Source organism: Plectropomus leopardus, chromosome 7 (genome assembly GCF_026936395.1).
Source record: "Plectropomus leopardus strain MGB_pleo_1.0 chromosome 7, ASM2693639v1, whole genome shotgun sequence".
NCBI lineage: Eukaryota > Metazoa > Chordata > Actinopteri > Perciformes > Serranidae > Plectropomus > Plectropomus leopardus.
In genome coordinates, this window is record NC_142182.1 from 22,559,807 (window position 1) to 22,626,767 (window position 66,961).

General features: G+C 38.7%; 4 protein-coding genes across 4 annotated transcripts; 3 read left to right on the plus strand and 1 right to left on the minus strand.

The window, feature by feature from the left end:
- Window positions 1-6,783: 6,783 nt before the first annotated feature.
- On the plus strand, window positions 6,784-19,667 carry rerglb (RERG/RAS-like b). Its single transcript, XM_042496897.2, has 5 exons — window positions 6,784-7,126; window positions 11,952-12,008; window positions 12,239-12,312; window positions 14,288-14,436; window positions 16,879-19,667. Exons 1-5 carry the CDS (start codon window positions 7,075-7,077, stop codon window positions 17,162-17,164), a joined length of 618 nt encoding a protein of 205 aa, XP_042352831.1. The 5' UTR covers window positions 6,784-7,074; the 3' UTR covers window positions 17,165-19,667.
- An 11,988-nt stretch (window positions 19,668-31,655) lies between these two features.
- On the plus strand, window positions 31,656-42,959 carry LOC121950454 (rhombotin-1-like). Its single transcript, XM_042496455.2, has 5 exons — window positions 31,656-31,999; window positions 34,012-34,225; window positions 38,288-38,413; window positions 38,739-38,847; window positions 42,043-42,959. Exons 1-4 carry the CDS (start codon window positions 31,978-31,980, stop codon window positions 38,842-38,844), a joined length of 468 nt encoding a protein of 155 aa, XP_042352389.1. The 5' UTR covers window positions 31,656-31,977; the 3' UTR covers window positions 38,845-38,847; window positions 42,043-42,959.
- Window positions 42,960-44,587: 1,628 nt separating this feature from the next.
- Window positions 44,588-50,836, plus strand: ric3b (RIC3 acetylcholine receptor chaperone b). Its single transcript, XM_042496457.2, has 6 exons — window positions 44,588-44,865; window positions 46,245-46,471; window positions 46,677-46,755; window positions 47,434-47,527; window positions 47,935-48,065; window positions 49,113-50,836. Exons 1-6 carry the CDS (start codon window positions 44,745-44,747, stop codon window positions 49,592-49,594), a joined length of 1,134 nt encoding a protein of 377 aa, XP_042352391.1. The 5' UTR covers window positions 44,588-44,744; the 3' UTR covers window positions 49,595-50,836.
- Window positions 50,837-51,003: 167 nt separating this feature from the next.
- psma1 (proteasome 20S subunit alpha 1) lies at window positions 51,004-56,407 on the minus strand. The gene is made up of 10 exons (XM_042496000.2): window positions 56,294-56,407; window positions 55,340-55,384; window positions 55,124-55,225; window positions 54,083-54,186; window positions 53,888-53,976; window positions 53,668-53,738; window positions 53,396-53,525; window positions 53,046-53,125; window positions 51,729-51,833; window positions 51,004-51,302 (listed from the first exon to the last, which is right to left on the minus strand). Exons 1-10 carry the CDS (start codon window positions 56,294-56,296, stop codon window positions 51,240-51,242), a joined length of 792 nt encoding a protein of 263 aa, XP_042351934.1. The 5' UTR covers window positions 56,297-56,407; the 3' UTR covers window positions 51,004-51,239.
- Window positions 56,408-66,961: the final 10,554 nt, after the last annotated feature.

A 66,961-nucleotide genomic window follows, 5' to 3' on the forward strand; every position in this document is an offset into this window, starting at 1 on the left:
GTAAAAAAAAATTAAACAACAATGACCTAAAAAAAATTGTTTAAAAAAAAATGAACTGGAAGAAGTGCTTAAAAATTATGACAATTCTGTAAAATGATTTTATATATGTTATTATGAAAATTATACATATAGTTTTCCCCTTCCTCGCAATTTGTGGAAGGTTTCTTATAAAGTTCCTTAATGCCTTTTTCCTGATGTTTTTTTAAAGAAATGGCACAAATTTGCTCAGGGTTCAAAATACTTGTGAAAGATGTCTGAAAGCAGCACAAGAATGTTGCTCCAGGTTTCAAAGGGTTAAAAGAAATAATGTCTTTTTTAACTGTACATTATATGTTTAGACCAAACTCAAGAGCATGCATTAGCCATGATAAGGCAACTGATATTTTTCATTCATCCCACATCCATCTCTGATGTTTAAGACATAAACTTCCTCGGAGAAGCTGCAAGATTTGTTGATACTCTTTGTGTAAAGCACTATTTTCTTGAATTATCTCGTCTCGCAGTGGGATAAGTGTATGATGTTTTCTTTGGACAGTATAAAGAGGACAACTGATACTGGAAAATGTCATGCCACCTTTAAGTTTTATGACCAAAGCAGGGGTAAGAAAGTTGGCTCAGCAGAGACATATTTTACCCTGCTTTTGACTGTGAAAACTCAGTGTGAAAGCTCTAGGACATCACATAAAGAAGATAATTATTTTCGCTTTTTAACTTGAGAATGTTCTTGTGCCAAAAGACAGAGATTTGGATGCTTTTAAAGCCATAAATCTCAAAATAGAATAAGCTCAAAGACCACCGGCACACCATCAGTCATCAGTCATTTCCACTTCATAATTTCAACATGGAAACACCTCGAAAACAACCCCTCTGATGCCCAAATTTGGAAATCAAACTTGTGAAAAAGAAGAGGAATGAAGGGTGTCGTGTCTTCTGCCTCTGCACTTCATTGATCCATTCTGTCACACTGACAACACTGATGTTCAAGATGCAAAGATAATGAACGACTAGCTGACCCCACAGGCATGGGCACATAAAGGACCATTATGAGTTTTGGGATTGAAAAGGTACAATTTTAAAACAGGAAAGCCACATAAACTCTGACTTTTTTTAAAAACAATTATGGAGTGAAACATCTGTTGAAATGATTGATATAGCTGCCATCTCAGCAGCAGGGTTGTTTCTGTGAAGGTGGCTGAAGATTAAGACCACATTTTCCATAAACCCTGTCATTTTGTGAAACAATATTAATGGTTCTTGAAAAAGATAAATGGGCCTAACCGTAATTTTTCCATATATTCACTCCTTCCATCAACCTGCTGCTGGAAACCCTGACAGTTTTTAAACATATAGCACAAGAAGAACAGCACTCTGTGATGGTGTTTCAGCCTAAACAAAATCAGCCTTTCCTCATGAATTTGAAACCTTTACAGAAAACATGGTGTAAAGATTTGGTAGAGATTTAAGCAACTACAAAGTCCAGTCACCAGAAGAAAATATTGCCATTGTACATTTCTGCAAACCACAGATACACACACATTTGTAATTTTCGTAAACATTTCGAGCTATAAACCACTGTTCCAGACCAACAGACAACGAAACCAGTTGTTTCTTAGTGACACATTGCTGCATTTCCAGATTGTGCCACTAAAAACTTGTATTTAAAGCCAAAACATTCTTTTTTCCTAACCATAGCCAAATGGTTGTTATGCCTAAACCTAACCATGCATTTACCACAGTGTTGTTGAGGTGTAAAGAAATGTTGCGTTTCAGTGTGTTTGTTACATAACAAGATACAATTGTAACATTTCTGTGGTTTGCAGAGATGTATGAAGCCAAGTACCTGTAATGTGGTGATCCATTTGTTTTTATTTTGGTTTCTTCAAATGAAAACTCATATTCTGTGAGCATCACAGCCACATGTCAAAAAATCTTAATCTGGCAAGCACATGCATTTGCTTGAAAGAAAACCACAAGTTATTATTGGCTAGCCTCCTCAAACTACTTTCGATTGCCCGTGTATGTTGGTCATCGTGCTCATGAAGCACTTAAATTGCTCCACAAATGCAACAAACTTTAGCTACATTCAGTGTTATCCAAAATGCTTGCTAGCTTTGTTTTGGCCACGAATGTTACATATTACATTTCTGTTTAAGAGGAAGAGATCAGTTTTGAATTCTTTCAAATTCCACAATTCTCTCCGTCTGTTGAATGTCTGACCAAGACTGACACTTGTTCTCATTCATGCTCTATCACTGTCCTTTTTAGCTTTAGCTTTTATTGTTTGTTGCACAATTATTTTTTCTGTCTTTGCGGATCCTGCCCCAGAATCAACCCTAACCTCAAAATGTCATGTCAAAAATAGCATTCTGATTAAAAAAACCTTCCAGCTTCCCTCTAACTAGCTAATGAAATGTTGCTCAAATAATGTAAGCGCGTGTCTGACTGTCACTAACAATAGAGACTACAGAACGTCAGCATGCCGAACACAACTTTACAGCCTTGTTGTGGTGGCAATGTTGAAGACTATGTAGTTTGTTTAAAGCCCAATGTTAGCTTTTTACTTCTTGTGACTGCATTTGGGCTTCAAAATCATGAAAGTGGCATTTGTTTGTGAAAAATATTTTGCTGAACAAAATGTGTAAACATTTGTTTGCTTCAGAGCTTATTTTCTCCAACAATCCAGAGATGGAAAAATCCCATTGGCTTTTTGTCGCGGGACCCAGGGCAACGTTAGCTTCTGTGTCGGCCTACAGAAAAAAGTCATCCTTGCAAAGCAGTTAACTTGCTAGCCAGCTAACTTATCACATGGCATATTTCGTACTGCATTTACCAAATTAATGGATTATATCTGCCAATGATAGTGTAAAAGTTATGTTTCTTTATGCATAGTTTATACTGCCAAATTTTAATTATTTTATTTTCTGTTATTTTCTATAAATCAAAATCAACATTAATTCCCATGGAAAGTTTCCACCCTTAGTGTTCCTAGAATTTTGCAATCCTACTCTAAACTACTGTACACTTAACCAAAAATGACACTACAAAAGATGCATCAGAGCCACATGTAAATATGGATGGTGATTTATTTCTCCCATATTTTTGGAATTAATATCATGCACTTAATTCCAGCGATATTCAGTAACTATTTACCTTTGAAATGATGGCTCTTGTCTGACTCACTGCCAATCAAACACACATTTTCTCATGTCATACATGGTAGATAATCTAATTTTTGACAGAATAAACAAAAACCTTCCAGACAGATTTCTGGTGCACAGACGTTATGTAATGATGTTGTACCGTGGTGTTCTTTGATGCTGATTTGATGAGGTTTTGTGTGTGTGTGCAGCTGCTAAGAATGATGTGTTTTCCCTGTGTGTATAGTTGAGTGGGCACATGACGTCGTCCCATGTGAAAGCCTCTCTGCAGCCACGTGTTGATCAGCTCAGGAAAAATGGTCTTTCCCTCTCTGCCTGATTAAAAGCTGCCATGGATGGCTGGGCCTTCCACCGTGTGGAAGTTATACAGGAATTTGGTTCTTTGTGATTACAACAGGAATGTCCACTGAGAAGTTATGATGATGATGAAAAAGTGATTTTATTTAAATTCTTGCATTATTGGGGATAATTTATTTTGTTTTTCTGCAGCTGATTGAGGTCACAAAGCTTAAGTGATTCAGCGTTGAAGGCAGATTAAAATTCTTACTTCACTTGTTTGTCTTTAAGCCTGATTGATACACATTTTCCCAGTATGCAATATTAATCTCTCTATTTTCCAATATTCCTCCATGTTCTGATGAGTGAGTCAAAGAATTCAAGTGACGTATTTTCAGTGATTTCAGTCCTCATCTGAACTCACAAAACGTGGTACCAATTATTTTGCCTCATGCAAGATGATTTGCAGGGTATATGATATCTAAACATCGCTGAACGAAAAGAGCATAACTTTAGTAAACATTTCAAAAGCTCATCCAATCTGCGTGCCGTGCATTATGGATGGCTTCAGACGAACGTAATGTGGTCAGGCTGTTTTCATTTCATCAGTGCAGCTTTTGTTTTACAGTATTTAAAGATCCAACACCATAATCCTGAGGTCAACACAAAGAGAGCGGCGCAGACTCCAAAAAAGGAGGTTTCGAAACATTTCTCCATTCTCACACTGACTGACAGTTTTCTTGATGCAAAGACTAACATGTGGAATACTGTGCTTTATTTTTAAACTGTAAAAGCTTTGTTTACATTTCCTATGTTAGAAAGGAAACCCTTAATTTTGGGGCATTCCATCCAACCATAATTACCATAACAAAAGTATGTAAACAGACTAAAACAACCCAGAATTAAAGTTTAAAACAGTTGTTATTATTTTAGTGAAATGCCATTAACACCAAGACAAGTGCAGCCAACCCATGACAGCTCTCTCTATAGGCGAGGATAAAAATTTAAGACTGTCTTTTGCACGCAAACAGATACAAGATCATATGAAGCCAATTTGGAAATGGGCCCAAAATGCCCAGCATGCAAGAGGGTCAGCGGGGACAAAAATGTGGTTTTAGTCTAAAGAATATTTATTTTGTTGGCTGACGTTTAGGCGCCTGTGAAATTGAAGCTACTGGAGAATGATTTACTGACTGCATGTGCCACATTTTGTGTGGCAGCTGAAGCTGAGAGAAATGGATTGCTCGTCTGAATTGATTCATTTTGATGTCAGGAGTATGACTAATGCTCGAATCAGAGTTTTTATTACTGGTCTTCTTATGGTTTTGCTTCTACACGGCGCTTAAAGCCTCAACTTTGACTGTATTGTTTCAATCTGGTGAGCTTTGACTTTTCGGTTGATAAAGTACATAATCAAACTCATCAACAAATGTTTTCTCCATCATATTAATGCCTTTGTCTTAATAAAAAGACATTGATTCAATTTCAATAAAATGCCTTTCTTTGAAGCCAGAGTATTATTAACACTGGACTTAATAGGAAGTTGCCAGACCTTATCACAAAAAGGTCAACAGTAAGTCCACCACCTGAGGAAATAAAAATGCTGATTTAACTAAAACAAGCCACATTATAATGACATAGTCAAGACTTCAAAAAATAATTCACAAAAAAGAAGAAAGAAAAAAATGTTGGCACTGTATGTCTCTGCAAACCATAGGTAGGTTATATTAAATATAACCTATTTTATATAAATAGATATGCTCAAAATAAGTTGGACAAATTTTGTTCAGTTTACGTGGCTGATATGTTCAAACTTATTTACATAGTTAGTTACATTTCAATAGTGCTGTGGTTACAAGTGGTTAGGTTTGGCCACAAACCATAAGGACGTGCTTATGGTTAATCAATGACCAAGTTTAAGTTAAAAGGTGGAGACCAAGTTGGACCCCCTAGGGCTAAAAAATAAAGCCAAGACAGAAGTGCCAAAAACTGACCAATGTGCACTTCCTCTAATAGCCATTTGAGGTTGGCTCCAGAAGACAGTCAATCCTCATAGCATCTACATACTACGTTTCACGTATCCTTTTGTGTCTGCTCTTGACATTCTAGGATGGCGCTACTGTGATGCAAACAAATGCACATGGTGGGATGACATGGCAACACAAGCACATGGTAACCTGTGCCGGTGTATCAACAAAGGCACATGTTGGCATAGATGGTTAGGATTAGGGGAAGAAGGCACATGCTAAGGTGTAGAAGAAAATATCACATTCAGACGGAAACAAACACCAGACTCCTGCATGATAGCCTGGGGTTTGCTGGACCCATCCACTGTCACTCCCACCAGCCACTAGATGGCCTCGCACACCTTGTATTACATTGTTACCAGCAATGTTTCACCCTGATGCCAATCTGTTGCGTATCATGTGAAGGCAACAGGTTTCATCCAGCTGCATTTTCAAGGGCTGCCGCCCATCCACATCGTCGCTACGCCCATTATTTTACAAAGCTTATGATTAAGTGAACATTGCTGCAGGACAAGACAAGGAAAAGACATTGTGCTTAATGTAACATTCAGCCGAAATCTGTTGCTTTAATTTAATTACATGCAGGACTAAGGGTGTGAACCCCAGTTACTGGCATCAAAGTCCTAAACTGTGCATTCACTCAAAGTCCAAAATTCTAATTTAATTTCCAAGAATTACCATTTATTTTCATCATTCAAAACATTCCATCTACTTTTTCTTTTAATTTTTTTTTGCAGAATTAATCTCATTAGGAAAATGTTTACCAAAATAATAAATCAAAGTGTGAAATAGGGTCTTTCTCACATAAACTTCTGTACCAACGGACTTCTTTGTGCGACCAGCGGAGTCACCCACTGCCAGATATGAGAAAGAAAGAAGTCTCAGGCACATTCAGGCGCCTTGGCTTCACTTTTCAGACCGGCAGTGAGATAACCTTTTGGCTGTCAGTAAACATTTGCCAGACACATTAAAAGTCTTTCCTTGTTATATTGATTAAAAAAATATTTCAGGTGGCATTTTCTCTCCAACACATAATTTCTAAGAGACAAGGTTGCATTCATTTCAACTCATTTTATATTTGTCATTTCTAACATTTCATCATTTGTTCTTTATTTCTTCCTGGTGGGAACAGGCTTCCCTAACATTACAGTATGAAAAATAACACAAATGTCCATAGATGGCAGCCGGATTACAGTTACGGTGTTTGACCAGTACAATAGGTTTAGTCAGCCATGACCCTTGAGTAACCTCTCTCTAGGAGGGGGAAGAGGTAGAAAAGAGAGATATATGGGCATACGAGGGGAAAGAAAGAAGGAAAACTGATGGATTGAGATGAAAAAAGAAGAGAGAGAGCTTTGTTTGATAAAGGAGAGAGAGAGAAAAGAGAGGTGTGAGAGAGTAAAAGAGCACTTGGCACACAGACAGACAGAGAGAAAGGGGGGCGCTTGTTTTCCCTCCTCTCCTCTCCCTCTGGATTTTTAAAAGTATAACAACCCCTTGAAGAGAAAGAGAGGGGGCAGTTTTAGCCTGGACTGTACAGAGCATTTAGTGTGCCGCCGCCAACCCAGATACCAGACACAGAGAGCCAGCTGAGGACCTGACAGAGCACAGGCATGAACGACATCAAGCTGGCCCTGCTGGGGAGCCCGGGGGCTGGGAAATCAGGTGAGAGGCTGGAGGGGATTTTTATTTCAAACAGATGCAGAGAAACTAGCCATTGTACTATCGCTGTAACATGTGTTATAACCTCTGTTTGTTGTTTCATTTGTGGGCTGTTGGTGTTGTGTGTTTTTTTTTTTAATTAATTAAAAAAAAAAAAATTGGTGCATAATAAATCCACTGCTGGAATGTAACTAAATATGTTTTTATTTTGTTACTTTTTACTTTTACTCAATTTACTTTGAAAGCATATATGGTACTTTTTACTCCACTACATTTACTTGGCAACATTATTTTGCAGATTTAAATTATATAAAGGCTACAAAACATGAATAAACTAATACATTATGATGTATTATTACAGGTTAGCTACCCAGCAGTATATAAAGCAGCAGAAATGAGCTCCACCTTTACAAGAAACAACATTATTGTGGCTAAGTATTATTTATAATCCAGTGATATTATTATCATGACATATGCCATTCTGCATGAAGTGTAATTTTACTTTTGATATTTTGAAGGTATTTTGATGGTAACAATTTTGCATTTTGACTTAAGTAGGATTTTTAAGGCAGGACTTCTACTTGCAAGTATTTATAAACTGTGGTTTTGCTAATTTACCTTATTACGTGAGTAAATCTTCCACAACTGAATAAATCACATTTTCAGGATTAAGCTTCTATGTATATTATATCACAACATTATATACCAGTTTCAGTTGTTGAGTAAAAATACCTAACATATAAAAGTGTAGTTGACTATCAGAAAAGCCTTCAATAACTTCTAAATTAAGTATTGGGACCTCCGTGACACACTCAAAGAAAAGCTGTATTTTTCAAGAAATTATCAGAATTGTTGAGGGTGATTTTCCTACACTGATCAGCTTATCAATTAATTGACTAATCTCTTCAAATCTACCTGAGTTAACCTGCTTGTGATTCCAAAATTGTAAAATGGGGATCACTGAATGTATGCTTACAGTACAACTCTATGTTTTGATTAAATAACTCTATTCTGAAGTGGGTTAAAAAATTATGATCAGTGCAAAAGTGATTGACAGTATTCATTTAAAGGTCCAGTGTTTAAAATTTAGGGGGATGTAGTGCTGTCTGGTGGTGAGGATTGTGGATTGCAACCAGCTGAAACATCTCCTCTGAATTCCTTAAGTGTTTGCTGCTCAGGTATTTTTTTTAGAAGGAGCCGAAATATCGGCAGTGGTCTCTTCCTCTCCAAAACAAACAGAACAGGATGTTTAAACTGGTAAGACATGAAATTAAGCATTTTGATGTTACAAATCAGTGTTTTTTAAACGGTGTTTGGCATGCTGAGGACTGGCCGCTAACCTCGCACCTGCTAGTGTGTGCTAAAAATACTCCTCTAATAGCTTAAAATCTTGACGTTCGCCCCTTATATTGACATATGTGGGTCGTTGTAAGGAAACAAAACCCAATGATTCTTACTTTCAGGTGATTAGACACTTAAAAACACCCTTATTATATTCAATTTCTGCCAATATTTCCTCTAAATCCTACACACTGGACCGCAAAAATGACGGGGAGGAGAGGGGGTTCAAACTTCGAGAATCAGAGACGTTGTCGGATTTCTGCAGGTGTAGATTTCGTGTGGGCATGCTGTTTACTCTGCATTAAGCATTAAGACACCTAAGCTTTTATTTTCACAGGGCTTTCGTTTCATGTTACATAACCGCCAAAACCCAAAGCTTTATTGCCTCAATTCGTTGAGATATTAAATGAAATAATAACATTATTTATGCCCAGAGAGAATCCCTGCCTTTCAAAGACCTATACTAGATTCAAACTAATCCATCACAGAGCTGATTTCCTGGGTGAAGAAGAGAGAACATGTAGAACATTGTGGAGTCAGTGAGCTCCAGGGGAGCTAAAGTTCCCTGACACTAGTTTTGTTTATGTTGTAATTAACTAGATCAAGCCTTTTACTCTGGCTTTGCTGTACTGCGCTGACATTTGGTACCACTTACTCTTTGTTTACATATGTGAAAAAGATCTGCATTTTGGGATCCATCAGCTTATTTTCCAAGACTTTCAACAGTTTATGTGACTATACCTTAAATCTACAAGGTCAAGCACATTCCACATTTTATTCTTAAAGTGCAGTGAAAAACGCTGGTAAGGCAGAGGGGGGAGTCACAGAACCCTTGTTGCTCTTTGGGGTGTTATTGCACACATATCAGTATTCAGTCTCTGCAGAGCTGGTTGAGAATGAGTGGCTGTGTGTTGTGTTCAGTCTTCATAAAACAATGGGACGTCTCCGTTCTCGCTGCCTGGCAGTGAAGTAGAGCTGTTACTGTGGAGTAGCCTGTTGAGTGTGTGCGTGCATGTGTGTGCCCATGAAATGTCTTTTCTTCTTGTTGCTTTCAATGCACATTTCTCATCATCTTGTTATTTTGCTCCCTAATTTTGTCAGTGTTAGTAAGAAAAAAGCCTCCCACCCAAAAACTGCTGTTGTGTCTTAACCCTTTAAAACTTGAGCAAATTGGCTTTCTTTCCAACACATGAGAAGACGGCAATGAGCAACAAAGGAAGAAATAACCCCCAAATTACCTAGCATTTGTAAGTATTAGTAAAGAATACAAAAAATGACATGAAAATATTATTTTAAGTAAATAAAAAAACAACAAAAGAAATGTCCCTAACAAATGGTAATAATTTTATAACTTTATCTGATATGATAATTATATTGTTTTCCCCTAATTTTCTCCCAGTTTCTTTTTAAATGTATATTTTTAAATCTACTAATATCTTGCAATTTGTGGAGCCTGTTGCTCATTGCCTTTTCCCATGTTTTTGAAAGGAATAGCACCAGTTTGCTCAGGGCTCAAAGGTTTGAATACTTCCAAAGGACATCTGTAAGCAGCACAAGGAAAGTGATGTCAGTCCTATGTTTTGAATTAACTTAGCATTTTCCACAGCACTTGTGGATGGTTGATAGTTTGCTGGAGCGATACATCAACATGCAGGTGTTGATTTTTCAGATTAAAAAAAAAAGCTTAGCTTAGCTTTATCACTTCAGGTATCCTGCAGACAGCTATTTGGGAAAGCATTCACCGTACACAAACACTCATCCTCCATTCTCAAAAACAGACAAATCTGTTTGCTGTCTTCCAAAATCTTTTATACCCTGTCACCTGCTCAATGGGACCAATCAGGGAGGATCTCTGAAATTACTTGACCAGGTGGCATTAATCTCCCCGCATCTGGAGCTAAATGGTGCTCCCCCCGGCAAAAAGAAGTCACCAAATTTACACAATACTTATAAACAAGTAAACATTCCCTTCTTTGGAACTAACATTAAAGCAGTAAAAAAATACCAAAAGAGACATTTTTAAGTGAATTCCTTAAATTCACTTAAAGGACTACTTCATCCCCCAAATGAACATTTGTATATCAGTTACTCAGCCAGTATAATGTTGAGTTCATAAAGAAAACCTTCTTTTCTCTTATGCCTTCAGGGTGAATAAAGAATCCAAACACTGAAAAAAATCAGGTTTTCTATAGGACTCCCTGATTTGCTAGACCATATAAAGGAATTCTTAACCCCCAAAGGCCATTTGTATATCAGTTGCTCACCCTTTTTACACAGTTTTTCTCACATGCCTCAAGCAAAAAGAAAATTCTTGATAAATTAAAGTCATAGGGGTCCACGTTTAAGAACAGCAAAACTATCAAAACATCTGTTTACACACTCTCACACAACTTGTGCAGTATAATAAAAGTCTAATTTATTATATTTTCTGACAGGGAAGATAAAACTTATGTAAGCTGTCTTCAAAGCTAGACTCCATTAACAAGACAGTCATTTTACCTCGCTGAACATGAGAGCTGTTAATCTCCTTCTGCCTCCATTAGTAATTTGCGAGTATAATTGTGTGACTTTGGTAAATCTGGAAACACTAAAGTCACACTACTGACCCTTCTCTAAGTCCCATCCCTAAAACATAGACTAAACAATCCAATCATAGCATAGCATCGGTAGATAACATATTTTCTTCATTTTCAGGCTGTTTTTGTCTATTTTAAGCTAAACATTGTGCATAAAATGATACTCGTTACCTGGAGTGGCCTCAGGGAAATTATGTTTCTTACCTGTTTCAAAACCAAAATTACCTGAAAAATATAGTGTTAACTAGCTAGCTAGCTACTAAAGCTATAGCCTACTGAATGGTCTGGCAGATCAGGGAGTCCTTCTATAGAAAACCTGTGTGAAAAGGAAAGACTGAACACAAGTACACAAGCATTTCTCAAACACCACATGTTCATATAAACGTTGATCTGTTTAGCGAGAGGAATGTGCACCTTCCTCTCAGCATACATACCAACGTTGACTGAAGGAAATAACATTTTGGGATGGAGAAAGTAGGCTCTGAGCCAGCATGCATGAGTAACTTTTTAGGCCATGTCCATATTTGTGTGTTCCCATAGCCTTAGCATAACCCCTGTATAACCCTTTAGAGGCCCATGACCACAGCTTCAGTCCTTAATAGAAACTGATTGTCTGTGGGACCAAAGCTAGTCAGTTTTATGTGTAGCTCTCAGTCTGGAGGCGAAGCAGAGGGGGAAATATAACCATTCAGCTTGCCAAATATGCACACAGGCCTTCCAGCAAAGCCATACAGCCTCTTTCATGTGAGGCTACAGTTTCACCACTCCAATCTGAAACTGCTGGCACCGCGATGCGCCTGTGGGAGTGAATTAAGGGTCATTTAAGCCTCACTGCTGCTACCTATGAGGGATGAGAGTGTTACGATGCCATGATTCATTTTGCTGGTTTTCATTTCATCTGTTTCCTCCAGCTGTCCTTGTGCGCTTCCTGACCAGACGCTTCATCGGTGAATATGCTTCTAACGCCAGTAAGTGTTTCCAGATTTGATGACATTGTGGTTTGATGGGAGTTTGGGAGTGTTTGGACCTGCAGATCAGAGCCTATCTCCAGACGTAAATGTTGCTATTTTATCACTTAGTGGTGCAATAATTTCATCTGAGCATCTTCTGTATGGAGCTAGTGTTGATCCTAGACTCGAAGGAGCCCCTGGCTTAGTGTGTTATTTCATTTTAAGTGTTTTTTTTTTTTTTTTTACAGATTCCCTGTACCATAAAAGGCTGTCAATAGATGGCAGGCAGCTGAATTTGGAGGTGTTTGACCCCTGCTCTCAGGTACCACACATCACTAACACACTTTTTTTTACCCTGATCCAAATGTTTAGATGTGTATATTTTTTTCTGAATTTTTAAAAAAAAAATATTTATAAGAAAAATAGAGCAGCACTTGGACTTAAAAAGTTCCTGTTTCAAGTTCCTTGATTCCCTCTGACATTTCAGCCTATTGTATGGAAGTTAAATTTCATTTTCCTGCATTTTCCAGACTTATGATTCAAAACTTAGATGACAATATCACTGTTGCAAAAACTATCAATAAATCATTAGTGTTTAGAGAAAACCTGATGTCTTCCACAGGTAATGGGCCAAGATAAACACTCCTATTTTTTTTATATGTCCTCAGTGTTTGGAAGAGTTTTTAAAGCCCCAGAATGGTAGAAGTTACTGAATCCATCAAATATCCTTCAGCTGAGGTGAAATACACTAATTTCTTGTTTCGGAGCTACAAACATTTCAAATGATAAAAATTGGCCAGTTTTCAGTCTGCAGTACATGCCCCTGACCTTGAATGAATCATGGTCAGATGTTTACCTTTGTGTCGGCACGTGTACGATTCATACAGCACTTTAAGGTTAAACCTGCAAGGTTTATGAGAGTATCCCGAGGGGATGTGTGCCAGCAGCTGTGTCTTTGAAGAAAAGAGCCATATAACTGCTAACCTCTCTTTCAGCCAGACCAAAGACCTGAGAGGCCTTTTACTGCAGAGTTAGTATTTTATTGGAATACCCCTTGGCTCAGCAGAACAAGAGCAGCTCATTGTCTTTGTTGGTTTATTTCACTGTAAGGCCGCCCTTTCATAAGAAACACTGAGTCAATGACCTGCCCTTCTGACCTGCATTGCACAGTCAATAACGACAGAGGGATAAGTGAGTTTTTACAGTGCTCAGATGTGTCCTCGCGCCCCTTGTCCTTCCTACACTGTTTATTTCTCCTCAAGGTCACTAAAAAGTCCCGTCCTCGCTCTGCATGTGTTGGTGAGGGTGTGCAAAAGTAAAAATAGCTCTCTAAGAAGTGGGGCAACAGAAACACACACTGTGTGTTTACAGAATGCACTTTCTAATATGTCATTTAAGAAAGCTAAAAACACCTTTATGAACAAAAATTATAGAGCAATATTGAATGGGTATACAGGGCAAAGACTTACAGAAGCAACGCAACTTAAAAACGTGTCTCTAGACAAGGCCAGGTGGCTTTTGTGCAGCACATTTCATACAACAGGGGCAATGTGCTTTACACAGCAATAAATTATAAAACATATTAACCCTTTGAAATCTGGGTTGACATAACTTTTCTTGTACTGCATTCAGACACCTTCAAAAGTATTTAAACCTTTGAACTTAAAGGAAATTGGTTTGATTGCTTTCAAAAACATCGGGAAAAAGGCAATGAGCAACTCAGCAAGAAATGTGCCGCAAACTGCAAGAAATGAGTAGATTTAGAAAAATCATTTTTTTCTAAAATTATTTCGATACAATTATCATAATTTTTAGTCCGATTTATTTTCAGATCATTCACTTTTTTCTTTTAGTTTTTTTTTTTTTTTTTTTTTTTTTTTAACTTTTCTGTTTACTTGTTTTTAATTTCTTCTAATTTTCAGGTATTTTTCTTATACTAAACATAACAAATTTCTTGCAAATTTCTGTGAGTCTTTTCCTCTTATGCTGCTCATTGCCTTCTTTATATATTTTTGAAAAAAAGTCAAGCCAATCTGCACAGCTTTCAATGGGTTAACTAAATCAGAGCTAACCGTGGCCAAAGCTAGCTGAAACAATGAGCCACTTCTATCAATCCAAAGCTGATGTTGATTATTTTACATCCACTAAAAGACACAATGTAAAGAACATTTGGCTCATCTGTGTAGTTGAAACAGTCCCAGTAAAAAAAAAAAAGCCATACGGGCATAAAAACACACTACCTGAATTTAATCCAGTCAGTGTGCCACCAAAATAAAAGCATGTGTCATCTTTGGCAGAGCTCGGAGGCCAGGTGTATACTGGAGGAGCCGGTGGACTGGGCAGATGGCTTCGTGGTGGTGTACAACATCAGCGACCGCACTTCCTTCATCAATGCCAAGAGCATCTTGCGGCAGATTCGAGAGGCACGCGTGGACAGCTGCAAAGGGTCAGAAGCACAATGAGGTTATTTTAATATGAAGTGTACAGAAGCTGATGGGGAGCCTATGCTGGGTTTTAAGAAAACTGAGACATGGTGGATTAGAGCAGCTTTTCGTCTGGTGTTTCAAACTATTTCCAGAAACGATGAGGTGTTTCGCTAAATATCTCAGATATGCTTGTGACTTGGGGTCTCTTATTGTATCAATATTTGGGTTAAATGTATAAACAATGTCAAGAATGTGTTAAAAATTCAGAACGTTGCCTGAAAGCTATCTGATATCCTCTGTTAATACAAAACTTTGTGTAATTGAATACAGTCTGGTTTCCAGCTTGGTATAAATGCCATTTTGAGTTCATCCAAATGGTTTTAAAATTGTGTCTTAAACCCTCAGAAAAATTGCTTGATTTCTTTTGAAAACATAGGAAGAAGATGATGAGCAACATGAAGAAACAACCCAAAAATTAGCAAGAAGTTTGTAAAAAGTCCAGGAAAATAACCTTAAGATTTGTAATAAAAATGAAAAAGACATTTCTTTGAAGACAACGAACAAGAAATGACCTGGAAAAACTGCATCAAAAATTCTAATTCTTCTTTTTCAACATACTTTTATATCTGTAATTCTGGTAATTGTGCATATTCTTTTTCCCAAGCTTTTTAAAGATAAATTTCCCCATGTTTTTTTGAAAGAAATTGCACCAATTTGCCCAGGGTTCAAAGATTTAAATACGTGAAAGGTCTCTGAAAGTAGCACCACAAAAGTGCTGTTGTTTCAGGTTTCAATGGGTTATTTGTCAACTTTTCTCATCAAAAATTAGTCCTTTAGTTGTGGTTAAAACATCCAAATTATCAAAACTTAAATACCAAAAGTCTTAGAAGTATTATCAACTATTTACAACCACTACAGCACCTCAACATAGTGTAAACACTGAGAAAAAAAGCAAACGTAACGTCTATGACGCTGAACAGGATTTCTTCATCTTGAATGCCAGGAATGTTGGGAGTCCGACTGATAAATGATTCATGATGATGAGTGTGCGAGAGATTCACCTTAAAACCAACAGGGATCTAGTAAATTTGGTCTGCTGGAGAAATCCATCAGGCTGCCTGTCATGTGCTAAAGCCTCCTGATAGTGTGGAAGGAAGAGATTTATCTGTCAGTCAGTATAAATGTAGAGGAGTGATTCTTGATGTGTGGAAATCAAATGCAATTGGTCAAAATCAAATCAACTCGTGTTTATGGCATTTTTAGAAATTTGATTTGGCTGTTTGCTCATGCAGCTCAGACCTAAGAAATCTCTAAACATTTTTCTTAAAGGGACAGCCCCCCCCCCCCAAATCAATAATCCATATATTTACTCTTACTTGTTGTACCGTACATTGGTTTGGTCTGAGTTGCTGATATCGGTCGTTGAGATTACTGCCTTCTCTCAAATATAATGGAACTAGATGGCACTCAGTTTGAGGTGCTCAAAGCACAAAAAAATACAGTTGAAAAACTCATGTATACGTCCTCGTGATGACTATGTTCTATGTTCACCGGCAGCATATAATAACACAGTGCCCGATTCTGTCCGACCACATTCTCAGCTGACAGCTCAGCTGAGCGTAACATGTAGGGCAAAAAGGCAAAAATCACTGCAAAGGTGCCAGTTTTTGATGACTATGGAATAAGAACCGGCTGCTTAGTCTGTAGTCTTTATTTGGAAAGGAAAAGTGGATGGCTGACAGGATGGATTTTAAATGCTTTTTAGCCAGTTATCATATCAATAACACAATCTGATGTTGACAGAACAAATGATATTTACCGTACATTAACAAACAATAACAGGAATAATTAAAAACCATATTTACTTAAGAGCTTATTGGCACGAAAATCTTACATAATATAACAATTTTTTTTTCATTTGCACTGCCTCTTGACTTTAGTCATTTGTTTACTTTTCTCACTTTTGTTTCTCATCTTGTGCATGAGCTGCACGGCCAATCAGTGTTATTTCATCCAGCAATGGACTCCGCTGTCTCCGACACTGATTCAACATGCTGAATCAATCTGAAAAAATCTGACAAGGGCCAATAACGGCCAACTGTGCAGGACATGTTGCAAAAACTAGAGTTACAGATGCTCACCTACATCCCAACATTGAACAATTGACTAATGGCTTGGTGTGTAAGGGCCTTAACAGGTTATGTTTTTATGACTGCATTGTTACATTACATGAAAATAATCTGAATGTTTGCCCATATGGTTCAGAATAATATTCAGTGTCTTGTAAACTTTTGAATCTTGACTACAAAGTAAAATAAAAAAAAAAAGTGTCTGAACAACACTTCTCTAGACAAGACGTTGCCATCGTGGGTTGAGGAGTTTTAAAATAATAGTAACTTTTCAGGAAACTGCTACTTTTATTTCCTCCACACATGTCCACACTGACTTGTCTCCGTCTCCAGGGAGGTGGACGTTCCTGTGTGTCTGGTGGGCAACAAGCAGGACCTGTGTCACGCGCGGCAAGTGCGTGAGGATGAGGGACGCTGCCTGGCTCAGGAGAACCGCTGTCACTTTCAGGAGGTCTCAGCTGCCGAGAGCTACCAGGACATTGCCAACCTCTTCACCCAACTCATCCGACAGGTGATGGAGCTCCTCAAGTACAGAGCAGACCGACGACGCTACAGTGGCTCAAAGTCGATGGCCAAGCTCATTAATAATGTGTTTGGTAAAAGGAGGAAGTCAGTGTGATGGTCCCAGTGGAGTCAGCTAGAGGGACTGGGTTTAATTTGGACCCAATTTAAAGGGAACTGGCCAAGAGGTTACATGCTGGGTCTAAAAACTGTTTAAGCGTAGCGGTCCAACATTAATCTCATGTTCATGATTAGTGGAAAGGATTGGATGGTTTCAAAATGTACAGATCAAAATGTTTTCTTTTTCACATCTTTGTCAAGTTTTGTGCTTTTAATTGTCTTGGTTTTGACATGGTTGCCAACCTGAAGGTCGGGACCCTAAAAAGGGGTCACAGCAGAACCAACTCGTTCCCATCCCCAGGGCCTCAAATTTCGATGCTTTGTTGCACCCCCCGGTGAGTCCATATGGGACACAACAGGCTTTCAACTTCACATTTTCATCCCAAGTCATCACATATTGCTGTGGTGGATGTCGCTATGTTTAGGCATTGAAAGCACATGGCAACCAACACTAGGACATCAACAAAAGCACTTGCTGGCACAGTGTAAAAAAACCCCAAAAAACAGAACCATCACATCCAGATGATGAAAGTCCGAGGTTTGCTGGGCCCATTCACCACCCTTCCTGCCCACCTAACAGGAACCCTCATTCTCGTTATATGAATTTGTTTTCAGCAGCGTTTCAACCTTATGCAAAAGGACTGCGTATCATGCTGCTGCAGCAGGTGTCGGCCTTCGGCATATAATAACACTGCAAAGCCTCCTACCTGGCCATGTTCTTAGCTGACACCATCCAGCAGCATATAATGCAGACAGGAAAGGTGGCTATTGGTGACAGGATCTCACACCAAAAGCACTGCAAAAGTGGTATTTGGCGATTGTGTAATGAGAACGGGCTGGCTTCAATCGACTAAAATGCAAACCCATCTGTGGCAGGAGTTAACACTGAGAGCATCTGACGTAGTATAAAGACAGAGTAAATCTGCATATGAAGGATGGGACAAATAAAACAAGACTTTTAGCCAGGAGACCTGCAGTTTCCCATGTGAAACCAAAAATCAATGTTGTTCTAATGTTACTTTATATAACTGACATACATGGCTATAATCGTCTGAAACCAAAAGTTAACGTCAACAAACATGGTTATTTTAACCCAAACATGATCTTTTTCTGAAACTAATCAAGTAATTTTGGTACCCAGGCAGAACTGCAAGAGTTTTGTAACATTAACCAAATGATAGGCTCCAGTTTGTTTCAGCTGTGTGTCACATTGAGTTGCTCAAGCAAGCCCTGCGTGTCTCCGTGAGATGCTAAGGGCCATGACAAAGCATCAGTATTTGACAACGTGGGAATGAGAATGAGTAGCCTGTACAGGACAGGGAAGCATAAAAAATGCATATCTGCAACACAGAATACGTTTTTAATAAGAACCCCCTCAGCACTATATACTAAACAGTTAACTGTGCTCTCAGTAACATACTTAACAATGCTAAAGAGGATTTTCTGCTCAAAACTGGGCCACTTACCCCCAGGGGTGACTTGGAGGCAGACTGCAGGATGGGCACAGGCACAATGCTTCCAAAGCAACATTGCTAGCTAATGTTAGCTCCTAGCCAACCCAGCTGGTGCTCAGTGTGGTAAACTGAAGAGTAGCAAAATTAACCTACACACCATCATGCCTAACCAAGTCAAAAGTATCGGCTGTTAATGGATTCATGATTAACTATTGACATCCCTAACTGGACCGTTCTTGTTTAACTGCCTTTGCCTTTCTGTACTTTGGAAAGACATGTCTTTAGTGCAGAGTGATATTGTTTTTTTGTATTGTTTGAGGCAAAGGAAAAAGCTGTTTTAATGCATTAATGAATGCAGTTATATAGTACTATTTGGTAGCCACAATGTTTGTTTAATTACAATACTGCTGATTGTTATATGTCATATTCTCTCTCTTATGGCATCCATGACTAAAGGTATAATTTACATTTATTCACCTGTATAATAATGTATGTAACCATTTCATATTATGTGTGTGTGTATATATATATACACACACACACACACACATGCATACATACACTGTATTTATTATGTGTTTGCACAGAATCTTGGTAACTGAAAAATATCTTGAATGTTAAATCAAGACTCAAACTTTCTACATCTTACAAAAAAAACCAACTATTGACACAAACCACGTAAGGGCATGAACTCATTTGAGCTCATGCTGGTGCTGTTATTCTTTTCAAATCCTGTTATGCCACCACAATGCTGTAAAGAAAGAATGAACCAACCATTGTGGAAAATAAGTTCCCATATGTAGTGTTTTGTACATGAATGTTCCTTTTGTAAATACTGTAAAAACACTGGGGCTTCCAGAGGAAATTAAAGTTAAACATTGCTTAATAAGATGCCTGTTTTAGTTCTTCAGAGGGACTGTTTTCACTTTGAGCTCAACAGTAATTAGATGACCGTGAGAGGAAGCATGTCTCTAAAGCCTTTGAGGAATTTCCTGTGCGTAGCTGCTAAAAATAGCTAGTTTGGAGGCAGGCAAGTGAGAAATGCACCATTATTATGCTGAATAATGTCCTCCAAAACTGAGAAATGTCCCTGAAGTAGCCACTAGATGGCAGCACAAAACACCACAATAATGGGCTCTTCCTTGCCCCTCAACGTTTATTTTCTGTTCTTGGGGACTGGTCTATTACACACTGAATCAGTATTTATGGAAAAATATGAAATTCATTTATTTAAAAAAAAGAAAAAGTAAAAAACATATATATAAAAAATAAATAAAATCAAGTTTAGAATTTTATTATTTTGCATTTCAAAACACTTTCAAAGCCCATATTGACATGAAAAAGCAATTCTTACCAGATTGTCTTGATTGGGACCCAAATAACAGCATCTGCACTTTTCAGGAGTTTCAGTTTAGTTGCTTCCTCTGATTCATACAGGTCCCATATGCCTGAAACTACTGTTCCCCAAGACAGTAAGGCATATGACTGGTCACAACATACCAACCTATGGACATCACTTAGACCCGAGTCTGCTGGTCAGTCTCTGGCTGGTCTGCTTTCAGTTTACACCCAATTAGCAGCGCTGTATTAAACTTCTGTGATTTAGTTTCATCTGCATGTCTGTGGTGATTGACACACTCTAAAATGCGGCTTTGCCATCTTTGGCCATGTGGTTGCCTGCTGATATCAGTTTAATGAGCTGCACCTGTGTGCTCAGCTCATAGGTGGTAGCAAATTCAAGATTGTTTAGGGATCCCAATATGCAGAAATATTAAAACACAACAGACAAAAAAACTGCATGGACTATAGTATAGTCTGTAAAGGGAAGACTCATGAGCACCAACAGAACCCATTTTCATTCAGATTCATCCCTCGTTTTCAGTCAGTTGGTTTTTAGGTAGATCTTTTAAATAAGGACTGTGGTTAATGTAAGCTTAACCCTTTGAAAACTGAAAAAGTTACAAGAACATTATCTGAATGTAAGCATTTTTTTTTCCAAATGAGTAAAAGGAAGAAAATAAGTGAAAAACAAACAAACTTGAAAATTACCCTTAAAAGTGCTGTCCTCTGTAGTATAGTTTTAAATATATAGTTTAAAGAACTACAAATGCAGTTTTTTGGACATTTTCCCCATTTTTTTTGCAACGTATGATGGGTCCCTCTTGCCAAGTTGCTCATTAGGTATGGAAATCAGACCAATTATCCCAGGTTTCAGAGGGTTAAATGCTTGTGAAAGGTATCTGAATGCAGTACAAGAAAACTGATATTAAATCATCCAGATGTTAAAAGGTTAACAAATCCAAATACTACAATCTCCATAATCATCCATATCAATAATTTATTTTTAAAAAAAAAGAATTTAATGATTCTGTTCACCAGAAGTCTTAATTGTGTCTAACTTGACGGTGGAGCGCTGTAGTTGTTACTCACCGTGGACCCTCACAGGAGACTGTTGATCAAACTTTACAGTGTTTTACCATTGGTTTGGAGATGCTTTAAAATAATTTCTGACCTTCCTAATCCTACATAGTAATTTAATTAATCAAAATGTTTTTTTATTTTTATATGTATTAATTAATCTAAGTATGTATTATTTATGTTATTAAACAAATTTTACTTGTCACTTATTTAAACAGTACGAATAAACACAGTAAACACACTATAGTAAATAATAAAAACAAAAAAGAAAAAGGGCATATTTAGAATAATTTACATTCGCTATTACAAAGTTGGGCAGAGTTGAATTAATTTTATTTTATTTAAAAAATATTTTATTTTATTAATTCTAAACAAACAAAAACTACTGCTAATCCTAAAACTAATGAAAAAACAAAAATTAAACAAAAGTTAAATGAAAGACATGCCTCAGGGGCATTTCCTGGTTCTGAGAACATCTGGGGTTAAGCCCCTTAGGGAAATGCCCATTCTAGCCTGAGATCCTAAAACGTGAAATGGTTTGTGGGAGGAAACCGAAGCATCCCGGAGAAAACAGGCACAACGCTCAGACGCTCAGTGTACTGAGCCACAATGTCGCCCTGATATGTCGCATCACGCCGCTCATACGTTCACCGCATTGAGCCACTATGTCGCCCTGATATGTCGCATCACGTCGCTCATATGTTCACCGCATTTAGCCATTATGTCGCCTTGATATGTTGCATCATGCCACTCATATGTTCACCGCACTGAGCATAAGTTCACCCCATGTAGGTGTGTTAGGCGATTGATAATGAAAAGGCAAGCCCCTTCCCTGCTGAAGAGAGACAGCTTGATCAGTTTAAGATGGTTAAGCTGGTTGACCAGCCTCTTTGACAAGCTTAAGGTATGTTTTCGCATAAGTTTTGATGTTTTAGCTGGTCGGAGCAGCTTGTGGTGATCACTCTAGCTGGTTTATCTGTTGAACTTCCAGTAAAATTCAAAGCAAATACATGTCCTTGAGTGTGGAGGCATAACGATGTCATGAGTTTATGCATAAAGATACTGTACATTTGCACAGCTTGACAGGCTGGTCACACTAGCATGTCAAGCCATCAAAGACCAGCGAGAGCTGGGTCAGGACCATCTTCGACCAGCTAAAACCAGCTTATGCTGGTAATGGTTTTAGTTGGTTTTAGCGAGTCGAAGATGGTCTTAGATGGTATGAAAGGCAAAAGGCATAAATCAGTTAGGCCTTTTATCATGTGTTATGCATAAAGATAAATGTGCACAGCTTGACAGGCTGATTACAGTGGCATGGCCAGGTAAACAGGCTGGTCACACCAGCATGTCAAACCATCAAAGACCAGCAACAACCAGGTCAGGACCATCTAAGACCATCTTTGACCCGCTAAAACCAACTAAAACCAGTACCGGCAAAAGCTGGTTTTAGCTGTTCGAAGATGGTCCTGACCCAGCTCTCGCTGGTCTTTAATGGCTTGACATGCTAGTGTGACCAGCCTGTCAAGCTGTGCAAATGTACAGTATCTTTATGCATAACCTCATGACATTGTTATGTCTCCATACTCAAGAACATGGATTTCCTTTAGTTCTACTGGACGATCAACAGATCAACCAGCTAGAGTGATCATCACAAGCTTGTCAAAGAAGCTGGTCAACCGGGTTAACCATCTCAAAGTGGTCAAGCTGTGTTTTTCAGCAGGGTGATCCATGGCAGCAGCCACATTTGATGGTCAATTTCCGGTTTTGCCAGTCCAGTGTCCAAATTTCAATCGGTTTAATTTATGCAAACCGGCAGAAATTTTGAAAACTGTAGTGCAAATGTCAATCGTCACCCTGATAAGGCTTCACAAGTATGACACCGTCTGAACTGTTAGGATCTGGCTCCACAGGTGGTGTTGGTTCATTTGGACAGAGATCCACAGATGATATGATATCATCTATGAGCCCTGGTGGATGCCAGTCATCCGGGTAAAGGACAGGTGTGTCCTCTTCAACCTCTGGTTGAACAGGGATCCTTCCCAGGGCTTTTTTACTGATCCACAACTTAACCTTCTGCATCACCGGCTTTTTTGCCTTTTGAAGAAGCAGTTATTTTCTTTCAGTTCTTCCTTTAAATTGTGGATCTCCAACGTCTGCTTATTGATTTCTTTTACGAAATGACTGGTAACGTTTCTGAGTTCAAACATTTCGTGTTCATGCCGCAATTGCTGACGCTGCTTGTCCCTGATGTCATTCTGGTGGATATTTTGAGAACCATTGAGGTTTTTCTTTAAAGAGGCAATGTCATTTCGAAGCTCCTCCTCAGTTTCTTCGTCCATCTCAATGGAGTCATCACTGTCAAGATGGTGTCTCATGACCTTAATGATGCTGGTTTTAAATTTTTTACTGTCCATGACAAGAGGTTTGCATGTATACAGGTCGTGTTTGAGACGATGATGTTCAAGTTCCTTTTTTCTAAAGACAGTCCTTTCCCTAATGAGTGCTGACACGGCGGCCTTCCTTTGACACTCAAAAAGGTTATTTTTCTGAGCCAGGTCCTGTTTCTCTTGGGCGGTCTTATTGAGTAACTCTTCTGTCTTTTTGAGTTCATTAAGTGTCATTTTCAATTCCTGACCTAAATCCTTGTTACTTGCGCTTAATTCCTCTAATTTCACTTCTAAAACAGCTTTAGCCTCTCTTTTTCTGCATCCTTTTTTTCTCTTGTTAATTTAACTATCTCCCTTTTATTTCCTTTAAGTAATGTGTTTTGATTTCGGACAGTCTCTGTTAAATCATAATTGTCTACTCTGAGATCTTTAAATTTACGGCTAATTCGTTTTACCTTCTCCTCTAACTGATAGACCTTGGACTTATGTCCCCGATTATCATCTCTATTCTTTTGTCTTGCCGTGCTTAATTTGATTTCTAAGTCAGTGTTGCACAACCCCTGTTTTTGAATATCTTGTGTGAGGTGATCTTCTGCCTGTCTATACTTCTTAACCTCAGTGATCCATCCATGTTCAAGATTTTTCACCTTGGCAGTGTATATTTCTTCCTGCATTTTTAACATCTCATTTCCTGCTTGTTCCCACTTAACCTGCTCCTCCTCTAGCCTCCTGTCAGAATCTGCCGCTATTCTCAAGAGATTAGACACTTGTTTCTCTTTCAGTTTGGAAATGGTTTTGTTGTAGGTGTCCTCACAGACACTTACCTTCTTTTTGAGATTTTTATCTGACCTTAGAAGAGCTTTATTGTAATGTGTGAGATGTTCCTCTAACTTTTCATTGTCTACTTCAAGTGTTTTCACATTTCTTTCACTGATCTTCAATTGGTTGCTCAGCTCCTGAATTTTCTCATTGGCAGTTTGTAAATCTGACTTGAGAAGGTCAATTTCTGTTTGTAGAGTGTCTTTTTGGATGTTGCATTCCTTGAAGGCTTTCTGCCAGCACTCAATTCTTGCTTCAAGTATTTCTCTTTCTTCAGGCTTCATTTTCATCTGCTCCATTTCAGCGGGTTCAAAATTGAATTGATTGAATTAAATTTAGTACAATGCTGTAAAACAGTCTAAACTTATTCTGTGTGTTTTGATAGGACAGCTATAGCCTTTTTTGTGGTTTACGTGGTGCAAATCTGTCAAACGGTTGAGCACTAACTGAACAAATTTATCATCAGCACTTGGTGGTGTGACGTCATCACAGTGTTCAAAAGTAAACAATTCTGTGCTTGTATCTGATGTTCACCATCAGTGCGTTCACATTAATAACCTGTTTATGGGTTTTTGGAGGACTACACTTACATGTTAGAGCATATAAACAGTATATTCCGTTTATGAGAAAACATGCCAGCTGGAGAGCTCTTAAAGAAACTGGAACGTCAATAACCGGTTTCTCTGTGCTCATGTTAACACCATATCCCGAATATGATCATAAGCAGGATAAGCTTCATAAGTTATTCATGTCCATCAGTACTTTTACATAAAGGCTACATGAATAGCCTGTTTCCATAGATATATACATATAGATAGAAGGTAGAAGAAGGTAGAAGGTCGATTTACTGGTCATTTTCTAAACAAAATTTTAAAAAACAAAATTAAAATTAACCTTGATCCTGCTACATCTTTGGAGTTGAAGGTTGAGATTTCATTTGATTAAAATGTTTTGTGGACTCCTGTTTGGAAAAATTCCCCAAAAACATTACAAGGTTTTGAAGACAATTTTGCATAGTGGCCAAAAATTGAATTAAAACGACTGTCAACACTGACTACTTTTAACTTGACGCAGTAACTTCCTAATAACCTTATGTAGTTATGTCACATGTAATGACATAGTTATCACACTTTACAATAAACTAAATCTAACATAACATATCTAAATCTTGAACATAACAAGCATAATTATTAGAGCCAGAAACATGATCTTTTTCTAAAGTTAGTGAAGTAGTTTTTGGCATCAGTAGAATACTTCTGGGTAGTATCAATAATGGTATAAGCATAAGTAATATATAAGTAATTGTGATAGATGTTTGTTCTTTTTAATCTTGTTTGCATCAGTGAATGTAAACAACTACTCCTAAGGTCTAGAATAAACCATCAAGCTCTACCTTTGACATATTTCAAATAGACTGGATGTGCCAAATTAGCATCGTGTTAATCCAATGAAGTTCAGATTGCAACATCTATACATGAAGAGTACGCAAGTTAAATAAAGATGTGCTTTTAATAAAAGTGCCTCTTTTGATTGCTCAATGCCTCTTTCACACACCCAAGTGGGAAATATTTGGTGAAGAGCAGACAGGGAGCACTGCAGCCTCCTCATACGTTCATCATCATCGCAGCGCATTAGGTAAATAAAAGCTGAATCTCTGCAGGAGTCTTTTTGGAATCAGTGAATGAAGCAAACACTTCTGTCAGTCACAGTCACACATTAACACATTTTAACATCCTTTTATGTGCAGCTCATAATATCTCACAGGCATTACAGCTTTTTATGTTTTTAGCTTTCAAACAAATGATCCCTGACATTTTCAGAGGGATGCATTTCATGAAAGACATTTTCTCTCCCTAAAAAAAATCAGATCTGCACAGGAAGTCATGCATTTTACATTTTTCCGACAGCAGCAAAAGTGTTTTTAGAGGAGCTCTTTGGTTGGCAGGAGCAGCTGTCTCACAAGAAAAAGAAAAGAGCTCCACCTACAGAGACTGAACAGAAAGTCTGAGGGAAAACACATCACAGTGCCACCTGCTGAGTTTGACTGACAGGCAATTTCTGGAGAGAAGCACCACTGGCATGAGCACTTAATAAAGATGTCAGGAAAATTAAATAAAACAAGATAAGTGAAATCTTCATATAAACTTCCATCTCTTAATCCTTCTCCCCTCCTTCTTCTCTGTCGTTCTCATTTTTGTCAGAGGGATGAGGAGTGCAGACGGATGGAGACAGAACCTCCAAGCGTGGCCTTGTAGCTTCAGGTCAGTGATCTTATTTGGCCCCTGCGTGGAGGAAGAATTGGTTTTGGCTGGACTGAGGAAAACCATCTGAACCAAGGGGATTGGATGCTGCTGGGACACCGCGAGAGCCAATCAGAAAGGCCATCGATCAGTTCCCCTTAATCTCACAGCTGGTGAGCACATCCCCACTCCAATCTAAAAGTCTGCAGCTTAGTCAGACTGACAGGGGATTGGACAGCATCCAAAGACTTGGACCTCTGACTGAAATGGATCCATGTTAGAGCAGTTTGTCCACAGCATCACATTCAGTATCCCTCTCTGCGGCTGCAATCCTGATTGCAAAAACAAATAGTAGTTAGCGTTGTTTAGTCTAGTGCCTCCTGCTTTTCCTTAAAATATGTGGAGACAATGTAAGTGGTGTAAAATAATAGGTTATTAACAATTCAAGTCACCTAAAAAAAGGGATACACATAATATTTCACTGACTGAAACACATGCTCCACCCCTGTAATCTCAAGGAAAACATCATTTGAACACTGAATGAATTGCTCAAGGGGCCTTTTTTATGCCGTATACTGTGTGTCATGCTGCATGAGTGCACACAGTGATTGCTTGCTGGATGTGTGTATATGCTGCATCTGAAGAGTTTGTTTCCAAAAATGAGACATCCATTCTCTGAAAAATGTGCTGCATCATCTGTTAAAAGTTCAGTGGATAGGATTTAGTGGGAAATACTGGCAGGAATGGAGTATATGTTTTCTTTAGTTTTAGCATCCAAGAGTAAAAACATGTTTTCATTACCTTAGAATTTATATAGTAGGGGTGTTGGGTGGCTCCATCCTTGCTGCAGCGGCCGTGGGTTCAATTCCAGCTCACAGCCCTTTGCTGCATGTCATCCCCTCTCTTTCCCCCTTTCACACTATCAGTCTTCTGTCCTGTCTAATAAAGGCAAAAATGCCAAAAATATAATCTAAAAAAAAAAATTAAAAAATTAAAAAACAGAATTTATATAGTAATGTAATGTATTATTGTTCGCTGGTGCACAGTAAATATGTTTTGTTCTTTCAACACTGGATTGTACTGTCAATGTGTTGAATGGCTAATGAACCCCATGATGGTCATCTGCTTTCTCTTTTTGAATGATGAATACAGATGACTGCTGTCTGCTGGTATGGAAAGTTGTCGTCTCTTACAAAGGGTGCTGAACATATTAGTGTTGCTTAGCCGTCAGTTGTAGTCTTTGCGGTGTGTTCACACGCAATTTTTAGGCCATGACACAGGCGACGTAGGGCAACGCAACATGCAAGTGATCAGAGAAAAAGGTGAGTAAACATTAGCAGGTGCTGGGCTACCAGCCAAGGACAAACACTGATTTGTAATATGAAACTGCTTTATTCTGTGTTTCTGGCAGTTTAAATCACCTGGCCTGTTTGTTTTTGAGAGGAAGAGACTTCTGCAGATAATTTGGCTTCCAGTAAAAATCCCCCTTACACTGAAGGAATACTAACCAGAATATCTTTCAGCTGGTTGCAATCTGTAAGCCTCACCACTAGATTTCACAAAATCTCACCAAATCTGTAACTTTGCAGTTAAAAGAAGCATGGAAACAAAATTCAGACTTTAATTTTGAATTTAGTGAGCACACACTTTTGATGAGTTCCATCTGGTTTTATTAAATATTGAATGAATGTAAAGAAGCTTTGTTTGAGAGGTGCATTATGGAAGGAATCATATGTAATCCTTTTCATATGTTATATGAATTGCTCGTGGTCTACTCGGTGTCCTGCAGTCTCCCATTACACTAAATGTTATATCCTGCTGTCTGTGCACTGAATACTGCTTTGTAAGACCTTGTATCTTCTTGCATTGACGCTGCCAAAACTCTGCAAATGAAGTGAATCTGATAAAGAGCTCGGTGTCAAAGAGATGCCCTCTAAAGCTTTTGTTGTCAGTTGCTGAATCGGAGCATCCCTTCATGTCACAGCAGGAAAAACACAGCAGGTGTAAATAAAATAAATGATGGCTGAATTCCATTTAGCTGCATCAGTTTCAGGGTCTTGGCTCACTGTTATTCTGTCAGGGATTTCGCTGACATTTGGATATTATTATTGGTTATTTTAATGCTATTGGTTACACCATTGGCAACACGTTGTCATCGTAAGTCATAACATATTGCTGCTTTGCAGTGGACCTACAAATCACCATATAAGGCTCTAGGTATCCCTCTGAGCCTGCTATAAACGTTCCTGGATGCCACTACTATGATGTCAACACAAGCACATGGTGGAATAACACTGAATGAAGTCTTGTTAAGGCAACAAAAGCACATGGCAACCAATGCCGGGATGTCAACAAATGCATATGCTAGCATTTTTTTTACACGCTGGTGGTGTAGAAAAAAAAAAAACTTCACATAAGAAGGGAAGTAAACACTGGACCATGTCCACACTGCATGAAAGTGTGGACATCTGCCGGTTCATCAGCACATAACACTGTGATGGGTTCTGTTTGAAGCATTTGTGGACATGAAATGTTCCTTTTGACATCGGGATCATACACTTGAAGCACTATCAAAGGCATCTGATGACCTCCACCAAAAGAAAATCCAGAAATTATCACAAAAAACTAAACATTAGTCTCACATTCATGTTGGTTTATTATCTCTTTCGCCAGAATTAAAATATCTTTTACTCCCTGAACATTGCATTTGGAAGAGAAAAAAAAATCTATTAAGTTATGGAGAATGATGGAAATGCAAACTGAATATAAATGGAAGAAAATGGCCTCTGAGTCTAAATAACACTAGTTTTCTCTTTCCAGTCTGACAAGAAGCAGGAGGCTGTGGTTTCGTATGCAAAACCATACGGCCTTGCTGCCACAAACTGCAGCGGTTTTCTTGTACTCCCCTTGACCAACTTCGGCTATTAGTGTATGAAATGTGCTGTGTGGCCTCTCATGGCATTATACCTGACAAACAGCCTTTCCACACAAAACACAGCCTAAATTTGTCTCTGCCCTTTTTCACACAGAGGACATGACGGCGAGGCGAGCTGCAGCAGATGGCCAAAAAAAGGCTTCCTATTTTCACAGACTGCTAATTAGAGCTCAAACCCCAGCTCACCTTTAATGTCAGCCACAGACTGCTTTTAGCGCAATTACCCTAATGGGGTCCGGGCCTGTGAATAGCCTGTAATGTTTAGCCTGGGCCTGGCATTGCATTGGAGTTTAAGGATGTCAAAATAAAGGACAAGAGGGGTCTAATGCACCGCGGATCCATTTATCACGCAGTAGACTGAGAACGAGACTTCAACCATGATTACCCAGAGAAACTATTTAATTAGAAGCATTAATAATTGAACTAATTAGCTCCCATGTGTCTGGCAAATGAAGAGGGAACCCGGAGCTTCACTTGAACCTCATCAGTTGATTAATTAGTCAGTTGATCGTTAGCTGTCTTGACGGCCTATATGCGATCAGATGAGAGGGCGGATAATGAGGGAATTGTCAGTCGATGGTGCTGGTTAATTAGTGTGACCTGATCCAGGGGCCATGTTAGAACAGTTGTTTATGCCACAGCTTCTAATGAGCAGGATTTAGGGCTGGATGATCTATTTGGAAAGCAGTGCTGTTTATGGACTGGCCTTGAAAATCCCCCAATAAAAATCACTATAATGTTCCAATAATCTATCCACAGGGACTAATGATGTGTCTGTGCTGCACAGGATTAACTTTAAATAATGACTTTGCCATACTTATGGTATTTTGATTCCTGAAGTCTCAATATAGTGACTTACACTATCACTGGGTGTTCCAGGGCTATTCGTGGTATCCCTAAAATATTCTTAAAATACTACAAAGACTCGGTTGTCTTTTGGTAGGTCTATTAAATGTAATTTTAGCTGGTTTCATCTGCAGTATTCCTATAATACTCAGGACTAACATAGTTTTACCAAAGGCTTTAGGCCTGCTAGACAGAGGTGGAAAAGGTATTCAGTCCTTTACTTAAAAGGGATATTTTTCTGATTTGTATCCAGCTTTGTATCAAAACAATGTGGGTAGTATGTATAGATGAACTGTGGTAACCTGCCCTCCTATAAGAAGTGCCCACCCCCCAGCGAAACTCCGCCAAAAGACTTCATTTGGCGTCGATTCTCTGGCTATCAGTCTGTTGCTCAAACTACTGGCTCTACTTCCTCATTTTCATATTACCCGCCAACCCTGCTGCCGCCAAGATTAAATAAGTAAGAGATATATAGATATATATATATATATATATATATATATATAGATATATATATAGGCTATATAAGGAAAAGTACCCACCGTCTATCCATGCCGCTGTCAGCTGGGTTCCTGTTCTCCAGCCTGTCCGTGACATCGAACTTACACACCAAAACAACCATGCACACACACACACACACACACACACACACACACACACACACACACAGAAAGACATACTCGTCCAAGCCATGAACACAGTTCTGCTCTACTGGCAACAGGTAAACAGTCTATAGCCAATTTTTTGCAGGTTTACCTGTGCTTGCAAAACCTGCGTACATGTGCTAATTTTGGTGGAAAAGGAAATAAAACCACAGGTGAATACACTAAAGTCATCATATTTATTATATGATATTCTACTTCTGCCAATTTATCCCCCTAAATCCTACACACTGGAACCTTAATGTTATTTTATATTACTGTAATATTGTGTACTCTCACCCTCATCTAAGTTATTACTTTTGCCTCAAAGAAAAAAAGACCAATAAGAAATTAACAAACGGAATATGTCTGTCTCTCTCTCGCACACACACACACACACACACACACACACACACACTCATACAGTACAAACACGCGCATGTGAGCGTGCGCGTTAAAAAGGCGCTGCATCTGCCGTGCTGAGAAGCCGGTGCTTTGACTACAGGGCACCCTGGAGATAATTGGTGTCCTTGGAGTTGAATAAGCTCATTCTAAAAGACCTCAGGCCCGGGCTGTCCTGGTGTGTGACTGTCTATTGAATAATTGATTCAGAGAGGGAGGGGGCGGTTACTATCAGATCTGAGCATAATGACTTTATATAATTAGCACGCAGCGTTGAAAAAAAAACCCCATTTGACTGTGGGAGTTTTTTTGCAGAGAGAGGGAGGGAGGGGGAGGGAGCTCTGCGAGGAGGCTCAGTCCGTGCTGAGGAGCACATCTGAGGGGAACAGCCGCAGCTTGTGCAGATACAGAAATGCTTATGCACTGACATCAGCTCAGATAAGACACACAGACACTCATGGTTTGTCCCTTCTGCTGGCAAGGTGATACCCGGGGACGCTGTTTTCATCCATCCGAGGGGCTATTTTTGTTAACGAGAAGCCCTCTTAATGTTTCTGTGGGCTCTCTGCGGGGTTATGAGGAGCGGAGCTGAAGTTTGAGCTTCTGTGTTTATTATCGCTTTTCGGGCTGCTTTCCTGGGTGCTGTTGTTGGATTGTTTTCCAGAAAGAATGGTGCTGGACAAGGAGGAGAGTAAGTACAGAGGACTAAGATCTGTTTTCCTTCACGTAGGGGAGACCGGGACGGTTGCAACAATTTTTGCATTTCTTTCACTAACTCAAAGCTTATTGGACCACAGCAACCACATCTTCATATATTATACTTATATCTCTTTGCTATTTATCCGTACCATTTTAACATATGACATATCATTCACAATATGTAGCCTATTTGAATAAAAGAAGTCAGACGTTGCAACTGACCCCAACCCTGGGGACATTCTGGCATAGGGAAGGATGCAACATGTTAAAAACAGGCTACATTAAATTTCATTAATTAACTTTTCCATGTTGTCTCAATAAGCATAGTATGCTGAAAATATGTGCTCCCTCTCTCTTGGAATACTGAAAACAGAATAAAATTTCTGTGTATGTTAAACATTAATAGCTTATACTGTACTGTTACAATAATGAGGTTATGTTAAAACAAAATAATTAAATGATTGTGTTTGAACTCAGTTTTGATAAATTAATTCAAAAGATGAGGATGGTATGATAAGAATACTGATCCTGAAAAAACTTAATGTCATACCTCCAAAACAATTTTTTTTCAATAAATGCAGCAGCAGATATTGAACTTGTCTTCTGTCCTCCTGTCTAACTGAGCATGTGCAGTATGAAAACCATCACTCTGGCGTGTTTCTTCCTGGCGAAATAACAGCTGTTGCAACAGCTTGTGTTGCAACTTTCCCCAGTCTCCCCTATTTCCTTTTTCTTTGATGTTAAAATAGGACAACCAGAAGGGTTTTGAGGACTGGCAAGGACTGTGCAAGAAATTAAAAGAAAATGTTTGTAGAAAACAGATGTTATCCCCACTTGTCAAGATTAACAAAGTTGATTCCTCCCCAACAGCAAACTAATATTATGTTCTTACGAGAACTGAAATTTTAGGCATAATGTAACTAATAAGCGCTGTAATATGGCCTTAGACATTTTTCCCAATATTACATTAATGTTGGGGATTACATTTGTTCCTAACTTTGCATTCAAGATAATCTAAATGGTTAGATATTGTTTGATATCACTATAAATTACTGTCACGTACATGTCGGCTAAATATTTCTTATGTATCTCCTGTGTTATCTGCCACATAAAAAGGTATCTGGACAAAAAAATGCATTTGATTATTATTTTAAAGGGGCAGCTGGATTTTAAGGGGGATATATCAGCAGAAATGTAATATGATGAAATAACTATGCTTATAATCATTTGAAAATAAGAAATGTTGTATTTTTGTTACCTTAGAATGGGCCGTTTTTATCAACATAGGGAGCAGATCCTCTTCCACATAGATTGCCAGGTCCGTTTGACTTATGCAAATAATTCAGCTCCCAGTAAAAACCCTCTGAACATCTGGATTTTAAGTTATTAGAGAAAATGCAGAGCACGTATTAACAGGTGCTAGTTTTGTGGCGACATGCTAAACAGCGCTGGAGAAAAAACGATTTGCAACGTGAATTTTTAACTTTATTCATGTTTTTCTAGCAGTTAAAATCACCTGATCCATTTGTTTTTGAAAGAAAGAGGCCTCTCAGTTAAAATCTCTTGAATGTCTGGATCTTAGGTTATCAGATCAAAAAGATGAGCACAGATTAACAGGTGCTAGCCTCTGACATGCTAAACAGTGTTGGAAAAACACTGACTTGTAACATAAAACTTCTTTATTCTGTGTTTTTACTGATTTTAATCACCTGGTTAGTTCATTTTGACGAGGAAGAGACCTCTGTCGATATTTCGGTTCCTAGTAAAAAGAAAACTATAAAGGAATTCTAACCAGCTGAAGCTTCAGCTGGTTGTGATCTGCAATCCTCACCACTAGAAGCCACGAAATCAACCTAAATTCTACACACTGCTCCTTTATTATTCCCATGAATTCAGTTGTTAATCATAAGGGTCTTCTCTACTTTCCATGTGTTTCTGAATTTTTCTGTTTTAACCCAATGTGTGTCTGTCACTTTGTCTACCTGTTGGATTGCTTCCTGCCAGGTGTGTCGCTCGTGTCCCTCCAGTCCAGAGAGAAGCCGAGGGGATGTGCCGGCTGCAACGGGAAGATCCGTGACCGCTTCATGCTGCAGGCGCTGGACAGGTACTGGCACGAAGACTGTCTGAAGTGTGCCTGCTGTGACTGCCGCTTGGGCCGGGTGGGCTCCACCCTCTACACCCGGGCCAACCTCATCCTCTGCCGCAGGGACTACCTGAGGTAACCGACCTACAGGTGTATCTGAACTGAAAGAGGGAAAGAAAATGAATACTGGAAACAAATAATTTCAACAAACAGTGCTGGTTTCATCATAGAAGTCAAGTGCAGATTTTGCAGTATGATAATGTTAAAGTAGACACTGTAAGACTGACATATTGGGCTGAAGCAGACTGTTTTGACTATATATCTATTCAGGATGAAAAGTCTGATAATGGAGGTTACTAGAGATATAAATCTGAATCTGAGAGCCTCCCTTTGACAGTCGAGCAGAAGGAAAGTGTGCAGATCTGTAATTAACACGAGGACAGATTTAAACACGAGAGAGCAGATAAATGTACAAACACAAACATGCATGTGTCATTCTAACACAAAAAAGGGAAGCAACGGCTTTCAGTTATGCTTCCAAATGTGGATTGCTGACTGTGTAAACTATCTTTTATCAAGTAAGATGACGTGCTGACAAAACTTTAGGATGATTCAGTTAAACTTTCAGTCAAAACCTCACAGAAGGTCTGTTATGTTTCTGAGAAATCCATAGCAAGTCCAAACATGTTTTACCTATGTTTGGATGAGCTACTGGAGTCTGTTTCAAGTCATTGTATTGGGACTGTGTATTGAAGTCCTTAATGGATACACTGTTCTGCTTTCTACTGAACCTGAACAGGATTTATCTTGTGTAGGGGTGTGTTGTTGGCAGCTGGATCTGTGTATTAAAGCAAAAGTATTACATTCTTCTGCTCTGCTTTTTTAATGAACTTTCATGCCAATTTTTCTGAGGCCTTTTTTTCAGACAATAAAAAATGATAAGATAAAGAAATGGGAGAATAAAGGATGAACTTATCAGAAATGTTAACCTTTTGAAAACTAAGCAAAAAAAGGGAATATGTTAAAGGTTTTCTATGCAACAATCAGAGCGTTAATAAAGCAGCAGCTCCTCTACTGTGACTGAACCGCTGGGTAAAAAATACCCTGAATGAGTGCAGAACATTTTTTAACTCAAGACACTCTAAAACTGACAAACAGCGTCAGCTGCTTCATTGTAAAATGAACAAGATGGACAAAAATTTAATAGGTGTGCATTAGAGGTGCTGATAGGTGGATTTTGTTAGCATTTACAGAGATATAGGCTGGCTGTTTTTCTTCTATTTCCTGTCTTTTTTTGCCAAGTTAAGCTCCATTTACATATAGAGTATCTGTTTCTTAACTTTTGGCAAGAGAGCAAATAAGAAAATTTGCCAGAATGTCAGACTACTGCTTTCAGTACATTACTCCAAGTCCAGCAGACACCACATTGAAGTGTCTCTGCTTGTTCCGACTATCTGCCTTGTAATTGGGGGCAGGAGGAGTAATAACACTTGTCCCATCTTGGGGTACTCTTAACAAACCCTTCAGATAAAGATAAATGTTTTAGGAATATCTGAACAGTTCTGTCTGAACCCAGCCTCTAATGTCTGTGAATCACTCCACAATGAATGGTCTATGTTTTAAATAACTTTGGATTTTAGTCTTTTGACCATGAATCTTGATGACACCACTTACGCACAAATCTAAAGCCTGGCTCAAACAGCTCCTCTGAGAATTATATAGCCTTCCTTTTCTGGAATAATGACGTCTGGTGTGTCAGGTCAGCAGGAGAACGCCTGATATCTCAGCCACATTGCTGAACTCATGTGTTAGTCTCATGTACAATCCAGCTGGATTTGGTTGGAGCTAAGTCTCTCATTAGCTGTGCTGCACTTAAGAGACCAAAACCCCTTTTGACAGTTAAATTGGCTAGATTGCCTCCTGTTTTCCTCATCATTGCAAGGGTGCAGACCAAAAGCCTTTGAAGAGCAGGATTAAAACCATGTGATTTCTTTTAATTGGACCATTAGTAGAGAATTAGCATTGAGCTCCGTAGCCTCGTTAAGGAGAAGGAAAAAACCCACCAGGTGCCCGCTCAGGATTCAGCCTCATTAGATCAGAACATTCCCTTAATTAGGACTTGCTTTTGTTCCCGTGTTGGTCACTTGTTTGATGACGTTTTTTTTTCATTTGTCTTTCGATAGCTCTGGGAGACACACGCTCGCAGCTTTCCTCCCTCTTTTTTTTGCGGATGTCGTTTTTCATTGCGAATCCTCCCAAACCTCCTTTTTCTATTTGGCCTTTAATGGAAAATGGAAATCAGCAACTTATCTTCATGTGTGTCAGGCTCTCAGGGAGCCGTTTGTTCCTTCTTATAGAGGTGAATGAGAGGTGAAGCAATCTGCAGCTGGTCAGCAGCACTGAGTCACAAAGTATTTAAAAAACAACGCAGGGTTTGTTCTCAGGTAGTTTGAGGACACAGTTCAAATGGTGTCAGATTAAGTGTTCGTTTCAGGGAAGTGTAGTGCCTGTAATGTCCTATGAGGCAAAAAACACCCATTTGGTTCTTAAAGTAAGTGACATTTTCGTATAAATGTTGACATTTTCATATCAATGAATCAACATTTGGCAGCTCTCTATCAGCAGATAATGCAAAAGAGATTCAAGTTTTATCTAGTTTATGAAAGATTTTACAACTCTGAGAGAACTTTCACAACAGGTGAAGCATCTGAAGTTTCCTGCAGCAGCAGAAGTTTATTTAGAACAGGAAAAAAGAAGCTGTTATCTGAGGCGCCCAGTAGCTCACCTGGTAGAGCAGGCACCCAATGTACAAAGGCTATGTCCTTGCTGCAGCAGCCACAGGTTCGATTCCAAGCCATGGCCTACTGCTGCATATCTTCCCCTCTCTCTCCCCCTTTCAAGCTACACCCATCCTATCTTATAGGATCCTATCATCCTAGTAATCCTTACAGAAGAACATTGTTACAACATGGGACACATTATTCCAAGATGGCTTATCACATCATGCACACCAGTGGAGACTAAATTAGGCATGCTCACATGGGCCTGTCATGATAATTACATTATTGATTTATAGAAGTCATGCCACTGTATCGTACGATACTGCCCTCATAGTCCAGGAGATATGTGAAAATTATGCTCACTTTTCATAAAAGCACGAAACTTGGTACACACAGTTTTGGGCCCTGACTCTGTGCGGAAATGGAGCCATCGCAAAAATGCCTTGTGGAGTGTACAAAGTGAGCATAACACTTGAAAATTTGCAAATATCACCTACACTATTGTGTTTACATGTGTATTTTTTTAAATGCCAACGCCAATGCCAAAAAATTTTAGCTGTTACGATGCCAGAATAAACACCACCAAAACAGAAGCATATTTTTTCATGGCGCTGTAGCCAAATGAGCAGAAAAGAATATGCTGACACGTGTTTTGCTTTCATTTCTGGTTAAATTTAAAGTGAATTGCTCTTTGAAAGGGTGTACTTACATTATTATGCTATGATATTATATTTTTGAATGGCATAAAATGATCTTTAAAATGACAATAATACCATTTATTGCATTGATTTCTGGGACAATATACTCCGTTAAACTTATTCTATACATATTCTCTTCAAGATGAATTGTAACAACTTCGGTCATCCATTAACGTTTCCTTTTTGTCAGTGTTGTTATTGGGAGCTTGTTCGCATGGCTGTAGATATGTTAATTAGCTAACATTAGCTTGATTGTATCATTGTAATTACCTGGGTTTAACTGCCAACAACAGCAACTTTGCAGTTTTATTTTGGCTCTAGATTGTTGCAGTTATCTTGTGTATGGGAGATATCATAGAAATGTCTCTCACTCCTACTCAGAATTACGACATTGCTGTTGGTAATGTTTTCACCCACTGAGCTACTATAAATTATGTGCAAAATCCTTACAATATGATGTAAGCCTTGCATTAGTAGCAGCAGCAACAAGCCAGCAATAATGCACAAAATGTAGTGCAGTTGACTTTAAAATAAGTGGTTTACATTAAAAAAGTGTGCATGAGCAACATCTGTGACTCAGACGTAGGGTCCTGTTGAACTACTTTCAGGCCTGTCCTCCCTTTATCTCAGTGTTTTTTTTTCTTTTCAACTCTTGGCTGAAATGTATCTTAAGTGCGTCCAGACTACAGGTCTGCTTGTCGCCCTCTTTCCCTTTGCAGGCTCTTCGGGGTGACGGGGAACTGTGCAGCCTGCAGTAAGCTGATCCCTGCCTTTGAGATGGTGATGAGAGCCAGAGACAACGTCTACCATTTAGACTGCTTTGCCTGTCAGCTCTGCCGCCAGAGGTAAGATTAGGGGAGCAATTAGCCAGGGAGATCAAATTCAGTTGACTTATCTGGGAGGTGCACTAGCGAGCTCACTGGTCATTATGAGCGGATCACCAATGCATTGTAATCAAAATGTGATGAAAATTACAGCGCTGTTTAAACCTCCAGGGGGTTAAAAACTTTGTATATCACTCGGGTAGTTAATCAGCCGGCAATCACGCAAGATTAATTTTCTGATTATCATAGCAGTGCTGAAAATATGCCTGAAATGTTCCTCCGGGACCTCATGATTCACTTGAGCTCAAGCAAAGACCCAGTTCCATATTTTTATTTCTCTCTGCAGATTTTGCGTGGGAGACAAGTTTTTCCTCAAGAACAACATGATCCTGTGCCAGCTGGACTATGAAGGAGGCCATCTTAATGGCAGCGTGGAGAGGCAGCCTCAGTAAGAGGTAATATTCTGATGACGATGAGTTACAGCCCCAGGCAGCTGCTCTGACAGTTTGAACTAAGACATGCGCAGAGATATCTGGAACATATACAAGTGAGCTCACAAAACTCATCCCAAATATGACCATATGTAGACATGAGACTTCAAACCAGAGGCTGCTGACATTATCATTCCGAGATATGTTGCAGCATTTTGTCTGTGGAAAAAGTCTGCATTATGTGACATGCAGTATGGGAGCATATGCTCAGTTTGGAGGGCAGTTTATGAAGATGGATTGATGTCTGATAATTGAATGAACATTTGTGAATATCTCAAGCAAATATAAAGCAGGCTGAAAAGCGGCTGTGGCTCGTTCATTACTGCATTAAAATCTCAAAGGTACTTTATAATCCTCTCAATGAAATGGATAATGGAGTGAAACTTATAAATCAGCGAAGAAAGGGTGGTTATACGGTTTAATGATGATGATGATGAAGGTGCTCCATTTAAAACATGGTTTAAAGCTATAGATATCAATATAACTTTTATGTATACATGTCTACTGAATATTTTCATGCCTCTGTGCTGGCGCCAGCTGTAGCCGGAGACATTATCTGTTTTGGTTGTCTGTATGTCCCATTTTTGTGAAAACGATATCTTAAGAGGGAATTTCTTCAAATTTCGCACAAACGTTCATTTGGACTCAAGGATGAACTAACTCGATTTTGATGGTCTATGGTCTAAGGTCAAGGTCACTGTAACCTTGATTGTCCCATTCTCGTGATGGAATTATCTCAAGAAAACCTTGAGAGAAATTCTCCAAATTTAGCACAAATGTCCACTTGGACTCGGGAATAAACTGATTAGCTTTTGGTGGTCAAGCGTTTGGTCACTGTGAACTTGTGTCTGTCTCATTTTGGTAAAGGTGATATCTCAAGAACACCTTGAGGAAACTTCCTGATTAGATTTAGGTGGTCAAAGGTCAAGGTCACTGTGGCCTCACGTCCTTCCCATACACGTAAAGGCAATGTGCCACCTCATTGTTTATGGAATTCAGTGATAATGTCATCAAGTGTACTTTTGTACCAAAGTTGAAGAAAGTTTCTCAAGGTGCTCTGGAGATAACTTCCGTACATGCTCCATCCTGGTTTGAACATTAAAGATTTCAGCTTCAAAATCAGATTTCAAATGGTCTTCTTAAAAAAGAAAACAAGACGTATCAATATTATATGTTTCTTTGTCCTTTAGTCCTGTTGCTGTCCCTCAAAGCATCACAGGCTGCTTAAAATGTGCAGTTTCTTCTTTGGAAAATACATTTTTCAAACAGTTGCCTCTCACTGAAAGTCACTGAGTTTCCTGCAGGTTTAAAGGGGCCTTAAAACAGGCCACCTTTAAAGCTTTACACAGCAGACAAATAAATCTTGTGGGAGTCAGAGCTCTTGATGGGCGTGAGCGGTGGTCGGCTGTGAGGGAAGATGAGAGAAGTTTGAAAGCAAGTGCAGCAGGCACCACAAAATCCACAATTATGAAGGATTCAGGGCTCAAAAACAGACCCTGAAGCCACCAGCAGCCCAGCCTATCATTATGATACTAACTGTACAACTACAGTTCATAAAATACAAGACACCACACTGGACAACTGATGCACTCTGGAAGTGGAGAGTTTTTCTTTTTTTGTTGTTTTTAGGTCTTCCAGAGTTCATGCTGAAACCACTTTAGACTTTAGTCGATCATTTTTCTTTTTCTAAATAAAAATCTTGATGAATTTCAGGACTTGACCAACTTATCGTTAACTGAGGTGAAAAATGAGGCATCTCTTGTCATTTGCTGTATGTTTTGTTTGGAGTGCCTTTAACGGGATTATACTTAAGAAATGTGGCTCCGGTGAAGGTTTTCTGGCTTCCAGATGCTCTTACTCTTTTAATGTTCTCTCAAGACCCAAATAACTTTGTTGATGTTGGATTTTTAAAGATTTATTTAAACTTTTGTCAAAGACTAAATGTGACCACTGGACCACTGGTTTTTATGTGTATTGTTCTTGGTTCTCTCCCCTCTTGAATTATACAGTAACTTTTCTGATGTGCCCTTCCTGCCCCTGAGCCTTCACTGTAGATATAATGTAACAAAAATAATAAAAATCTGATTCTGCATTTATTTTGAATATAAACTGAATTATGTGTGCGTAATTATGTGAAACAATTAGATAAATGACCATTTGGTTCTATTCCACACACTCACGTCGTACTTGGTTATACTGTTATAATTAGAATATATTGTACTTTAGTCAGTTGAGCTTATTAATTCCTGACTCAAAATGCTAAAGTGAAAACAGGGGAAATCTACTCAAAGGCTCCTTTTATAGGATTTGTTGACTACAAGAAAAATGTAAAATAATACCTGTAAAAGGCAACAAACAGAATAAAAGAAAATGTTGATTTTGTTATCTGCAAATGAGTGAGAAGCAGGATTTAGCCTGAGTAAGTGGTGCTGACTATGGGTCATGATATCTCACAGACACCTTGAGTGAATTCCATAACATTGGGCACTAACGTTTATTTCTACTTAACAATGAACTGATAAGATTTTGGTAGTCAAAGGTCAAGGGTGCTGTGACCTGACAAAACATGTTTTTGGCCAAAACTCAAGAATTCATACACTAATTATGACAAAAATTCACACAAATGTCTAACAGTAGCTATATAATGATGATGTGATCATTTTATACCTAACAGGTCAAAGGTCAGCCTCACTGTGACATCATAATGTTCTGCAAAAACACTTTTCTGGCCATTACACAACGTCATATCACTGGAAGAGAAGGGAAGACATTAGTCAGATGCTGAATTGGTGACACTTAAATTGGGTGTCCACCTTGAAACTGTGCTGATTGTTCAGATCTTCTGTGCTGCCGGGGAAGATGTGTGTGAAGCATCCATGTTTTCACTGACACGGATGTAAACTGTAAGTGCAACTCGAGTGGTGCACAGAGGCATACAACCATGAGGCGGTACTTCAGTTCCAGGAGAGAAAACATGCTTTTCTACTGAAAATGCCCTTGTAGCAAATCACCTGGCGACAATTTATCATAACACATATAACTTTTGTTATTTTTTAGCACAATAAGTGGACACATGAAGCTCATTACATGTTTTTTTTTTGAGCCACACAGAGTGACCTGGAGTTGTTTTACACTTTCTTCTTCTTCTTCTCTCTGCAGATCAGAACAGGCTGACTGTGAAACAGTTGGACTATGACACTCACAGCAGCAGTCTTCATCAGCTTCCTGTTTCTGACTGAAGCTTGTGTGGAAACAACATTGATGGAACATGTTTCCAATAACTGAACTCTTTATTGCAGAGCTGTGTGGAAACTATCCTAACATTTCTTTCTGATCAGACGGACCAGAGATCAGCCAGGAAGTGAAAACGGAAAAACTATCTCCAGGATGTTTAATGTGGGCTCTGATGGTTCTGCACTTCTTCTTTTGCATTCGACAAATAATTTGAAGAGTCTGTTCACTAAACTGGAAACGCTAGCCGGATGGAGGGGAGCCAATCAGGCCACACATAGCAACAACCAAGTCATCCATCACAGAGAAAAATACTAGGCTGTCTTTTTAAACTTCTCTCTGATTGTCAGATTGTTCTGGCAGTTGCTGAGCTGTCCTTTGTGGTGAACTCCACCCATCTGGCATGTAGGAAGCCACAAAACAAACTGAAACATATTCGCAAATAAATACATTTGAAGACGGAGGATCGACTTTCTCTGTCATCTCTTTTAAGACTCGACTGAACTGAATGGTCAAACCCACCGTAGTTTTGTTTTCACCCTGATCTCAAGCTGTTTTTTCTTGATTAATTAAACTGGATTTAATGTCAGTTTGTGTGCCAATTATTGATGTTGAGTGTGACATCAGAGGGAGGAAGTCATTTAAAGATCCCCTTTCAGACATTAAGATATATAGGTTACAGCCCGTGGGACAAACCACAGCCCCCATTAGAGAGCTGGGTGCCCACCTGACAATTTTCTTCTTTGCAGTAAGCATAAAGAGATTCACACTGGGAATTGTTTTTGTACTTTTAGTAACATAATATGCCAGAGTAAATAAAACAGCATAAAAACAGAGCTTGTTTTTTTTTTTTTTAAAAAAAAAGCACTAGAGTTTTTTTTTGTTTGTTTTTCTTTAATCAAAATTTCGGGCCATTTTCTTTGTCACCTTTTACTGATGTCTTGCAATTTTTGAGAAATCTCTTGCAAAGTTGGTCATTTCCTTTTTTTTTTTGAAAGAAATCAAACCAATTTGCTCAGGTTACACAGGGTTAAATAGCTGGTGAGAGAAAACTGATGCTGAGCCAGGTTTTGGAGGATAAATATTCCCTCCACTTAGGTTTCAGAATTAAACAAAATCTCCCTCAAACAGAACAGCAAACTACAGCAAAGAAGTCTCTAAAGAGCCTCAAGTCTCTGCTGCTAACACAAGCTTTTCATAAAACTGAGGGAGGATCATGGCGTCCTGAGTGTGCATTTTCTCACCAGCCTTCAAAAGAGGGTGTTGTCACACCCTGATTGGCCCAGAGGGGATATGCACCAAGCTGCTCTCAATTCTTAATCAGGAATCAGTCCTCACACCCTGCGCAACAGGTGATCTGAATAACTCTTCAATCAACTCAGGGGAAATGTGACTTTCAGCCAAAATGAATGGGGAAAGGAAAAAGGCAGCAAGTGCCAAAGAATGGAGGACTGATACAAATTCAGTAAACTACTTAGAGATTCTTCTTCTTTATTTGAAGTACTACTTCTATTCCACTGACATGTCAGAAGAAAATATTGTACTTTTATTACAATGTCTTTAGTTGTTACTTTACTAAGATTTTTTTGTGCATATAACGCATATGGAAAGCTTACAAAATTTGATATTGGGCTCTAAGTAATTGTGGAAGTATTTTTTTTGGTATTTTACAAACCAAACAATCAGTCAATTAATACAGAAAACTACCAGCGCATTAATCCATAATGCCATATTGAAGATAATTCTACACGAATGGTTCAATATGAGCTCCACCTCAACCAGCTACAGCAGTAAAATCCTGCTTTTACATGAATGCATAATAATGATAGAATGTATAATAGTACATATAGCCAGGAAACACTCTGCGTTGAGTAGCTTACTTTTAAAACTTAAAATATATTTTCCTGCATAGTTGACAAAAGTGACATTTTCATGTTCTTTTAGCCTGTTTGTCATGGAGCATTTTTACAGTGTGGTATTGGTACTTTCACTTAACTGACATTTTAAGAATCCGAATAACATTTATTACAGAGTATGTTTTCAAATAAAATCACTTTGCTTTGGTTTTTGGTGCATGGGCCTACATTAAACTTTATTATTCTATTCCCAGTTCAATGTCATTACAGCAAATATGTTACAGTGCTAGTCATTTATTTACCCCCCCAACCAATCAACACCTGAGCCAAGGGGATTCTTTAAATTGTTTTTGCAGCTTTCTATTTTAATGAATTAAAAAAATGTTAGGCCTACTATTTAGTTTTATTTTTCAAATAGCCTACAGCAAATAAATACTAATAATGGCTACATTTGGATTTATGAATATGAAACAACAATCAAATTCATCACATAATATCATTCATCAAATAATTCTTTAAGTTTTTTTCTGACTACAGATGTAGTGTAAACGCTTTGAGGTCGGTAAAAACGTAAAGATGGCACTGTGGTGCCGCGCGGTGGTGAAACGTATCCGTTACACCTGCGGCGCACTTCCGGTCCTCAAGTCTACGAGGAAGTTGAACCGATGGATGAGAATCCGCCAGCCTACGTCTCCTCCGTTTCCTCACCGCAAACCCGTCAGAAATAACCTTTTTATTTATTTATTTATTTTCACTTCCTGATTACCTGTCGGTATGGCGATGTCCACGTTTCAGAAGGTGACCCTCGCGACGTGTCTCGTGCTGTGCGTCGCTCTGCTGCTGCCCAAAATGCTGTTGTCGCGCGGGAGGAAGGATGCTGCTGAGCGGCCGGAGGGTGCGTCACCTTTACACGGTTTCTCGTCATCGTTACCTACATTTTTGGTGGCTTTTCATATGGAACATTTACGATTATAGTTTGTTAGTTTTTGAGGTTGTGATATAAAGTGTAATTATTTCTTCATTTAAGCCACAGTTTGTGCTAAACACGACCGATGTGTCATCCGTCCATGCAGTTACACTTTCTTCCCTGAGGAGGGCGCCAAACACACCTGCTGTCATTTAAAAGATAAATAAAATACACTCAGGTTTTAGTTGAGTTTAAGCAGTACATAAACAGTTATATATAGTTCATAGTTGCATCATATTATTAAGTACACTGAGCTATAATTAATGCAGTCTAATACAACAGTCCTGCAATAAATCCTCCCTTCATTAAGCTTATAGTGTACACGTTTTGCTGAAATTGTTTGAGAGAAGTGCTGATTGAACTGTATAGTACATTTTGGAAGTTGTAGTTTTAGTTGCTGCTGACCTTCAGTGTAAGGTGTTTTCTATGTTCGTCTGTTGGTTCTCAACCTTTTTCCTTTAGGGACTGGGTAAACTGTCTACCCCTGATTAAGTGATATATTTTATGGATATATTTCACATCATATTCAGTGTCTTATAAATAACAGTACAGCACAACTGATACTAAACTGTACAAATAACTCAAATAATGAACACAATAACTGCAGGGAGTTTGTGTAAAATGAGTGATTTGGATTAAGTTTGAGCAGATTATTTGCCCTAAGTGAGAATCAGGACTCCCAAGCTGGGAACCAGTGTATTAGACTGCATTATTTTAAAAAGGTTTAATAAACTTTTGACTTATTGTAAGCAGGCAATTTACTGTATATAAACACTCACTCACAAGTTTATTAGCTACACCCAGATAAAAGTAGCACACGCTACCTTTATTGATAAAAATGGGTTGGAAAAAGTATTAAAAAAAACCTCTGAGTAAAGTGCAATACTATTTAATAACAACAACACAAACTACTACATCCATAAAATGACCATAAACTTTAACCAGCACTCTTTAAAATAAAGTTTTATAACAAAAACTGAACATAATAACCTTAACAAGACATAGGATAGATTCCAGGACTGTTGTGTTACACTGCATTATGCAGAGACTATTAAATTAAAAGATATTTTGTAATATCAATATGCGGTTTTTAGGTTTTATGTACAAGAAAGAAGATATAGTTGTTTTTGAGCACAAGGCCTTCAAACAAGTCACATACACAAAATACTTTTTTGTTCCTGCAGAGTTTCACCAAGAACAGTGATTCTATATTTAAAAGTCAGTTAATAAATAATATCCTGGATATTCATTGATATCATTCTAATTTCCCACTTGACTCCTCCCTACATGTCTTTCGCTCTCTGCAGGTTCAGGTCGCTTCCCTCCCATGATGCACAGACAGGTGGCCCCTGAGGGTCGAGGCCAGAGGGCTGCAGCCTCCAGCTTCTCCAGAGCCCACAACCCAGAGGCCATAGCCAGGGCCAAGGGAGCAGGAACGGGGGCGGGGACTGGGGGCAAGTCCAACCTGGCAGGACAGATCATCCCTGTGTACGGCTTCGGGATCTTACTCTACATCCTCTACATACTGTTTAAGGTAAATATAGATACATGTGTGACAATAACAAGAGTGGCAGCTTCATCAATGATAAACTGTATAAACAGAGTCAAGATTGAATTCTACAGTCGTTCCTGTGAATGTGAAGTAAATGGCTCAACATTGGACGCACTCCGCTGAGGGATTTGTTGTGATGTCTTTTGAGTATTTTCACCTTGTTATTGTTTTTCTATTTGTCCATTAGATCACATCTAAAGGAAACAACAAGCCGTCAGAGAGCAGGTTTCCTTCAGTTCGCTCAGAGAACATGAAGAGAAAGATTAGTAAGTATCCTTCATAGCCGATTATACTTATTCTTTTAGCATTTAGACATCTCATTCAAAAATTAAAAAAAAAAACAACCTTTTTTAATCTGGTAGTGTAAGTATCCACCAAATGAATGTAATGAGATGTTATATTTTAATTTGGAGTAATATTGCAGTCTTAATGTTAACTTTTAATCATTTGTTTTTACATCATTTTGTCCCTGTTATTTATTTATTTTATTCTAGAGACTTTCATTAATTTATTTGTTTAAATCAATTAATGAATGTATTTATTTATTGTATTTTTTCGCATTGCATTGTTTCATTGTTGTAATTTTCTAGTGTTGCAAAACTTTAAAATTGTTTATGTAATCCTTTAAATTGTGTTCGTGGAGCACTTTGGGCATCATGTTTGTATGAAAAGTGCTATATAAATAAAGCTGAGTTGAGTTCACTTTCTGAAGACATAATCTACTGAAGTGGTGCAGTGTTGGTATAATTGGTACATGCATGGTTTAGATATTTTAGTTATTATTATCCAATAAGTGAAAAGATAGGAAAATACCACTGCAAAATAACACTGCATGTGATTGTAATCATCTGAACTTCTCTGCATTGGTCAGTTTTTGATTGTTCTGAAATTTGTTTGAGCTCTGATTGTTTTAAAGTTCTTCTCTGGATTTCATCTCCCTCCAGCTGACTTTGAGTTGGCTCAGCTGCAGGAGAAACTGAGGGAAACAGAGTTGGTGATGGAGAATATCGTTTCCAACGCCCAGCACAGTCCTGACAGGTGGGTGTGTGTCTTCACTGAGGGATCATTTCATCGGTCCACCTTGTCCCTCTCCTCTCCAGACAGCAATGACTTCTTTAATTGAGCTCATTTATTTATTTGTAAATTTAATTACATGTGTGCAATAATCTCTTCCGCAGCAAAGATAAAGATGCACATCGCACTCTCATAAAGTACCGTTGCAGAGATCATTCTGTTGTCACACTTTTATATAATCATCTGTTATTGCTGTGTGTTGGTTGTTTTTAACACTTTCATCTTTTATGTTTTATTGCTGGGAAAAATCAATATGTTTGTATAGTAAAGAAATGTACAGCAAACGCAGGTTAAATGTAAGGTTTTGGAGTGGGGGATGTTCAGGATTGTTTGTTTGTGTGTGTGTGTGTGTGTGTGTGTGTGAGTTGCAGGGTTAAGGGGGTGACGGCGGATCAGGAGGAGAGTCTCCTGCAGCAGCTGACGGAGATCACTCGGGTGATGCAGGAGGGCCAGCTGGTGGAAAACATGGAACCAGAGAAGAAGAACCAGGAGGACTGGGAAGGTACATGATCACTGCACGCTCACCATGGCTGTTTCACAACATTTCACCCACAAGTTTTTTAAAGAAAATTAACAGTAAACATAAAACTATTTTTTCTTTTCTTCTCTGGATAATGTGTTGCCTGCTAACTAGCTGCTGTTTCCCTTCGTCCTATTACAGAATAAACGTAAACTTTAAAGGACAGGTAATGTTTTGTTTGGTAATGGACAGTGTATGTAAACAGGAACAGTTTTCAAGAATTTTAATGCACCAGAAATGAATGGTGCATTCAAGTGTTTGTTGTTAATTTGATTTGCTGTGATTTCACTTTATTATCAGTTTAAAAAAATCTCAAGTATCAACAGTTAAAGTACTTACAAGGCTGACATTTTTCTGTAGGCCAACCCAGGAGGTTAGCGTTCCCCTGGTTCAATTGTCAAAAAGCCTGAGGGATTTTTCCATATGATTTTGGATCATTGCGAAAATAAGCTTTGTGGTAAACAAATGTTTATGATGCCTACACATTTTGTTCAGCAAGATAATCTACTGTGAGAGAGACATCTCTCACAAAAAAATGTTCATAGTGTCACAAAAACAGCCCTGAATTCAGCTTTGTGACGATGCATTTTCCAGCTGATCCAAGAGGGTTTTTAAAGAGCTCACTTAGCTTAAGAAGTAGGAGGATTTTTCTCTACACCAGTGATACTCAACTTGCAGCCCACAGGCAAAATCTGGCCCCTGATAGGGTGCCAGATGGCCCGCCAACCACTTCCTAATTTCCATTAAAAATAGAGTGATTCACACTGCAAATAGTTTTTGTACTTTTAGTATACATAAAGTGCCAGATTGCATAAAACAGTGTAAAAATAGAGCTTATTTATCAGAAACAGTGACAGTGGAAGATCCCCCACACCTCCTGACAGAGGTCCTGGCTAAGCCTCTATTGTCTGAAAATCCTAGAAATGTCCTAAAATCTGAGATTTGTCCTAAAATCTGAGAAACCTCATAAAATCCTAGAAATATCAAGAAAATGGCAATCTGTTTCTGACTCATTAAATGTCTTTAAAGTTTCTGCAGATTATGTGGAGGAGCCTCGGCAGCAGTGGGAACGGTCCGGCTGCTGCTGTCAGCACGGTCAGCAGGACCACAGTCCACAGACGGAGCCCGAGGCTGAGGGGACACGAGCTGACGGAGCCGACCTGGAAAACCTTCCTGAGGACGTTATAGGTGGAGAGACTGCTGAGGGAGCGGAGGAGAACAAGGAGAGAGAGTCTGATTTCACAGCAGGAAGTGAGGAGGATGTGGCACCAGATATAGGCGAGAGGGCGTCGGTGCATGAACACAAGGAGGCGGTGGGTAAAATCGATTTAGGTGTCCCGGTGGAAGACCTGGTTGGAGTCCTCAAGGAGCTGGAGCTAACACTGCAGATGACGTCCGTGATGGAGCAGGAGAAGATGGAGGACCTCACCAGGACGACGGACACAGAAACTTCCTGCAGCACGGTCAGACGGAGGAACAAGAGGAGGAGAGCGAAGAAAGCTTCGCACTGACTCTGACAGGACTGAACTTGAGCCTGGTGTTTCGTGAGGATGGCTTCTTCTTTTAAGTCTGTTCTCATCAGAATTGCAGAGGCATGAAAGTTGGTGAATGCATGGAAATGTGTTGCCAGCCTTGTTCATCTTTACTTGCAGAAGTGAGAAAATGTGTGCACAGGGCAGTTTTTTATCACAAGTATCAGCTTTATCCACTTGCTAGAGAAGAAATAAGAACAGTTAATGGTCAATAGTACCAGTCTGCATAATGTATGAGTTAATAAACCTGTAAATTTGGTATTTTTCAATCTATTTTCCCATATTTTTTAAATTTTGAAACTAGATTTTGAATTGCAGTTTTGAGTGAGAAGGCTGTAACCAGCAGCAAGCAGCGAAACAGGCTGCAATGTAATCTGAGTCCGTCAGGGTAAAAAAAACAAACACTTTTAGTGGATGTAAATTGACAGTGCACAAAGGCCCCAAGTAGTTACATCGCAACTTATTTCGCCGTTTCTGTCGGCAGCCAAGTTCGCTTTTTTTTTGTCTCCATTAGTCACTTTTACGCAAAAATTTGGTGAAAACGAGTTCAGGTTGAAAAATACCAAACTTTCCATTTAAGTTTTTTATTTTATTTAGAGAAACATTAAGATGCTTCTAGGTACATTTGATTTGCTGAAAAGGCAGAACAGCCTGACTGAAGAAATCCAATGTGTAGTTTTTGTTAGGGGAGTGTTGAGTTATACATCATATCCCATGTCTTTCCTCACAATCATGAACCTCTTTATCTATAAAATGACTTCATATCAACCGCTTGAATTAGAGGCATTAGTTATTAGAATGACTGAAGTTTATGAACACCAGAAATAACTAACTTTAGCTTAAATCAGTCAAAGTCACATTATTTCCATCAGTCTAATTGACTGCGGTGGTTGTGCCTTTTTTATCTTTGTTAGAATATGCTTTGATTTAACAAAACAATTCAAATGGCTGTCATTTTTAAATGTCCTGAAAAAGAACTGGGTACAAGACCTATTGGACTTTAATAGATCCCCTGCTGTCTTCCATCGGCGTCTGTGTTGGAGAAATCTTGTCTTCTGTACCGTTAACATTTCAAGCTTTTATCAAACCTGTCTTGTGTTCTAAATTATTTAAAGATTTTTACTTTTATAAACTAAATGTATTTATTTAAAAGCACCTGGATATGCATATCAGTGGCTAAACACTTTGAAGTACTTAAATAAAATGATCTGGGTTAAATTACTCCTTAGTGCTTAATTTAATAATACACACACACAAAAAATATATATATATTAGATATTGTAGATATATTAGACTTGTGAATCTCTCTGCTGTTTGTTACCAGCAATGTTGCTCATCTACATAATGAAAATAGTTTTGTGTATCAAGTAGGCAATAAAGACCAGCAGCACAATTCAAAAAAAGAGTTTATTACTTGTAGAATGGTACACTTTACTCATACAAAAGCAACATCACATTGGTTGATGTTAGCAGAATATTTTGGATAGACAGTTTAGCGAGTGGCACGTCACAACAACTTCTCCCCCTCTCACATTTACTCTGGTGAGTTGCAGTTAAGTGTCAGGTTGGTCTGGGTTTGTGCCCGCCCCCTTCTGATAACAGGAAGTCAATAAACAGGATGGCCTCAGTGCTCCATTGGCTCGTCGGGTGCCTCGGCGGCAGCAGGTTCGTCTGCAGGCTGGGCCACCTGAGACACAAACACGATGGTGGTTTAGTGCACAGCAATCAGAGTTTGTCTAACACTGAAGTTATTTGATAAAAAGATCAAAAACAGGAATTCTGAGGCGTTAGACAGATTAATCTCTAAAGCAAAACTGAAACCTTGGTTTTTTTACAGTTCCAAATTTTGCCCTTACCCCAAAATTTGAGTGTATTTTACAGTGTTCCCCTGGTTAATTATCAAGAGGATGACTAAAGTGAGAACTGGCATTACGTCTTACTAGTTTCTAACTGTTGGAACCTTCCAAAATACAATAAAAACGACAGTTCAGAGGATGCAGAGCTCTAGTTTAGTTTGTAAAGAAGAACACAAACCAAAATAAAATACATTCGTTCCTCAAATTTAAAGAATGAGTCTGAATAGGACTTGAAATCTTTGCACCATCTGCAGTACCTTTCTCTGTGGCCTCTCCTCCAGTCCCTCCAGGAACGGGGCGACATCATCGTCATCATAAATGACGAACTCCATGTCCTTCCCCACAATGCCAATGGAAACATTCTGAAAGAAAGAGAATTAAACCTTAGAAATGGCCTGTATACTGTTACATTTTAAAAGAAGAACACCGCATCCTCAATACGGGTTGGGCTTTGATTACATTTTACAGAATATTTCTCAATGTTTTCATATATGTTACCATCTATTTAGGTTTGCTTTCTGCCGTTGTAAATAACTTCTTGAGAACATTCAAAGAACAAAAACTGATCGTACTAGAAAAAGTACATTTAATTTAGCCATATTTCACCTATTGGTTGAGGATTTGGATTCATTTTGATCCTATAAACACAAATGAATGTGCAGTCATTTGATTGACTGCTCCTCGGGAGGTGACAGTTCTTCTCAAGGTGAAGTTTGTGATTGGAGCGGCGTTACATCTAAATCCACCAATCAACAGGTTCAGGCTGGACCCCAGGACTCTACAAATACCCGGCCAGCCTCATTATCGGGGTGGCTCCGCCAGCCAGTCTTTGTCTTTAGTGACATAGTTTTTTAATCTCGTTAAGTGGTAATTTGTGTTTGATTCGCATTATATTTGAGGCACTGGTGTAACCACGGGTGGTACTGGAGTACCACATTAGTTTTAAAACACTGAATACACACACAACAGGAATGACTTTTGTTAGATACACTTGTTTCAGGGGTGCTGTTTTAAGCTGTATTTCATTTTCACAAAGCCATTTAGGATAGACAGGTTTTTAATTCTGCGTTTGATTTCATTAGATAAGTTTAGTAGATCTTGTTTTGAAGAGCCCTCTTTTTGTTATATTTGTTTGTTTGAGTTAAACAGCACTCAGAAGACATTTCCTGTGTAGTTTTGCCTCACATTTTTGTTTGTCATAATAACCCCAAATGGTCTTAATAACTTAAAATTTACCAAAAACATTTTGTTTTATGTTGCTTCCCCTTCTCTTCACAAGCTGGGTCGTAACACTGGAGTATACACTATATTGATGTGCAGCGCCCAATGTGCCATCTTTCTCAGCTCAGCTTCCTGTTCCACCGGTAGAGACTGACCTTTGGTAGCGCATGCTGTGTAATACAATGCACCACCTCAATGCAGTATCCCCGAATCAGTTCAATAAAAAGGGGAGCATCTGAATTTCTAAATAGTTGGCTATACTGTAATACTGCCCACACCTAATTGTTCTCCTTTGTGCTGGGATTTGTGTGGCAGAGCGTCACATCACACGGGAGAGGAGAAAGCTGGCGTACCTTGGTGGTGAGGTCCTGCTCAGTGGGGAGGGTTTCTCTGAGAGCACGGAGGCCGTGCTGGACCAGCTCATTCAGATTACCTGAGAACAGAACAATTCTTTCTTAATGCCAGTATTTCCATTCCTCAATCGGGTTGACACTGTGAGCATCCATGTTTGAATTATGAAGCTGCTAAATGAGATCTTTGATTGGAATTTTTCAAACAATTTTAAAGCTGTCATCTCACATACAATGATACTGTAATTAGGACATTAGAAGTCCATGAACAAAAATTTCCTTAAACCCGGCCAATAAAAATGCAAAAACATCCATGGGAGAGAACAACACAAGTTTAATAAAGTTCATCTTACAGTCAGAGAACTTTTCCATGCATCTCTCCAGGTAGGTGCGCGCAGACTGAGAGCGTGCTCCGATGGACATGGCTTTGCAGTCAAAGTAGTTGGCTGACGGGCAGGTCTGGAAGATGTGAGGTCCCATGTCCTGGGTGACACACGACAAATCAACAAGAGTTACGGTCCCAAATTTTAAATCCTAAATTTGTAAAACCTTTATTCTTTCACACATGAATAATAGGTGCTTTAGATAAACAAAAGAAGTAAGATATTTGAATGGGCAAACTTACATCATAGCCAGCAATGAGAAGTCCGACACCATAGGGTCTCCTTCCATATCTCTGTGTTGGGATTTGGGTTTCTGAAAGTTTGGTTAAGGATCACTTTTATTTTACTTCACAAAGTATTCACACAAGGAAAACTGGCCAATATAACCACTGACATTGTGATATATCATAACAAACCCCACATTGTAACTGTACAGATTTAAGATAATATTAGTGAGGATACTGCTGCCAATAAGAGAGACGAGACGTGACGTGGGGAGGGGCCTGTCAAAGACAAATCTTGAGTCCAAGCACTCCTGACGCATGAAGTTACTGTGGAGGAGAGGGTGTTAGTATAATTTAGGATTTATTAGATACTATTGATGTTGCAGGTTCACTGAAAAGCTCTATTCAGACCTGCAGGACAGCTGTGACCTACCAGAGCAGTCTGGCATCAGCGGTCAGTCCAGCAATGGAGATGCCGATGTGGTTGTCAACATGGAGGATCTTCTTCTGGTGGGCAGCCAGTTCAGATTGGGCTCTCTGCAGAAACACAAAAACATTTGGCATGATTAATGACTCGTCCTTCAGCTGCTGCTTATCATCTGCTACATACTTTGTTGTATCTTAATGTGTTGTGATATACTTTAATCCTTCATTAAATGTTGAGCTCTTACATTTCTTTCATGGTTTGCTGTGTTACCAAATAAAAAATTGTGTTGGGCAGAAGTTGACATCAGGAGGGAACAAATTTTGGCTTGAAGCATTACTTAAATTGCTACTTTGTCTCCTCCATACTGGGCTGGTACGTCGAGTGTGACCAATGAAACACACGGTTGCTGGGGGCAAATCCCAGTGTAGGTGTATGCTGGTTGATGTTGTCGTCTGGTATGGAAACAGGAGCGGAACTTTGACTGAAGTCACCAGCATTACGCAGTTTGAAACTGCGGATCCTCTCGCTGTGTTGAGACATCAGTGTCTGGAAGGTGTCCTACCTGAGGTAAAGGTGTGTGCTGATGAATCACTGCTATGACAGCTTCCTGTGCAATTGTGGACAAGTAATTGGGGGGATTGAACAGGGGCTTGCTGTATAGCTGCAAGTGAACCACTGCATTAATGTTTTCTTTTGTTTATTTGTTGGTTAGGATTTGGTTTGGCCCACTCCTGCAACCTTTAGCACCTAAGGCGTAGCTTCTCTTGTAATGGGCTTGTGTATTTCTTTGCCTCCATAACCCACTATGGGAATATGTGATTTGCTGTGTTCTTGAGCCCTGCCCAACCTGGTTCTTCCTGTTTGAAGATAATTTTAATAAAGAAATTATTTTTGTAACAAATAAAGATTTGTATTTTTAATATAAAGCTGCTTTACACTGTGTTTGAACCTGTTGTCTGTGGCCACTGTAATAAAGTTAAAGAAGACACACTCCACAGTGTTTTAAGTTAAGAGGCAGATATACAGACAAACACTGAACAACTCTACCTTTAGTGCAACCAGGACTGCATGGGATTTGGATTTCAGTCCTACAGTTGCAGAGCCTTGCTTTACAGCCTCCATGGCATACTCGATCTGATGAATACGGCCCTGCACAAACATGAACATGAGCAATTTTATTTTCATATTATGCAGTGACATGACGGTAAAATATAGACATTTACATTTTTGTGAAGTAAGAGGTTGAGGCAACGAGAGACTGACCTGCGGGCTCCATACTGTGACATCGTTGTCGTACTGATTGCGGAACTAAACACAAAAACAAGCCATCATTTGAAAGTGACATTAAAAAAAAAAACAAATTAAATATCACACGAGGTCTGAGCTTACATAGTTGTCTTGCATTATGAGCGGTTTTCCTCTGTTACAGTCTATTTGTCACGGACTCGGCTCTGTATCCGTCTGCAGCCTGGACGTTTCTAGACTCAGGTTTTAAATTACGGACACGACTGAATAATTGATAAGTCCAGCTTTGTTTAAAGCCAAAGAGAATAATGCAACTAGGCACAAACATCTCACTAGCCAGTGTTGTTCACATCGCCGGGTACCACTTAAAACCTTGTCCTAGCTAGCTGCTAGCTGACACTAGCTGGATAAAATGCCGGCTGTACAAAAGTTTGTAAAATTACTAGTGTGCAACAATTGAATGGACTTCACATTTTATCCGCATTGACTTCACAAAATATATTATCTGAATCTGAAGGCAAAGGCCGGTGAGCTGGGGGAAAACGAAAGTAAACGACATGATACTTCAATTTGATGCTAACGTCGGCTAGCTACTTAGCTTTAGCCTACTAACTATCTAGCCAGCGACGCATTCAAACTATCAGGGCACTGAAATTTAAGCAAATCGAGTTCCATAAAGACTGTTTAGTGTGATAGATTCTGGTAAATATTAGTCATGAATCATTTTTTGGACACACGTTATTTATCCGGCATAATGTGGCTAACGCTAGCAGCAGCTAACGGTGTTTTGCTTACTCACAGTGCAGCCAAAACTTAGCTAGCTAACAGTAGCTTCTGTAAGTAAATTAACCCCGCTTTCAACGTTTCCTAATAAATTACACAACGTGAACACGTCGTGTAAGTTAATTACAATGTAGAAATATTATATGTTGCTTATTTTATGAACGTATGTCCAATTTCATTCATATTTACCATGTCTGCGTTAGAAAGAGTCTCGTTTCCTCCGCCGGTGGTGTGATCCGAACTTGATTTGTTTTCCTGGACGCGACGTCAGGGAAAAAAAGTAGAGCCCTGATTTCAACAAAGTGATCGACTGAATGAAGATGTGGATGCAAAACAGAAAATAAATTAAAATAAAATGAAAATAAAAACTGCGATATTTTCATGACATTTTGCTGTTTCAAACTATACATTTTAAAATATAAATAATCAAAACAGTCAACTCTTTCAGTAAAGAAGACAACATATCAAAACCCTTCAACAGCACAAATGCATTTTTAAAATTTCGTTTCATTTCAGAGAAAAAGTACTATCATTATACACAACTACGATTTTACAGTTTTGCATTTTAAAGTGTGAATCTATTTAGGCTAGTTATACGCCTATTTAATAATAAAGAAATATGGATTTTGTGTAAATCTAGTGACAAAGAGAGAGGAAGGTTAATTATTTTCAGCAGTAATGAGTGCTCCACGCAGGCCAGCCATCAGGAATTATGGACAGGTGGACACACTTTTATACTCTTGCACCATCAGTGGTGCTTAGACCTTTGCATGGACCCCCCTAGGCCTTGGGCTGGGATCATCTGTACTTTTTAGCGCTCTCTGACTGTGACCCATATGTACACCGTTAGGAGGAACATGGGACTAAAGTACAGTTTAAAGTAATTTTCTCCCTGTTTGCTCCCCGATTCTTGCCTTTGTCTTCTTTGCACTGACCGCACAGATGCAGTTTTTGTGCATGGGCACTAGGCGGCAGCAATAAATTAGAAGTCCCCGTGGGTGCACTGCCCTCTGATTGTGGACACGCAATTCTGTTGCAGAAGTATGGTCCTGGATGGATGACAAATTGTACCATAGACGATAATGGTGGCTATTTTTTTTTAAATTTTATATACTTTAAAAATATTTATTTAACCTATACAACAACTTAGTGTTCTTGTAGTCACGATTCATGCTGGAAAACTTTAATGCACAAGCTGGAGGTAAATTAATTTGCGCATAAATCAAAATATGCAACAGTAAGTTGAATTAATGCCATTCCAATTGACATTTTCAGAATTGCGTGTGATTTAAACATCCCCCTTCTTATTCCCCAAATAACTGATAATTAATTACTGGAATATACATTTAGTATGATGCTTAAATAAACAATAACAGCAAAAATGTAGTAAACTTAAAATTCAGGAAAGCTAAAAAGCAGCAGTCCATGTGCTGTCTGCTTCTTTAAAGGTAAATGCCACCCATTTTAATGAATAATTCACATTATTTCTGCATCACAGACCACTTCAGTCAATACTTCACATCCACCGAGCTTTTCTAAAAGCTAGAAACTTGAGAAGTAACAAATGACCTTTAAAGCAGAGTGGAAGATCCGAGTCTCTCCACAGACAACCACGTGGACTATGTTGAGGTCTAAAATCAGGTTTACATACAGCGAGCTATACTAGAATATTAATTTGTCACAGTTTGACAGAGTCAGCATCTTATTTATTATATATGAAGCAGCTGCCGAGGAGTTTCCTCTTGATATCTATCTTTTGCAAAAGTTCAGAAAAAACTGTCTTTGCCCACAGAAATGAGATGTTACTTCTTTAAATGATAATATTCCTCTCACAGGTATGAAACAGTTTTGATGAATATTCTTTTTACTGGCCTCACAGAAATTGAACCTTGTAAAAAGCCTTTAAAGTCTTTTGTCTTTATTTGATTCTTCGTGTTTCTTTATGATGAATTACAAATTTCAACCAGCATTTGTTGCAGCCTTTAGGAAAGCATATTGTAAATGTCCCTTAAAAAACTTAAAAGAACAAGAGTCCAAACTTCAAATGTCTATATCTTTTTTTTTAAATTTAAAAAAAAAAAAAAGTCATATTATTGGTTTAAAAATGAAAAGATAATATCACATAAAAAACACGTAATAAGGTTACGAGACTGGACACTGAGCACCATGGGAACATTAGAAGTCACTGATGGGGTGGGAAAAAGGTAGGGAATTCATGATATAACTTATAATTTTAGAGAATGGAGTTCAGTGTTTGTATTGGACTTTATGTTGTTTATGCTGATATATTATTTCTTCTAATATGCCTTAATCATTTAATAGTTCAGAATCTACTGATTTAGACACAAACAATGATGCTAATGTTACTGAATCACAGAAAATGAAAGTATATAAACGCATGTACTGTATTTCAGTACAATTTACAGGCTGTGCTGTGTATTTACTGCTTTTTACTTATACTCCACTACATTAAGGAGCCATTTTGCATGTAAGGTGCTGTTCTGCTGTTGATACTTATGTACTTAAATTCATCTACACCTTGGCCCAGTGTGTAGGATTTAGGGGGATATATTGGCAGAAATGGAACATAATACTAACAGGTGTATAATCACCTGAAACTAAAAATGATGTTTTCATTACCTTAGAACAGTCATGCCCAAAGTCCGACCCAGAGGCCAATTGTGTCCCCCAGACTGATTTTAAATGCCCCCCTGCTTGTCTTTAAAAATGTACTATATAATGAACACAATATTGGTTAATCAAACAAGATCACTTTGCATTTCCTTTCATTCACCTCATGATGGCAGGGCAATCATACAGCTGGGAAAAATGCACCAAGTAGAAACTGTATAGGCAAAACTAATGGACAGAGGGTGAAAAGCAAACTAACCGATGTCTAATGCCAGATATTTCCTGCAAGCTGGCAGACACAGCCACAGCAAAAAAAGCATAAAGCTAACAGAGAGGACTGCTGCTTTTCAGGAGCAGTGGAAAGTTGAATAGTTTTTCACTTTAAAGATGAAACAGTTTGTGTTATTTGTATGCTCCAGCTATTCTCAAATGATCTAATCTGCCTCCCATTCAAAAGTTTGGACACCCCTGCCTTAGAATGAGCTGTTCATATCTAAAATCCAGCAGCTCCTCTTCCACAGAGTCAGCCATATTGTTTCTAAGACACCCAGAGTGAACAAACCAAACACTGGCTCTAGATTAGGGTTGCTCCTTATGTCCTACCTTCTGCGACGTTAAAACAGAGGTTCCAAAAAATATAAGAGAGTTTGAAATAGTTATCATTTTTTTCAATAACCACATGAATGCAGCTGAAATTTGTGTCACTTTTCAGTATGCATTTTGCACTGTGCATCATGACAATTGCACACACTAAATAACATTTACTGGGGGAAATAAATCTTTATCCTATGATTAAAAAATAAATCAGTCATGAATATGTTTAAATGCGTAATTTAACTGTGTGCATAAAAAAAATAGTTTTAATATTAAGTTTAACTCACTAGTATTTATGGTGCCAACTAAGGTTTTATCGACTTGTCAACGAATCACGCACATCCCTTCTCGATATAGGGCCACAATTTGGGATTTCTGCGTCAGCCACTGATGTGGAGAAAACTTGTGCTTTTCATAAAAAGTAAAAGATCTTAAATATTTAATATTAATTGATTACAGTAAAATAGTTAGTCACTAATGGCACAGTAGAACAGCTCAGCAGGTGGGTCAGTGCTGACAGGTGAGTTTCACCAGTGAGCCTGTTATGAGTGATGTCTTTCACATGTACTGTGACACCCGAGTCTTCCTACCGCATGCATAGGTACCATATATTCTCTACAATCAACATATTCTAGGCTATCCTGGTTTATGAACTGCAATATAGACATTTTTAACTTCTCCAGTCACTTCTCTGCAGTCAGAGAAAAATACCCACTGATAGTGTCATCCTCTCTTACATCCAGCTCTGTGTCTGCTTTTAAGCTTTTTTTCCCTGTGTTAATGATATCTGATGTACCCTTGATCCAGGAGGAGTGGGGGGCTGGGGGGTGAATTAGTAGGGCTGTGCTGACGAGCTCTCCTCCTCTGCCAAGGCAGCGGCAACACGGCGGCAGCCATTACATCAGCGCGCCAACCTCCTCCTTTGTGATTGAGATTGTAGGAGCTGTGCTGAGCTCAGCAGGGTTTTTTTTTCTTTCCTGAGGGCCTCATTTAACTCTGCCAAACGGCTCCCCGTTTAATTTTTCAAATGGAGAGTAGCCTGAGTCACTGTGTGATGGGTCCAAGCCACACTTTGGACTCTGCGCTTGCACGTGGTGGCGGGGGGAGAGGGAGTAGAAGAGAGTGTGAGTGCTCCGGTTCTTCTACCCATTCATGGTTTTCAGTTTGTTGTAATCACACTGGGGGAAGAGAGGACTCCTAGTGTCATGAGTCTTTGTTTCTTTGAATAATGTCTATTGTTTTATGTGATGGTATCAGCAGAGATTTCTTTTTTTTCTCTTACTTTCTTGTTGCTTTTACCTGAGCTACAGGCTGACACTTCCTCATAAATGATGACAACACATCAGCCGTGCATACCTTTACTTAATATAGACCCTGAGTGGCTAAAAATTGCACAATCCTTGCTAAAAATAGGTCAGCGATGTGTTTCTGCCTGGAAAATGACTGGACTAATAGGCGGGAGAGGTGGCAGCTCTGCCAAGGTTGCATTAAGCTGGCAGCGTTCCTATAACAAGGCGGGTCAGGGGTCACCAGCAACACGACAAAGAAAGGAAAGCCATCTCAGCCCCTCCCAGCTATACTTTTTATGAATGCTATATGTCGTCATTGACGTTAACGCTTCCTACAGCAAAGGCCAGCGCATACGTGAGAGGAGGTGAGGTGGGAGTCTTGCAGAGACTGTTTGCTGCCGTCAGTTTCCTGGTGTTGACGAAAGAGCTTATGCAGCATTTCAGTGGCAAATGGCTGAAGAGGCTTTTTCTGGCTCAAAAAATGCAGTACATTGTGGGGTACTTAATAACATCAGGAGCTAGATAGATAGTGTCTTTGCTCAGTCTATGAACCTAAGAATAGATAGCTAATATCATACACAGGCTTTATTATAAAGTATATACAGAAACATAGATATTGGCCTCTGAGTCACTCAAATGTCAGCTAACTGCAATCAGGCTGCTGTGAAAAGAGACTGAGTAATACTCTTCACTGTAAGAAGGAAATGCAGCCCTGAAAGAAGCAGATTTCAGTCATTATGTTAACAGTGATTACAATTTTCCTATCCATAATTTTTATTGTTTTAATGCCAGGAAATGCACCCACATCAGGGCCTGTGTACCAGAAGCCATCATTTTAATGATCTGATTGCTTCTGACCACAGCTCACTGAGTGGAAGTTTTAAAGGGAGTTTTAGGAGACTGAAATTGTGCTAGAGGAGTTCAAATTCATAATTACAGCATTATAAAGCTATGATTAAAAAACAGGTATTCAGAACACACAGAACCGCGGGTAAATGACTGGGTATAGACTGAAACAAGAACATGTTCTCACACAAACTCTGTTAAGAGCCTACATGTTTATTAGGCTCATAACAGTATTTAGGTCCAGGGCGGTCTCTTTTCCACTCAGTATTGTATGTTTAAAACTGGGCTTTGTCTAACCTGCTGAGGGGATTTACCTCTTAAAGACTCCACTCAGACTCACAAACTTTGTTGGCTATTTATAAAGTAGACTGTACTTGGTACACTAACAGTGTTGCTCTACAGGTGTTGAGGTGTTGATAAACTCGTGATTTAAATAACATGGCCTTTCATCAAGTTTGACTTTTTTCTATGAAAATGACATAAAAATGGCAAAGTTGTCTCTATGGGTTTCATCCATCTACTATAAATAAAACTAATATATCTATTATCCATTTTTACTTTAGTTTTCTGGTCTGTTAGCATTCTTCTTTAAATCTGCTTGATGGACATTTATGAGGTTCTGTTTAACAATTTATTTATTTAAAACCAAAATAAAAACACAACATAGACTTCACCTCTGCTGTGACTACATGACTGTACATGTAATTATAATAAAAATAGGCTGACAATGTTTCTTTTGATCATCTTAGGCTGCAAGAAAATACAGTAAAGTGAAGATGTTCGACTTTTGATGATAACGCAGCCTCAACTAATTTGAAACCTAATGCACCAGAACCATTTGTTCATTTGTCATCCCTTGTCAGTGTCAATGCAGTAACATCTGATGATGCCAAGCCTACAGAACAGAGACAGCCAATCATTACTTTGGCTCTCCGGCAAACATTTAAGCATTAATTGCATTTGCTCATCTAGTACTGCAGTTTTAGACTAAAATGATTTTGAGTGGTCACTTTTGGAGATGAGAGCATTGTCTTCTGTCAGATAGCACTGCACTAATCTGTTTAATCCCCACAAATTATTATTAGACGGAAGACAAATACAAATAATCAACACTGTAAGTCAGCTCAAACCTCATGACTGATTTGAGTTTTATAGACAGTTTTTCTCTGTGACGGCACACAATTTTATGATAGAGCTGGAAGATGCTGGGAGAGGTTTACAGTTCCTCATGAGTCACCCTTTTCAGTTTTGCTGTTGCTCCTGATCAGATGTTTCTAGACAATGGGATATTTCACAGTAGATAAATGTTTGACACAAAAGTTGCTGTGTGATACATAATTCGGATTTAGGATTTAGTTTGAATTTTTGAGTAAGCACTTCCTTAATTTTCTACTGATTAAGCATGTTATTTCTTGTGGACATTTTAGAGTGGCCTTTTATTGTGAGCATCCCAGGGCACACTGTGCAGTTGTCATGCTGTTTAATCAGCATTGTGATATGCCACACCTGTCAGGTGCTCGCTAACATGGACTTTAACAAATATGGGACCAATATTTAAGAGAAATATTCTATTAAGTGCATAAAGAAGTCTTAGATCTTTACTTTAAACCCGTGAAAAATGGGAGTTTTTGTTTAGTGTATGATATGCAGAATGCAGCCGACAACAAAGGACAGCCAGACGGCAAATAGCTTTTACTAATTTACTTAACTTAATAGATTCAAAACTAAATGAAATATCCCCCTGGTTCAAATTTAATGTGACGGGACTTTTGTGTGCTTGAAATGTGAAATTTATATAAAAGCTTATGGTTTAGTCTCAGCATGCAAGACTTTTTTACATGATTACAGGCTAAAAGGCTAGAGATGTTGCTGTGTGATTATGTCATCAGCCTTGATAATATATCGTTAGTTACAGGTGAGCAAGCGTGATAGCAAATGAGGACAGGAGGCCTGCAAATCAATACTCACAGAGATGTAGATGTTCAGCACACAGATGAATTCTGGTTCATAGCAAAAGGTCAGCTCAATTTGATATTTATGCTATTTGACTCTTGGCTGTGTTTGAAATTCTACAGTCTAGACATATTTGTTTTTTTGAGGGAGTCCTTTCTCAGAGCATCAGTTTTTAATAGATGAAACAATGTTTAGCCAGTTAGAGCCAGAAAATATATTCGCAGGTATACAGAATATAGAATGCCCCAGAGATGACATTTTTCTATTGGCTGATGCAGAAGTTAGCATTGCCCTGGTTCCCCATCAAGAAACCCTTGTGATTTTTCCATTGGATTTTGGATTATGGCAGAAAATAAGCTCTGTGAAAAAAAAAACGTTTATGATACTTACACCGTTTTGTTCAGCAAGATAATGTCCACAAATTAAAACTACTCTCAGGATTTTTTAAGCCTATATGTAATCTTCAAAGGTAAGAAGCTAACATTGGCTATGTTCCATGATTTAGCTTAGTATCATTTTGCCACTTGCATTTTATGTTCTAGTACAAAATGTAAAAGTCTCTTAAGCTTATGTTAACCACAGACCTTATTTCAGGCATCTAACAAAAAACTCATTCAAAAATTCAATTACTTTGAGACGAGGAAACCAGTGGTTTTAGGACTCGTTACTGGAGCTCTATATCGGGCTTTTTTCTCGCCATTTACAGTATACTCACATGTCAGCAAAAGTCACAGGAGTGTATAGCCACTTCCTCCTCAGTAATCTGCCCGCCTACCTAATAGTGCACCAGCATTAATAACTGCCACCTCACCACTGCACATTAACGCATCTTCTTTTAACGGTTTGTATGATATCTTATCTAAATGTCCATAGGCCTACAGCCATTTGTGTGATTTCAAATGAATTAGCACTCCATGACTGACGTTACGAACTAAACGTAGGACAATTTTACACAAAGTTAGTTTAGGCAAGTAAAGTTATGTAAAGTAGGCTTAGGAAACGAAACATGGTGACAATGCAACTGATGTGGCAAAAACTTGTCAATCTCCATTTTGATGAATAAGAAAATGAACTCAATGAGCCACAGTTGATGTTATATGAATAGAGTTTAATCACAACACATATCAGATCCCAGAAGCACTTGGTACAGCATGTACATAGACAAACACATAGGCCTACCAAAAAACTTAAGTGTACACACATCATATCGCTGTGCCTAACATTGGAGTCTAAACATCTACAAGGTCTTGATCTTAAGAGACTCTGGAGCTTACGTTTCTGCATGTAGACAGTGAAGGACGCTGAGGCCTCCTTAAGTACCTAAACCATGACAATGGATGAATCATACATTCGTACAGTTACTACTATACATGATGACATTTAAATCAGAATTAAATTCAGAATAATTTTTTACACAACAGCAACTAAAATATCTCAAAGTTCATTTGGTTGCACAATGACTGGTCTCATGTGGGGCAATTCCTGTGTTAGAAAGTCATATTTTATGACCTATCCACCACCCCAACCTAACACGGACTGCAGCTTGTCTCTTTACTCCCATCAGCGCATAGGTCACATAATTGTAGCCTTCACAATTACTTGGGTTATACACAAATGATGCTCATAGCAATGTTGGCTATATATGAATTATGGTGCATTACTTTTCATAGGTATGTATGAAAACAGTCTGCAGACAGAGAGACTCTTTTGGTTAGATTTCTTTTCTTATTAGTCCAAAAAACAAAACAATAGGACATTAACATAAAAGGAATAATGGTGAACTATTGGACAAGAAAGTAACACAAGATACAAAACATAAGATGCAGAATTGCTTAAGCAGAGATATTTGTGCAATTTGACCCTTGACTGCGTTTGAAATACAGTCTAGACATATTTGGATTTCTTGATGGAATCCTTCATCCAAACATCATTTTTTTATTACTGGATTATTACAGGGAACAATTGCAATACAGAAAGACAGAGAGAAGAGCTACGACATGACTTATCTTATTTGAGTTGGCACCGAATAGGTGGCAGACACTTTGATGGCAACATTTTGGTTTGGGTGGGCGTGTGATCAAGTGTTGTTCTGGAGACACCTGGCTGCTCCAGCTAATCTATTCATTAAACCCCCTTAATGGCCTCTTGTGCTTAAGGATCCATCATGTCACAATAATGGCTTCTGCGAGTGAAGGGCGCTTTTAACTGCATTTGACTGATTGGAAAGACTGTCCCATTTCTGGTCGTGGAGAAAAAAAATGCAATGGTTGAACACGCCATATTAATTTCATTGCCATGTGGGCTGAACCATTGACTGGTATGGACTCAATTACGTCAACCACGGTGACATAACAAAGGAAAGAGAAGGTTCACGGGTCAGGAATTTGATGGTCCACAATTTGAGATCTGAAAATTGAGAACAAGCTCTCCAGAGGATGATGATTACTCTGGTGAGACATGGAAAACTAGTCTTAGGTAGCAGAGGGTACAAAAACAAGTATAAAAGAAAGTGACAATGAAAGCCTTAATAAAAGGTATTTTTCACAAAAGGTGGCGCAAGAAAGGACTTGGTGCACTCTGACAAATGAATAAAATAACAGAAAAAAAATATTAATAAGCCTTTTCTGAAAATGCTAAAAAGACAGTAGATTTAGTTTTAGGTACAACAGTGTTCAAATACATGTTTTGCCTGTTAATAAAGATCTCTCTGTTTCATTGAGCATCTTTGAGCCACACTGAGAGCCAGAATTTTCCAACTCTCAGCTTTGCTGCAGAGGCAGAAATGATGGCAGATTCTTGGCTCTTGGCCAGGCTTTATAACCGCATAACATTTAACTTTCTATAAATACCACGGGACGCAGTCCAAGTTGATCAAGTGTGATTGAATCTGAAATGACTCCAAGACGAGAGCCAAGTTTCCTTAAGATACTTCAGAGGAACTGCTTGGCCCCACCCAGCTTTTTGACAGGGCACCAGCCTGAGTCACTCCACGGTTTCTCAAGGTAAATCAGAGTTATTCAAGCAAGAATAACAGTTGCAGTCTCAAACAGCATTGGTATCTTAAAAGGGCAGTCGAGCTACATTTGTTGTTGTTCGTGTGTGTCCGTAATTTGTGCACAAGGGGATTCCTATCCTGAAATACTACTTTACAAGTAGTTTCCAGCAATGGTCTGAAACTTGTGTTTTAATTTCAGTTGGACTCTATACTGGTCTCTGGTAGAGGGGAAAGATAGGCTTTCAGGCTTTCAGTTGTCTTCAGAGTAACCACTTAAAAATCTTCTTAATTTGTGGAACAATGGGTCCTAAATTTCAGAAAGAAATAAGCTGCTTTTCATTTTTAACCAGAGAAAGCTTATTCCATGGGTTCATGAACACTGTATTTGGCTATATTTTGAATGTTTCCATGGACTTATTCTAACATGGTAAAACAGATCATAAATATGCACTTGATAGCTATATTGGAATCCATTTTAACAGAGTGCAGTTGGATAATGAGAGTCAATCAAGCAAAAAGGCCTCTCAATATGTGAGGATTTGCTGACTT

Coding starts and splice junctions, on each gene's coding strand:
- rerglb (XM_042496897.2), top strand. CDS start 7,075: ATGAACGACATCAAGCTGGCCCTGCTGGGGAGCCCGGGGGCTGGGAAA. Junction 7,127..11,951: donor CCCGGGGGCTGGGAAATCAG/GTGAGAGGCTGG, acceptor TGTTTCCTCCAG/CTGTCCTTGTGCGCTTCCTG. Junction 12,313..14,287: donor TGTTTGACCCCTGCTCTCAG/GTACCACACATC, acceptor CATCTTTGGCAG/AGCTCGGAGGCCAGGTGTAT.
- LOC121950454 (XM_042496455.2), top strand. CDS start 31,978: ATGGTGCTGGACAAGGAGGAGA. Junction 32,000..34,011: donor GGTGCTGGACAAGGAGGAGA/GTAAGTACAGAG, acceptor GCTTCCTGCCAG/GTGTGTCGCTCGTGTCCCTC. Junction 38,414..38,738: donor TGTCAGCTCTGCCGCCAGAG/GTAAGATTAGGG, acceptor TTCTCTCTGCAG/ATTTTGCGTGGGAGACAAGT.
- ric3b (XM_042496457.2), top strand. CDS start 44,745: ATGGCGATGTCCACGTTTCAGAAGGTGACCCTCGCGACGTGTCTCGTG. Junction 44,866..46,244: donor TGCTGCTGAGCGGCCGGAGG/GTGCGTCACCTT, acceptor CGCTCTCTGCAG/GTTCAGGTCGCTTCCCTCCC. Junction 46,472..46,676: donor TCCTCTACATACTGTTTAAG/GTAAATATAGAT, acceptor TTTGTCCATTAG/ATCACATCTAAAGGAAACAA.
- psma1 (XM_042496000.2), bottom strand. Junction 53,739..53,887: donor CGTCTCTCTTATTGGCAGCA/GTATCCTCACTA, acceptor CCAAACTTTCAG/AAACCCAAATCCCAACACAG. Junction 53,126..53,395: donor CATGGAAAAGTTCTCTGACT/GTAAGATGAACT, acceptor TTCTGTTCTCAG/GTAATCTGAATGAGCTGGTC.